This window comes from Choloepus didactylus, chromosome 16 (assembly GCF_015220235.1).
Source record: "Choloepus didactylus isolate mChoDid1 chromosome 16, mChoDid1.pri, whole genome shotgun sequence".
Classification (NCBI taxonomy): Eukaryota; Metazoa; Chordata; class Mammalia; order Pilosa; family Megalonychidae; genus Choloepus; species Choloepus didactylus.
The window spans coordinates 78,650,567-78,722,655 of NC_051322.1; the positions used below are offsets into that span (position 1 = coordinate 78,650,567).

Consider the following 72,089-nt stretch of genomic DNA (forward strand, 5'->3'; position numbering starts at 1 on the left):
ATTCAACTCCAGCCTCTGATGGTGGATCCCTGTGTAAGGATGGATTTGATAATTGATAACTTGATTAACTGGGGAGGTTCACAGTACACTCTTGATTGTTCTTCTAATGATCTTATGTTGGAGAACAATGTGATAAGTGGAAGTGGAGAAAGGAAAGGAAATGGGCAGTACTTAGGAGGGAAAGAAGAAGCAAGGTGGTATTGATGGAGGGAAAGAAGGCAGGAAGTCTCCATCATGCATAAAAAGATATAGAGACAGTGTTTGTCACATTAGAGTAAAGGGAGGACATGGGCATTTTGCACTGGCCATAGTTATGGGATTTGATGGCCAGAGAAAATACTTTGGAGATCATAGACTTACTAACTCATGGAAGAGGTGGAGCAATAAGAAGCATGGGGAAAAGAGTACAGTGATGAAGATAGAATTGTGTCTGGGAATCATATCACACTCTCACACTAACAAAGAGGGCTCAAGTTCTCCCCTCAACTCTAACTCAACCCTTTTCTTTTGCAAGGCCACCTCATCACGATTACTGCCATCATCCATTCAGAGGATTCCAATACAGAGGACAACAATTTCCATGTAATTTATTTCCTTTTTCTGTCTCTTTTTAAATCACTCTTTCTTATCTGTAAGCTTCTGTCTGTAACTTTTCCCTATTCCATCTTCCCATCTTTATTTGATGGTCACCCTGTAGGTCATTGTCTCATGAAAGACAATAAGGTCATGGGAATGACAATGTTTATAAAACTTTCTCTTTCCTCCACACCTACCTTTCTAGCATTGCCCTGATTTCCAAAGCTACTTTAAATTTAGCATTGGGACTAGACTGGAATCCATTCATTCTGGTGTCTTGAAGAAGGGAGGGTGGGTGTGATGTGCTGACTCCCCAACTGTTGTCCCAGGTATTCACCCAGCTGGGTTTTCGTGCATCTCCAACTTTAAATAATTGGACTTTGCCACTGATATTTTTTATTTTAAATTTTTTTATTGAGATATATTCACATACCATGCAGTCATGCAAAACAAATCATACATTCGAGTGTTCACAGTACCATTACATAGTTGTACATTCATCACCTAAATCAATCCCTGACACCTTCATTAGCACACACACAAAAATAACAAGAATAATAATTACAGTGAAAAAGAGCAATTAAAGTAAAAAAGAACACTGGGTGCCTTTGTCCGTTTGTTTGTTTCCTTCACCTATTTTTCTACTCATCCATCCATAAAGTAGACAAAGGGGAGTGTGGCCCTTATGACTATCCCAATCCCATTGTCACCCCTCATAAGCTACATTTTTATACAATTGTCTTCAAGATTCTTGGGTTCTGGGTTGTAGTTTGATAGTTTCAGGTATCTATCACCAGCTACACCAATTCATTAGAACCTAAAAATTGTTGTCTATATTGTGCATAACAGTACCTACCAGAGTGACCTCTCAGCTCCTTTTGGAATCTCTCTGCCACTGAAGTTTATTTCATTTACATTCACATCCCCCCTTTGGTCAAGAAGATGTTCTCCATCCCATGATGCTGGGTCTACATTCCTCCCTGGGAGTCATATTCCACGTTGCCAGGGAGATTCACTCTCCTGGGTGTCTGATCCCATGTAGGGGGGAGGGCAGTGATTTCACCTGCCAAGTTGGCTTAGCTAGAGTTAGACGGCCACATCTGAGCAACAAAGAGGCATTCGGGAGGAGGCTATTCGGCACAATTACAGGGAGGCCTAGCCTCTCCTTTGCAGCAACAGTCTTCTGAAGGGCAAATCCTGTGGTAGCGGGCTCAACCCATCAAACCACCAGTCCCCTATGTCTGTGGGCATGTTAGCAACCATCGTGGTGGGGCAGGCCTATACCCCTGCATTCTCCACCAGCTCCTCAGGGGGGCTCTGCATATTTTTTCCTTATTTTTTTAATAAACTTTTTTTTAAATCAACTATGTGAAAAACAAAAAATAATAATAAAAAAACATACAATAAAAGAACATTTCAAAGAGACTATAACAAGGGAGTAAGAAAAAGACAACTAACCTAAGCTAACTACTTTACTTCCAACATGTTCCTACTCTACCCCAAGAAAGTAACCTAATATAGCAACATTTCTGTGAACTTGGTCCTACTATAACCATCAGAAATTAACAGACCATAGTCATTCCTGGGCATTTCCAGAACATTAAATTTACCCATGATAGCTTATCTGTTCTTATTGGATTATCCTTCCCCCTTCCTTAAATACTCTGTATCACTAGTTCCCCTACATTCTACATTATAAACCATTTGTTTTACATTTTTCAAAGTTCACATTAGTGGTAGCATATAATATTTCTCTTTTTCTGCCTGGCTTATTTCACTCAGCATTATGTCTTCAAGACTCACCCATGTTGTCATGTTTCATGACATCGTTCCTTCTTACTGCCATGTAGTATTCCATTGTGTGTACATACCACATTTTATTTATCCACTCATCTGCTGAAGAGCATGCAGATATCTGTTCATGTCACTGCTTTCAGATCTTCTGTGTATACACCGAGAAGTGCAATTGCTGGATCGAATGGTAACTCTATATCTAGTTTTCTAAGGAACTGCCAGACTGACTTCCAGACTGGCTGAACTATTATACAGTTCCACCAACAATGAAAAAGAGTTCCAATTTCTCCACATCCCCTCCAGCATTTGTAGTTTCCTGTTTGTTTAATGCTAGCCATTCTAATTGAAGTGAGATGGTATCTCATTGTGGTCTTAATTTGCATCTCTCTAATAGCTAGTGAAGCCAAACATTTTTTCATGTGTTTCTTGGCCATTTGTATTTCCTCTTCAGAGAACTGTCTTTTCATATCTTTTGCCCATTTTATAATTGGGCTGTCTGTACTATTGTCATTGAGTTGCAGGATTTCTTTATATATGCAAGATATCAGTCTTTGTCAGATACATGGTTTCCAAAATTTTTTTCCCATTGAGTTGGCTGCCTCTTTACCTTTTTGAGAAATTCCTTTGAGGTACAGAAACTTCTAAGCTTGAGGAGTTCCCATTTATCTATTTTTTCTTTTGTTGCTTGTGCTTTGGGTGCAAAGTCTAGGAAGTGGCCGCCTAATACAAGGTCTTAAAGAAGTTTTCCTACATTATCTTCTAGGAGTTTTATGGTAATTTCTTTTATATTGAGATCTTTGGTCCATTTTGAGTTAATTCTTGTGTAGGGTCTGAGGTAGGGGTCCTTTTTCATTTTTTGGCCCAATTTGTTGAAAAGACCATTATGACTGAGTTCAATGACTTTGGGGGCCTTATCAAAGATCAGTCAGCCATAGATCTGGGGGTCTACCGCTAAATTCTCTATTCAATTCCTTTGATCTATATGTCTATCTTTGTGCCAGTACCACGCTGTTTTGACAACTGTGGCTTTATGATAAGTTTCAAAGTCAGGGAGTGTAAGTCCTCACACTTTAGTTTTCTTTTTTAGAGTGTCTTTAGCAATTCAAGGCATCTTCCCTTTCCAAATAAATTTGATAACTAGCTTTTCCAAGTCTATAAAGTAGGTTGTTGGAATTTTGATTGGGATTGCATTGAATCTGTAGATGAGTTTGGGTAGAATTGACATCTTAATGACATTTAGCCTTCCTATTCATGAACATGGAATATTTTTCCATCTTTTAAGGTCCCCTTCTATTTATTTTAGTAGAGTTATGTAGTTTTCTTTGTATAGGCCTTTTATATCTTTGGTTAAGTTCATTCCTAGGTACTTGATTCTTTTAGTTGCTATTGAAAATGGTATCTTTTTCTTGAGTGTCTCTTCAGTTTGTTCATTTCTAGCATATAGAAACATTACTGTAGTATGTGCATTAATCTTGTATCCTACTACTTTGCTAAATTTGTTTATTAGCTCTAGTAGCTGTATTATTGACTTCTTAGGGTTTTGCAGATATAAGGTCATATCATCTGCAAACAATGACAGTTTTACTTCTTTCTTACCAATTTGGATGCCTTTTATTTCTTTGTCTTGCTGGATTGCCATGGCTATCACTTCCAGCAGAATGTTGAATAATATTGGTGATAGTGGGCATCCTTGTCTTCTTTGTGATCTTGGAAGGAAGGCTTTCAGTCTCTCACCATTGAGTACTATGCTGGCTGTGGGTTTTTCGTATGTGCTATTTATCATAGTGAGGAAGTTTCCTTCAATTCCTACCTTTTGAAGTGTTTTTATCAAAAAGGGATGTTGGATTTTGTTGAATGCTTTTTCCCCATCTATTGAGATGATCATTTGATATTTCCCTTTTGATTTGTTAATGTGTTGTAATACATTGTTTGATTTTCTTATGTTGAACCATCCTTGCATGCCTGGAATGAACCCCACTTGGTCATGGTGTATGATATTTTTAATGTCTTTGGATTTGATTTGAAAGTATTTTGTTGAGGATTTTTGCATCTATATTCATTAGGGAGATTGGCTGGTAGTTTTCCTTTTTTGTATCATGTTTACCTGGTTTTGGTATTAGATTGATGTCAACTTCATAAAATGATTTAGGTAGTGTTCCATTTTCTTCAATGTTTTGAAAGAGTTTAAGTAAGATTGGTGTCAGTTCTTTTTGGAAACTTTGGTAGAATTCTCCTGTGCAGCCATTTGGCCCCGGGCATTTATTTGTGGGAAGCTTTTTGATGATTGATTGGATCTCTTTTCTTGTGATTGGTTAGTTGAGGCCTTCTGTTTGTTCTCTGGTCAGTCTATGTTGTGCATATGTTTCCAGGAAATTGTCTGTTTCCTCTACATTATCCAGTTTGTTGCCATACAGTTGTTCATAGTATCCTCTTATAATTTTTTTTTAATTTCTTTGGGTTCTGCAATAATGTCACCTTTCTCATTCATTATTTTGCTTATATGAGTCTTCTCTCTTTTTGATTTTGTCAGTCTAGCCAGGGGCTTGTCAATCTTGTTGATCTTCTCAAAGAACCAACTTTTGCTGTTATTTATTCTCTCTATTGTTTTTTCTTCTCTATGTCATTTATTTCCACATTAATCCTTGTTATTTCTTTTCTTCTACTTGGTTTAGTATTGGTTTGCTGTTCATTTTCTAGCTTCTTCAGTTGATCCATTAGTTCTTTGATTTTGACTCTTTCTTCCTTTTTAATATATGCATTTAGTGCTATAAATTTCCCCCTCAGTACCACTTTTGCTGCATCCCATATGTTTTTGTATGTTGTGTACTCATTTTCATTCGTCTCTATATATTTAGCAATTTCTCTTGCTATTTCTTCTTTAACCCACTGATTGTTTAGGAGTGTGTTGTTTAACCTCCAGGTATTAGTGAATTTTCTAAGTCTCTTAGGGTTTTGATTTCTAATTGTATTCCATTGTGGTCCAAGAATGTGCTTTGAATAATTTCAATCTTTTTAAGTTTATTGAGAATTGTTTTATGTCCCAGCATATGATCTACTCTGGAGAAAGTTCTGTGAGCACTAGAGAAGAATGTGTATCCTCGTGATTTGGGATATAATGTTTTATATATGTCTGTTAAATCCAATTCATTTATCAGATTGTTTAGTTTTTCAGTTTCCTTATTGGTCTTCTGTCTGGTTGATCTATGTATAGGAGAGAGTGATGTGTTGAAGTCTCCCAGAATTATTGTGGAAACATCAATTGCTTCCTTTAGTTTTGCCAGTGTTTCTCTCATGTATTTTGTGTCACCTTTATTGGGTGCATGAACATTTATGGTTGTTATTTCTTCTTGTTGAATTGCCCCCTTTTATTAGTATGTAGTGGCCTTCTTTGTCTCTCAAAACATCCCTGCATTTAAAGACTTTTTTATCTGAGATTAATGTTGCTACACCTGATTTCTTTTGGCTGTAGCTGGCATGAAATGTTTTTTTCCATCCTTTCCTTTTCAATTCTTTGTGTTCCTGTGTGTAAGATGAGTCTCTTTTATGCAACATATTGATGGTTCATTTTTTTGACCCATTTTGCGAATCTATATCTTTAAATTGGGGAGTTTGATCCATTTACATTCAACATTATATCCATGAGGTATTTTTTGAATCAGCCACATTATCCTTTGGTTTATGTTTGTCATATATATTTTTCCCTCTCTCTATTAATATCCTTTAATGTACCCATACCAAATCTCTTTAGTACTGAACCTTTCTCCAAGTATCTCTATCCTTTCTTTGTTTCTGTCTCTGTAGGGCTCCCTTTAGTATCTGAAGTAGGACAGGTCTCTTGTTAGCAAATTCTCTCAGAATTTGTTTGTCTGTGAAAAATTTAAGTTCTCCCTTGAATGTGAAGTATTCTTGGTTGACAACTTTTCTCATTCAGAATTTTAAATATGTTGTGCCACTTCCTTCTTGCCTCCATGGTGGCTGCTGAGTAGTCACCACTTAGTCTTATGCTGTTTCCTTTGTATGGGGTGAATTCCTTATCTCTTGCTGCTCCCAGAACTTGCTCCTTCTCTTCTGTATTTGACAGTGTGATCAGAGTATGTCTCAGAGTGGGTTTATTTGGATTTATTCTATTTGGAGTTTGCTGGGCATTTATGATTTGTGTATTTATGGTGTTTAGAAGATTTGGGAAGTTTTCCACAATTTCTTTGAATACTCTTCCTAGACCTTTACCCTTTTCTTCCCCTTCTGGAACACCACTGAGTCTTATATTTGGATGTTTTATATTATCTATCATATTCCTGAGGTCTGTTTTGATTTTTCTGATTTTTTCCCCATTCTTTCTTTTGTGCTTTCATTTTCCATTCTGTCATCTTCCAGGTCACTGATTTGTTGTTCAACTTCCTCTAGTTTTTTAGTATGAGTATCCAGAATCTTTTAAATTTGGTCAACAGTTTCTTTAATTTCCATAAGTTCATCTGTTTTTTTATTTAGTCTTGCAATGTCTTCTTTATGCTCTTCTAGGGTCTTCTTGATGTTCTTTATATCCTGTGCCATGCTCTTCTTCATGTCCTTTATATGCTGTGCCATGGTCTCATCATTTATCTTTAGTTCTTTGATTGGTTGCTCTAGGTACTGTGTCTCCTCTGAGCTTTTTATTTGGGTGCTTGGGCTTGGGCTATCCATATCATCTGTTTTTTTCATATGCTTTAAAATTTTCTGCTGTTTTTGACCTCTTGGCATTTGCTTAACTTGATAGGGTTCTTTTAGGATTTGTAGACCAATTGAAATCCTTATCTCTAATTTGTCTGATCTACAGCTTCATGGAGTACACTTTAACTAAACAGCAGGTGGTGTCTGCGAGCCACCTGTTCCCCTCAAGCCAGTTTTCCCCCACTTTGCCTTTGTGGTGAGTTGGGGAGTGAGTCTTGTGGGGTCCAATTGGTATACCAAGCTTGCATGTGTAGTTGGTATAGCCTGCCCTGTATCTTGGGTGCGTGTCTGGGTGGTCAGGGAGGGGGGTGTGGCTCTAACAATCAAATCTCCCTGGTGTTCCTGGTGTTTTAAAGCTGCTGCAATATTCTAATCTTTCAATTCAGTCCTGCCACAGTTTGTCTATGCCACTGACCCACAAGTCCTTGGTATTGGCGTATGGCCCCTGAGACTTGCAAGTGGGTCCCTCTTCCAGGCTGTGCACCCCCTGGTCCTCTGTTCAGGGATGACTTTGCTATGTCACAGGTGAGTGCCATCCCCCCAGGGTAGTTCTGGGCTGCTGGTCTGTGTAGGGAGGCTCCGAATCTGCTGAGCAGATGCCCTCCTTTTCATGGGAAGTCATGGTGTTTAGTGAATTTTCTCAGCCACTGGATTATTGCCTTTTGTATCACAGCTCTTTTTATTCTACTCTTGTCTTGACATGCTCAAATTGCAAGTCTTTGAGGCTTTTTGTATTGGGCTTCTTAGAGTAATTGTTTTAGAAAAAGAAATAAAAGGGCCCTCCTTGCAGATCTAATGGGTTATTGAAATGCTAAGAGACAAAGCAATTAGGCCCATTAAGGAAAAGTCCAGGAAGCAGAGAGATCAGTTTCTCTTCAGGATTTGCATATGAGCCTCAGGACCTGATCTCTGCTCTTCGTCTTTCTATGTTCACCAGAACTCCAAAAAGCCTCTGCTTTTCTTTTTGGGCTTTTCTTGCTGTTTCTTGCTATCCATATCTCCTCTCTGCTGGTCTGTCTGCAATCAGATTCTCTGGTGTCTGGTCTCAGTCTATCTATCTGAGTTTGGATCAGTAGAATGAGTTTCCAATAAGAGCCACCACTGCAGTTGTTCCTTCTCATTCCCAGTGCTGATGGCCCCTCCTCCCATGGGACTGAGACTGGCAGGGAGGAGCATGGGTCCCCTGGCCACAAAAACTTACAGATTTCACTGGTCTCAGGAGTTTGATGTGTTCATGAGTGTTGTATGAAGTATGCCCAAAGTCAAATTGCTATGTGATGTCCAGTCCATGCAGTTCCTGGCTTTCTACCTACTTTCCTGGAAGAGTAACTAAAACATACACCTCACTAATCCACCATCTTGCCCCACCCCTGCTACTGATTATTGATGTTAGGGAAGGTGGGAGGCAAAGCTTTTTATAAGGTAAGGTGTGAGGAGAACCCAGCACTGAACTGAAAACACTTATCTTTACCCTCCCCTTTCATAGGTATAGAAAGCATTCTATTCTCCAGACTGCAGACACTCACCACCTCTACATACACACACACACACACACACACACACACACACAATTACTGATTAATCTCCTAAATCCCAAAAGAGAGTCCTGGGACAGGAACCCAGCATTGAGTGCTCCAAGGGCCATTTCTGTCATAAAAGCTGTTGAGCTGGAGCAGGACTTCAGGGGAGACTCTCCAGAAGTCCAAAGTGTGTGTGATCTCCCTGTACTGGCACCTGGCTTCTCTCTGGTCATCATGGGATCTTTGGAGTTGACACTGGTGAGAAGAAAAGTGCAGGATGTTGTCTGAGTTTTTAAGGGGGGGGGGTAACTATGAGGCTTTAGGACTCTATACCAACAACTGGGGATAGCAGAGGGGAGAGAGAACCTTCCTGCATCACTTAAGCCATCACAACCCAGGCTCTCTGGTACAGTTCCTGCCCAGAAAGTCAGGCCCAAATAAGCCCAGGCAGTGGAGTTAATTCCTTTATTTGCACATGAGGAAACTGAGGCTCAGAGAAGAAGGGATGTATCAATGATTACAATGTGAGTCAGAAATTTATCTGGTTCCTCTCTCAATCCTGTTGAGAACTTAGCCCAGGCTAAAGTTAAAACAGGAAACCTAGTCTGTCTTCTCCATCCCTCAGCAGTTGGGGCTCTAATCTCTATAATATAAAAGGCATATGGGAAACGGTGATGATAAGGTAAGAAAGTCTAAAATTCCTGGCTTCTCTGAGGCACTAACCAGGAATAGAACAACAGCAGAGCACAAATCCCTGATGTCAGATACTTTCCTGAGTCTGCTGGGACTTGTTATGTGACCATGGGCAAGTTTCCTCTTCTGTTCCTTAGACTCCCAATAAATTATGGTATTTATCTCCAAATGGAGCAAGAATTCTTATGAAATGATAGCCACAGATATGTTCATAGACTATTCATAAGAGCCAAACTACAAAACATCCTGGTTTCCATCAACAGGAGAAAATATAAACAATCTGTGGTAATTCATACAATTGGAAATTATTAATTATTAAAAAAAAACTACTAATATATACAACATTCTTATACTGAGTGAAAGAAGGCTTACCAAACACAGTTCATATAGTATGATTTCAGGGATTTAAGCTCTTAGAATGTGAAAGCCTTATCTGTGGTGGAAAACAAAGCTCAGAATATTGATCCTGGATTGACTAGTTTGGAACTTACATGAGAGTAATTTATGAGGTGGATGTAACTGGTCTATACCTTGGTAGGGTTTCCTTACAATAAGTGTATTTGTATATGTTTGTTAAAACTCATCACTTAAGATTTCCCTATTTAATTTTATGTAAATATTAAGTAAAAATGAATAAACTAAAAATATTGAATTTCAAAGATATTCATTCTGAATTACTTAGGGGAAAGTTTAGAGAGGTCTGCAACTTTCTTTGAAATGGGTAAAAATTAAGTTGTTTCAATTGAATAATAGGGTATGAGATAAAGCAAGTTCATTCAAATGTTAATGGCAGAATCCCTGTTGTGGGTCATAGGTGTTAACTGAAACTTTTTTTTCAACTTTCCATTATTTTTGCAGTTTTTCATGATTACATATTGGAAAACTAAACATTTGAGTCCCTTCCTACATTCATAACTTGTGGAAGTCCCTAAGCAAAAGGATATGATGTTTCATGGGAATGAATTTGTTGGCATCACAAGGCAAATGTGGAGAGAATTTTGTTAAAAGCTTGAATGAATATAATTTTGGAACATACCCTGTTTTTCCAGGCCCCTTTAGGGACTGCAAGGAAATCCCCTGCTCTCAGTGTCCATTCCCTGTCCCTTCCACAGCTACTAGGACAGGTGGATACCTTCCTGACAGATTGGAGGGGGCCACAGAGTACAAGGAGCATGGATATTACCTTCTCGACACACTGTGAGTGTACCTGGTTAGGGAATTGTCAGTATCACAGTTACAGACAGTGAAGAAAAGAAAGAGAAGGTAGACTTTCCCATGAAGAAAAGTGGTCACTTCCCCATGAAGAAACCATAAGTGTGGACTCACATGTTCCTTTGACTGCTTTGGTGGAGAAGAAAATGCAATCTTTAAGGTCTTTCTCCATTTCCTCCTTTTGTAGATCCAGAAACTATGATGATGGCTTTTCTTAGGGCTATGAAATTTTTTAATTAAATTCAGTTTTATTGAAATATATTCACACATCATACAATCATCCATGGTATACAATCCACTGTCCACAGTATGATAACATAGTTATGCGTTCATCACCACAATCTATCTCTGAACATTTTCCTTAGATCAGAAAGAACCAGAACAAGAATAAAAAATAAAAGTGAAAAAAGAACACCCAAATTATCCCTCCATCCCACCCCATTTGGCCTTTAGTTTTTATCCCCATTTTTCTACTCATCCATACACTAGATAAAGGGGGTGTGATCCACAAGGTCTTCACAATCACACTGTCACCCCTTGACAGCTACATTATTATATAATTGTCTTCAGGAGTCCAGACTGCTGGGTTGGAGTTGGGTAGTTTCAGGTATTTACTTCTAACTATTCCAAAACATTAAAACTTAAGAGGTGTTATCTTTATACTGCATAAGAATGTCCACCAGAGTGACCTCTCGACTCCATTTGAAATCTCTCAGCCACTGAAACTATTTTGTCTCATTTTGCATCCCCCTTTTGGTCAAGACGATACTCGCAGTCCCATGATGCTGGGTCCACATTCATCCCTGGGAGTCATATTCTGCATTGCCAGGGAGATTTACACCCCTGGGAGTCAGGTCCCATGTAGGGGGGTGGGCAGCGTGTTCACTTGTCGAGATGGCTCAGTTAGAGAGAGAGAGGGCCACATCTGAGCAACAAAGAGGTACTCAGGGGGAGACTCTTAGGCACCATTACATGCAAGTTTATACTCTCCTTTGTGGTAATGAGCTTCATAAGGGCAAGTCCCATGCTCGAGGGCTCAGCCCAAGAAACCACCAGTCCCAATGTTTGTGACAACATCAACACCAGTCCAGGTGAGGATGTCCAACACATCCGCACCTTCCCCCAGATCCTCGGGGGTGGGGAGGGGGAGGCTGTAAATATATTTTTTTATTATCTGCCCAAATTACTCTGGGATGTGTCACTATTTCACTCCAGCCTATACTAACCTACCGTATCTCACTTCCTATTCAAAGTTCCATGCAATTGCAGTGTTTGAACAAATCGACTGTAGAGTTGTACCATTTAGAAAATTTAAATCCTGAACCAAATAGATATCTATTCCCTTGGTCTCATATGGAAGTCGAAGTTTTAAAACAAAAGCAGTTTCAACCTTTACCCTTTGGCCTGGCTTGTCCTGGTCTTAACCAGACCTGCTTCATTCATATCACTAATTGAAGTCTGGGCTCTTTTTCAGCTTTTTTTTTTTTTTTTTTTGACAGTGGCTGTATGTACTAATACTGACATTCATATCTGCCAAGCTCTAGCTCTGAGTTTCAGGTGTCTCAGAGATATGCATTATTTCAGAGACCAATCAGGTTATATGCTAGGGGATCAGCATCTTAAAGTTTAGAGATAGGCATTACAATTCAGGGATAGAGTTAACTGCTGTAAGAGCTTGCAATCTAGGGACTATTACAATTATTATGTCCACATTAGGCTATGTTCTAAGATTCAATTCTGAGTTTACACATTGTAGTTAGGGCTATGAGATTTTTAATTAATTTTTATTAAAATATATTCACATACCATGGAGTCATACAAAACAAAGTATACATTCAACTGTTTCCAGTACCATTATATAGTTGTGCATTCATCACCAAAATTAATTTTTGACATTTTCGTTACCACACACACAGAAACAATAAGAATAAAAACCAAAGGGAAAAAGAACAACCAAAGTAGGGAAACACTGGGTGACTTCCTTCCCCTCCTGCCATTTTTCTACTCCTCCATCCATAAACTGGACAAAGGGGAATGTGGTCCATATGGCTTCCCCAATCACATTGTCACCCCTCATATATGACATTTTTATACAATTGTCTGCAAGATTCATGGGTTCTGGGTTGTAGTTTGATACTTTCAGGTATTTACTGCTAGCTATTCCAATTCACTAGAACCTAAAACTGTTGTCTATATTGTGCATAAGAGTGCCCACCAGAGTGACCTCTCAGTTCCTTCTGGAATCTCTCTGCCACTGAAGCTTATTTCATTTCCTCTCACATACCCCTTTTGGTCAAGAAGATGACCTCCATCCCATGATACTGGATCTAGATTTCTCTCTGGAAGTCATATTCCATGTTGCCAGGGAGATTCACTCCCTTGGGTGTCAGATCCCATGTAAGGGGGAGGGCAGTGATTTCATCTGCCAAGTTGGCTTAGCTAGAGAGAGAGGACACATGTGAGCAACAGAAAGGAATTCAGGAGGATGCACTTAGACACAATTATAGGGAGGCTTAGCTTCTCCTTTGCAGCAACAGTCTTGCGAAAGGCAAGCCCCATGGTAGAGGGCTCAAGCCATCAAACTACCAGTCCCCTATCTCTGTGAGCACATCAGCAACCATGGAGGTCAGGAAGACCAACACCCCTGCATTATCCACCAGCTCCTCAAGGGGGCTCTGCCTATGTTTTTCACTGTCTATTTTTACTTACCTCATTTTTAAATTAACTATATCAAAAAATTTCAGAAAAAAAGATATACAATAAACAAACATTTCAAACAAACCATAACAAGGGAGTAAGAAATGGACAATTAACCTAAAATAACTACTTTAATTCCAACATGTTCCTACTCTTCCCCAAGAAAATAACCTAAAAGAACATTTCTGTGAACTTGTTCCTACCATACCCATCAGAAATTAACAAACCATAGTCATTCCTGGGCATTCCCAGAATGTTAAATTTACCCATGATAGCTTATCTGTTCTTATTGGGTTATCATTTCCCCTTCATTATTTGCTCTCTATTGCTAGTTCCCCTACATTCTACATTACAAACCATTTATTTTAGGAGTGTGTTGTTTAACCTCCAGGTGTTTGTGAATTTTATAAGTCTCTGATGGTTATTGACTTTTATTTGTATTCCACTGTGGTCAGAGAATGTGCTTTGAATAATTTCATATTTTTATATTTATTGAGGCTTGTTTTATGTCCCAGCATATGATCTATTCTGGAGAAAGTTCCATGATCACTAGAGAAGAATCCTGGTTATTTGGGATGTAATGTTCTATACTTATCTGTTAAATCAAATTCATTTATCTGATTGTATATCTTTTCACTTTCCTTATTTGTCTTCTGTCTGGTTGATCTATCTATAAGAGAGAGTGATGTGTTGAAGTCTCCCACAATTATTGTGGAAACATCAATTGCTTTCTTAAGTTTTGCCAGTGTTTGTCTCATGTGTTTTGTAGCACCATGATTGGGTGCATAAACATTAATTATTGTTATTCCTTCTTGTTGAATTACCCCTTTTATTAGTATGTAGTGGCCTTCTTTGTTTCTCATAATATCCTTGCATTTAAAGTTTATTTTATCTAAGATTAATATTGCTACTCCTGCTTTCTTTTGGCTGTAGCTTGCATGAAATATTTTTTCCATCCTTTCACTTTCGATTTCTTTGTGTCCCTTTGTCTAAAATGAGTCTCTTGTATGCAAAATATTAATAGGTCATATTCTTTTTCCATTCGACCAATCTATATCTTATAACTGGGGATTTTAATCTATTTACATTCAACATTATTACTGTGAAGGCATTTTTTGAATCAGCCATCCTATCCTTTGGTTTATGTTTGTCAGATATATTTTTTCCCACTCTCATTGTCCTTTAAGGAACCAATATCGAATCTCTCTAGTACTGAATCTTTCTCTATATCTCTCTCTCCTTTCTTTGTTTTTCTGTTGGTAGGGCTCTGTGATGTTTAGTTTCATGTGTCAACTTGACCAGGTGATGGTACTTAGCTGTCCAATCAGGCAAGCACTGGCCTAACCATTGCTGTGAGGACTTTTGTCGCTGGTTAATAAACCAACAGGCTGGTTTATTAAGTCATCAGTCAGTTGGCTGAAACCGTGACTGATGACCCAATGTAGGGTATGTCTTCCACAATGAGAGAATGCAATTGGCTGGATTTAATCCAATTAATCAGTTGAAGACTTACTTATAAGCAAGACAGAGAGAGGACCTTCACCACACCTCCATGGAAATATCTAATCAGAGTTATCACCTACAGTTGGATGGGGCACATTCCATGGACACACTCAAAGAATTCCAAACTAATCAGCACTAAAATGTCTGGCCCACAAGGTTGCATCAAAGATAATGGCATTGAGAGGACATAATACATTCAAACTGGCACACCATGAGACCTGAGTTACCTATCATGAGCTGGGTGTTGTCTGACCCACCAAGCCATAAAGTTGGGTGTGCACATAGAAGCATCCATCAAAAAATGGAAATGGTATATACAAGATAGAGCTTGAGCACATCCTGAAGGTACAAGTAAGTTACATGAAGAAGTGGCCCAAATGCCCATGGCCCCCACTCTTTCCACCATACTTTCTCTTTCCCAGACCATAGCCATGGCATCTTGGGGAGTTCCTTATGATCAGTTGACTTAGGAAGAGAAAACTTGGGCCTGGTTTACAGATGGTCCTGTATGATATGCAGGCACCACCCAAAAGTGGACAGCTGCAGCACTGCAGCCCCTTTCTGGGATTTCCTTGAAGGACAGTGGTGAGGAGAAATTCTCCCAGTTGGCGTAACTTTGAGCATTGTGCCTGGTTGTTCACTTTGCTTGGAAGGAGAATTTGCCAGAGGTGCATTTCTGTACTGATTCATGGGCTGTTGCTAATGGTTTGGCTGGATGGTCAGGGACTTGGAAGTAACATGATTGGAAGATTGGTGACAAAGAAGTCTGGGTAAGGGGTATATGGATAGACCTTTCTGAGTGGGCAAGAAACATGAAGATATTTGTGTTCCTTGTGAATGTTCAACAGAGGGTGACTTCAGCAGAAGATTTTAATAACACAATGGATAAAATGACCAATTTTGTGGATACCAATCACCCTCTTTCCCCAGCAACTCCCGTCATTGTCCAATGGGCTCATGAACAAAGTGGTGATGATGGTAGGGATGGAGGTTGGTGTGGACTCAGCAACATGGACTTCCACTCACCAAGGATGACCTGGCCAAAGCCACTGCTGAGTTCCCAATCTGCCAGCAGCAGAGACCCACACTCAGTCCCTGATATGGCACCATTTGCTGAGGTGATCAGCCTGCTACCTGGTGGCAGGTTGATTACATTGGACCACTTCCATCATGGAAGGGGCACCAATTTGTTCTTACTGGAATAGACACATACTCTGGACATGGGCTTGCCTTCCCTGCATGACATGCTTCTGCCAAAACTACCATCCATGGACTTACAGAATGCCTTATCCACTGTCAGGTATTCCACACAGCATTGCTTCTGACAAAGGAACCCACTTCACAGCAAATAAAGTGAGAGAATGGGCACATACTCATGGAATTCTCTGGTCTTACCATGTTCCCCATCATCCTGAGGCAGCTGGGTTGATAGAATGGTGGAAGAGCCTGTTGAAGTCTCAATTATAGTGCCAACTATGTGGCAATACCTTGCAGGGCTGGGTCAGTGTTCTCCAGGAGGCTGTGTATGCTCTGAATCAGTGTCCTCTCTATGGTACTGTTTCTCCCATAGCCAGGATTCATGGGTCCAGGAATAAAGGGGTGGAAACAGGAGCAGCACCACTCACTATCACTCCTAGTGATCCACTAGGTAAATTTTTGCTTCCTGTCCCTGCAAGCCTAAGCTCTGCTGGTTTACAAGTCTTTGTTCCAAAAGGAGGAGTGCTTCCACCAGGAAACACAACAATAATCCCATTGAACTAGAAGTTAAGACTGCCACCTGGCCACTTTTGGCTTGTTATGTCTCTGAATCAACAGGCAAGGAAGGGGATTACTGTACTGGCTGGGGTGATTGATCCTATCAAGGGGAAATAGCACTGCAACTACACAATGGATGTAAAGAAGGGTTTTCCTGGAATACAGGAGATCCCCTAGGTCATCCCTTCGTACTACCATGCCCTGTCATTAAGTTCAATGGAAAATTGCAAGAACCCAATCCAGGCAGGACTACCAATTGTCAAGAAAATTCAGGAATGAAGGTTTGGTTCACCCCACCAGGCAAAGAACCATGGCCAGCTGAAGTGCTTGCTGAGGGTAAAGGGAACATGGAATGGATATTGGAGGAAGGTAGTGATACATATGAACTATGGACACATGACAAGTTATAGAAACAAGGACTATAATGACATGAATATTTCTTCCTTATTTTGTTATGAGTATGTTTGCATTTGTCTGTAAAGCAAATATCTTTGCTTTCTTCTCTGTCTTATCCCCTTATCATATGGCATAAGCTGTATTGTTCATTTTGTTTATTTAAGCTAAAGGAAATCAATTTTAAAGAGTTAATGTCACCCAAGGACTAGCACCCTATTCTGGAAAGATTTAGTGCATTTCCAGTTGTATGCTGCACAGTGGAGTATTGTTAGGCAAAATATATGTCTGTTATTGCTCTCTACTTAGAGATAAAATATGATTTTAGGTGATGTGTATAACTTCCAAGTTGACAAGGGGTGGACTATGATAGGTCCATGTGTCAACTTGGCCAGATGATGGTACCCAGTTGTCCAATCAGGCAAGCACTGGCCTAACCATTGCTGCAAGGATGTTTGTGGCTAGTTAATAAACTAACAGGCTGGTTTATTAAATCATCAGTCAATTGACTGCAGCTGTGACTGATGACTCAACAAAGGGCTTGTCTTCCACAGTGAGAGAATGCAGTTGTTTGGATTTAATTCAATCAGTTGAAGACTTTTGAGCAAGTCAGATAGAGGACCTTTACTTCTTTGGTTGCCCAGCAAAGCTTTCCTGAGGGGTTCATTGAAGTTGCCAGTTAATTTCCTGAGGAGTTCATCAAACATGTTCATCAAAGATCCCAGTTCATTTCCTGAGTAGTTTGCTTAAGTAGCCAGTTCATTTACTGAAGAGTTCATCAACCATCATCATTGAAGATGCCAGTTTGCTGACAACCCTATGGAATTTGGACTCATTCATGCCCACAGTTCTGTGAGTCACTTCCATAAATCTTACTATTCATAGATATCTCTCATTTATTCTGTTTCCCTAGAAAACCCTAATAGAATCTCCCTTTAACATCTAAAGTAGGGCAGGTCTTTTAGTAGCAAAATCTTTCAGCATTTGTTTGTGAAAAATTTAAGCTTTCCCTCAAATTTGAAGGAGAGTTTTGCTGGATAAAGTATTCCTGGTTGGAAATTTTTCTCTCTCAGAATTTTAAATATGTCATGCCACTGCCTTCTCACCTCCATGATAGCCATGGAGTAGTCACTTAGTCTTATGTTGTTTCCTTGGTGTGTGGTGAATTAATTTTCTCTTACTGCTTTCAGAACTTTCTCCTACTCTTCAGCATTTGACATTATGATCAGAATACGTCTTAGAGTAGGTTTATTTGGATTCATTCTATATGGACTTCACTGGGCATTTATGCTTTGTGTATTTATATTGTGTAGAAGTTCGGGGAAGTTTTCCCCAGCAATTTCTTTGAATACTCTTTCTAGACTTTTGCCCTTCTCTTCCCCTTCTGGGACACCAATGAGTCTTATATTTGGATGTTTTATTTTATGTATCATATCCCTGAGGTCCATTTCTATTGTTTTTCAATTTTTTCTCCATTCTTTCTTTTGTTCTTTCTGTTGCAAGAGTCTAAACCTTCATTTCAGTCTCACCACAGATTGTCTCTGCTGCTGACCCACAAGTCCTTGGTATGGTGTGTGGTCCCTAGGATTTCTGAGTGAGTCCCCCTTCCAAGCCATGACCTTCTAGGGCTTCTGCTGAGGGAGAGTTTTGCTACATCACAAGTGTGCACCATCCCTCAAAGGAAGTTCTGGGCCACCGGGCCATGTAGGTGTGTTCCCAGCCTGCTGTAAGGATGGCTGTATGGGGTGTGTTAATTTCCATCTTTTCATACTGATCTGCATTCCTAGCTCTGGGACAATTATCTGTAGGTGTGTGAAAGACTATTGTCCATGCCCAATATTGTGGCACGTGTGCATGTTACTGAAAACACTTCCTGTCACATTGGATTTTTGGTGGCTCTGGGTTGTGGCACCAGCACCAGGCAGGAGCATTCCCAGCCCACAGGGAAGATGGCTGCAAGGGGCAGGGTTATTTTCCCCTATTGGCTCACCTCTGTCTTCTGCACTCCAAGACAGTTAGCAGTCAGTGTGCAAAAGTCTATCTTTCATGCCAGATACTGAGGCATTCACAAAGATGGTTTCTGCCATGCTTCACTGTGTGTGTCTCACTGCCATATCTGCAGCTGCTTTTGGGTTTTTTAATAAAAGAACTTGTCTGCCTCCAAATGCCAACCCATGGTTTCCCCACATCACAACATGGCTGCCAGATATTCAGCAGGCTTAGTCACTCATTTCAGAATGCAGACTCTCAGTTTCACCAAGTTCCCAGTCCCTGTGGATTTAGCAGAACTTTTCCAGCTGGTTCATCACTGGAACTGGTGTTCTGGGTCACTTTTATCTAGTATTTTTCATGGAGGTGTTTTTTTTTTTTGCCCTGTCTCTCCTAGTTGTCATCTTAGGTTCTTCAGGGCTATGTGTTTTATTCCAAAACTAAGCACATTTACTCTCTGGCTTGTGCCATCTGCAGTGAACATGTGTCACTTTCAGCTTCCTCAAGTGCTCATCAGCTTCTACCCATCTAACCCTTCCATTCTCTCTGAGGATTGAAGATTCTCCATCATTTTCAGTATCTGCACTTCTTGAGGTTTCCTTTTTCTACTATCATATTCTGCATACAGAATAACTTCATGGCACATTCTGTCACAACCCCAATTCTATTCTAGTCCTCCAGAGGTCCCCAAACTTTCTGGCATGTCTCTACTATTTATTAGGGTCACTGAGCTCCTGGTGTTGCTTATTTTTGTGATATTCTCTCTGTTGTCACTGCTGTGAGCATGTGAATTTTGCCATTTCCTTCCTGACCCCAACAGGGTTCATCTTGGCATTTCTCTTTCTATAACTTCCTCAAGAGTAGAGAAGGTGGATATAGATTGGAAGCAGGAGACCTGTGTCTGTGCCTGAAACCCAGGAGAAGCACAGTAAGGGTGGCCTCCTCAGCATGGTCAATGTTGAAGGTCAAGGGTAGAAAGAACAGAAGGAGCAAGAGTGGGGAATTCACCTCTCTGTGCAAAGACTTCTCTGTCGATGTCAGACCCTGGTCCCAGGCTTTTATTTCTGCAGTGCCCAGCCTGGCCAATCTCTGCCAGAGGTGTGGAGTACATCATAATAGAACATCTGTGACTTCATGTTGGTTCCCAAGCCATGTGACTCCCCTGCCTGACTCTCTGCCTGGTACGTTTTGCTTGCCAAGAGCACCCCTTCCATTTCAGTGACACTCATCCCTTGTCTAGTTAGAAGATATTTACAGTTTATAGGTGATATTATTAGGTATCAGAAAAGGTATCCCATGCACTATCACAACTCTATTTGGAAGGAGGGCAGATCCCCAACCTAGTGTTCATAGCCCAGGGTACATTGATCAGGAGGGCTCACATAAGTCCATCAGGGGGCTTCTTAAGCCCAGGGGGTTACCACTTCTTGCCTCTTCTACTGCCTGTATTCCACCCATCTAAAGCCCTGCCCCATGCATGCAGGCTGTGGTTTTCATGGTGATAGTAAACAAACCTCCACAAAATATTTCCTTTATTTTTTTCCCAATAAGCATGACAAACACTTTTACCAGTTTGTCCTTTATTGGCCTTAAATATGGTGGACTTTTTCCTGGTTTTCTCTTTTTTCTCTTCTTTTTTTTGACTTGTATTGGCAGCAGATATTTAATTATTATTTTATTTAGTCCCATTAAGAGTGATGTTAATTAACAGAAACAAATCACAGAGATCCTATGATCTCTACAGAATTTTCACTGGGATAATACATCCTTCAATAATACCTTATATTACCTATTGGCTATAATATCTGAGATGAGTCACTTAGGCCAAAAGCTGAGAAAGAAATCTAAGAATGCAGAACATGAGGCAGTATAACCCGAGTTGACTCTAATTTCCTGAACTGTATGTGATCTTGTGTGTTTTATTCTTGCAAATTACTCCTGTAATCTCTTACCCTGATAAGTGAGAATAGTACCCAAGTAATGAAACATGAACACATTTATGAGATTTGGAAAGCAGGTTTATTTTTCTGAGAGAGTGAACCTTTTGTCTATTTGCCCAATGGACTTTCCATCAGGAGATGTGAGTGTAGTGGCCAAGATGAAGAATCTATTGAAAAGTGGTAACAGATAAATTTATAATTTTCTTTCTGGAAGTGCCACTCACAATTGAAGTCTCAAACAGTTACTTTCCCTTCATGACCTAAAGTGACCAGGAATAAAATGAGCTGGGATTCATAATGGTCACACTGTATAATATGTAATTAAATTGCTTTGGAATGGCACTATGTGAGTTTTGCTCCCACCTATCACTGTCCCTCAACTTTGTGTTTGGAGCATGTCTTAATCTCCCTCTGCCTCTGTCTTTCCATCAAAATATAAAGAAAAGGAAAACAGAGCCTGACTCAGAGTATTAGTATGAGGTTATTGCAGGAACCAAGTAAAGCTCTCACAATAATACCTGTGCTTCATGTTAGCACTTCTATTCCAAATTTTAATACAATCTTGGGGTCAGGTTTTACAGTAACAATTTGTAACATGAGAGCCCCTCCATTCATTTTCCCACAGTTCTTCAGAGATGCCATTTGTTGGGTTTGTACATAGTTTTCCATCTGTCCCTTTAAAATAATGATAGAAAAATGAAATCAATTGGCTGTTGTGGGAATGTAAAATTCCCAGTGGATGCAGCTGGAAGAATGAGAATGAGTCTTTTACCTTGAATATTAATTGTCAAACTCTGCATTAAATGTGTGCTCATAACCCAGAGTTGATGAATCAAGAATATATTCTGCTAGGGCTTGGTACTTATCTCATCATTCTTGCTTTTTAAATGTTAATTTCAACACAAGATTATCTGCTTAGCATTCCTTTGGCATGGCTTCCCCCCAAGGAATACATATTTTAAATGTTTGTCTCTAATGTCAATGATTCTCAACTGGTTTAGCAGTTTCCTGTGTTAAGAAAATTTGGGAAAATTGCTGTTTTAAACCTCTAACCTAATGGTGGGGTGGACAATAATTTAAAGTAAAGAGCACTCAATACAAGAATTCAAATTCTATATATATTTACTAAAGAGAATTTAGGGTAAAAGGAACAAGTTTACAAAGCAAATATAAACTAACACATTACCAATCATGGAAACTCTAGTTTATACATTTTTAGCACAGGGTATTTATATTATAAGTGATAAAGTTTGCATCTTCAATCAAATGAAATTTTCTGGCACTTGTATATGTGTCACACTTCTTTTTATATTTAGCAAGGAATAAATACTTAGTTCAACATTATTCAAAACAGGAAGTGTCCTGTGGTTCATACTAAACTTCAAGTTAACCAAAATAAGAGACATATGTTGTTCTGATTGACCAGAGCTGTCATTATGCAAAATACCAGAAATAGATTGGCTTTTATAAAGGTGATTTATTAGGTTGCAAATTTACAGTTCTAAAGCCATAAAAGTGCCAAAACTAAGGTATCAACAAGAGAATACTTTCACTGAAGAAAGGCTTATGGCATAAGAACACCTCTGTTAGCTGGGAAGAAACATGGCTGGTGTCTGCTGGACCTTGCTCCAAGGTTGCACTTCAAAATGGCTTTCTCCAAAATTTCTCTGGGTTTTTGTCTCTCTTAGCTTCTGTCAGCTCTCTGCTTGGTTGTCCTGGGACATTTCTCTCTAAGCATCTGGGAGTCCTCTCTTAGCTTCTCCAGGGAAAACTCTGGGCTTCATCCTTAGTTTATCATCTGCAAACATTCTTCTGTCTGCATCTTCAAGCATCTCCACACATCAGGGTTTGTGTGGGCTCTTAGCTTCTCCCAGAAGCAAACTCTGGATTACATATCTTTGTCTCTCCAAAATGTCTCTCTCATCTTCTCTGAGTTCCTTCTGTCCTTGAGCTCTCTTAATGAACTCCAGTGATCTAATTAAGACCAATCAAAAATGGTTGGGGTCACACCTCCATGGAAATGATCTAAGCAAGAAGTCTCACCTACAGTTGTGTGAGTCACAACTCCATGGAAACAACCTAACCAAATGGTACCACCCTAATCAAAAGACTAATAAATTTGACCCACAAGATTACATTAAAGAACATGGCTTTTGTAGGGAATATAATAGACCCAAATCAGCACATATTTATTTCTGGATTAATCATTCTTTTTAAATAAAAGCACTACATCATTTTAATGAGCATGTAATTGGTTAAGAATGTATTCCTAATTTTGTACCTAATTATTATTCATGCCATGAAAAGCAGGATGGGCTTTTTTGTCTGTGGTTGACAATATTGTGGAGGATCTTCTTATTACTTATAGAGTTTCACAGCCTTTTTCAGGCTCTACATCATTACTTCCTTTCTCTCTTTTTGGGCTAGTTTTGCTTTCCTCCCATTTATAATTGGTATAGTCTTTGATATAGGACTCATGGGATATGAATCATTTGTTCTAGTCACTATAGTGAGGCCTTTCCTTTACTCATTTTTAGGGAATGTTGGTTTGGTATCTGTTCTAGTTTGCTAATGCTGCAGAATGCAAAACACCAGAGATGGATTGGCTTTTATAAAAAGGGGGTTTATTTAGCTACACAGTTACAGTCTTAAGACCATAGTGTCCAAGGTAACAAATCAGTAATCAGGTACCTTCCCTGGAGGATGGCCAATGGCATCTGGAAAACCTCTGTTAGCTGGAAAGGCACATGGCTGGCATCTGCTCCAAAGTTCTGGTTTCAAAATGGCTTTCTCCCAGGACATTCCTCTCTAGCAAGCTTGCTCCTCTTCAAAATGTCACTCACAGCTGCACTGAGATCCCTCTGCCCATAAGCCCATTTATATGGCTCCACTAATCAAGCCCCATCCAAAATGGGTGGGGCCATGCCTCCATGGAAATATCCAGAGTCATTACCCACAGCTGGGTGGGGCGCATCTCCAAAGAAACACTCAAGAAAATCTAATCAAAGCTGATAACGTCTGCCCACACAAGATTACATCAAAGATAATGGCATTTGGGGGACATAATACATTCAAACTGGCACAGTATCCTTAGGTAAGTGTTCAGACAAATGTGCCTCAATATCAGAGGCTATGACCCATTCTTTGCTATCAGAATAAAAAACATCTGGTGGTGTATGAGGACAACAAGTTTCCTCAGTTTCCTGATTCTTACTGAGAGGGGAAGAATCAGCATCTCAGATTCCTCACTAGAAGTACTTTCCCATAACAGTGGATTTGGGAACAAAGACAAGAGATTCTACTTCAAGTGGAGAACAATGCTACTAGTCCACAGGGACTCATCCACAGGTAACTAAAGCAACAGAGTTAGGACCTGTTCTGGAAACCAACATTAAATTGCTTTTGTAACCTTGCATCTGGGCTCAGAAGCTTCCAATAGCAATGTTAGAAACATCTACAAAAAAATTGATAAGAAAAGAGTCTGTAATATTTAAACTAAAACCACTCCTCTTCCTCTCCCAAGTCAGCAAGGCAGAAAATCTAACTGGACTGATGAAGCCAGGAAATGAGAACTCCAACTCCACCAATCCCCAAGCCAGAGGGCTTTCTTCCCTGGGGGAGCAGGTGGTCAGCAGATACACTTCCCTCAGATACAATTCTCTCAGGTAACTGTTGCTGAGGCTAATGTTCAGGAAAATTGCCAGGAAGCAGCAAACACTCCCTCCACCCAGCATCAGCTCATGAGTCAGAGGCTGTACTTGGGGTGTGGTCACCAATGAGTAAATGGGATTCTTGTGGTGCATAAGACCATGGTGGTAAACCAAATCAAGAAAACCTCAAAATATGGATCCTCTCCACTGACTCTTAGCTCCAAAAGCAAGAGAGTAACTCTGTAAACTATGCCTTTGTCCCCATCTCCAGACCTGGCTCAGAGTAAGTGTGAGGGGAAGTAGGCTGTAAAACAGAAAGCCCTAATTTTTCCTCCAAAGAAATGATTGCATTTGTAATATAGTGGAGAAATTCAACCCTAAGGGTGCTTTCAAAAACAGGAGAGGTTGTGGTGATAAAAGACAATTAGAAAGAGACTTTTGGGTTCAGCAAAGATACAAATAAATAGTTGGCTGGCTAGATTCCAAGAGAGAACCACTGAAGGAGATCACAGAGAGGAACCCTCCTGAAGTCAGACCACATATTAACACGGATATCAGGAACTCTTCTTTCAAGGAAGTTGAATTTGATTGGGTAAATTTGTAGAGGAATTTATGCACCATGGCATTGTTGAAAACATTAGAGAAATTAGCCTGGAAAAAGTGGATCTTAATTTCTGGGTGTGTTCTGGAGAGTGAATATAAGAGACTTGCAGAAACCAGTATCATCCCATGGTGACTATGGGAATGTTCAAATCTGTGCTTCCCTGAAAGCACCATCCTTACCACTGTGGGGAGGGGTTTAGACTTCATGGCTTGAATCCAGTTATAAACCTAATGATAATAGAAAATAATTTAGAAAACACAAGTAATATATCATTTGACCTATGAAAAACATAAGCAGTTTGCCAGTTTGAAAATATTATATACCTGAGGAAAGACTGTGTTCTTTTAATCCACCCTTATGGGTGCAGACATATTGTGGGTGGGATCTTTTGATTAGTTGCTTCCATGGAGATGTGACCCACACAACTACGAGTGAGACCTTCTGATTAGATTATTTCCATAGAGATGTGACCCCACCCATTCAAGGTGGGACTTAGTTTACTGGCATCTTCTATAAGATGATAAAAGGCAGAGATGTTTTGAAGAGAGCTCAGAATTACTTAGAGAGAAAACACCCAGAGAACTTTTGGAGACAGCCATTGAAAGCAGAGCTGACACAGACCCAGATGCTTGAAGGTACAGACAGAAGGACATTTGGAGATGCTAATCTAAGATATGAAGCCCAGAGCTTGCCTAAGAGAAGGCGAGAGCCCACAGATGCTTATAGAGAAATCCACTGGAATCAGAAGCTGAAAGCAACACAACCCAGGAGCACAGGACCAGTAGATGTCAGCCACATGCCTTCCCAGCTGACAAAGGTGTCCTAGATGCCATTGACCTTTATTCAATGAAAGTATTCTCTTCATGCCTTAGTTTGGACACTTTTTGTGACCTTAGAACTATAAATTTGTGAACTAATAAACCACTTTTATAAAAGCCAATCCATTTCTAGAATTTTGCATTCTGTAAGCTTTAGCAAACCAGAACAAACAGGAAGCTACAAATGTATATCTTCTGAAAGCTCAGTAGTGAACAGGTTACCTCTGTGCACAAATGACACTATGCCTAGGAAAAAGAGAGTAAAATCTCTGTCAGTATTAAATACCCAAAAAGCTCCCACCATCCAAGGACTGGCCCAATATTTTCTTCATTTGTAGGAGAGGTATTTTATGGATGGTATGATATAAATCACTTCTCAATACCTAGTGAAAACAGTGGGAATAATTTGTAGAACAGGCAAGGTGAGCACAGAAATATTGTTTGGAGTGTTTCTAAGAGCTGTTTGTTTATTTCAGGTTTTATTCTGGAATGCATTCTCCTGTTACTCCATGCTACAATGAAAACCACAATAAAACAGAGAAGAACCACCATTTCATTAATGGTGGACTGGGTAAATATATATCTAATCTATATAATTCCATTTATCTCTATCTATATCTACATATCTGTCTATCCCTATATCTCTCTATATATCTATGTCTACTATCTGTCTATTTATCTATCTCCATATGCTAGGAGTAGATATCTCTATCCCTATATATCTATCTATCTATTTAAAAAAGTATTTAATAAAGTGAGGAATTACTGGACCAATCCTAGAAAAGGATAGAAATTCAGAAAGGTAAAACAGTATTTGTGACTGCTTTTGCCATTTGTTTGTCTGGTCAAAAAGGCAGCAGAAAGGCTAAGCATTGCATTTGAAAACACAAAGGTCTTAATGACACAATTGTCAAAGTCCATGGTCAACAATGCAAAATTTTGGTAATCCATCCACTGCTTTTTGTTGAGACCCTGATAGACTGTTCTCTGGGTATATGAACAAACAAAAGTTAAAATCATCCTTAAAAGCTAGTCTTATAAATTGATTAACTTGACCCTTGGTAGTTGAAGTTTGCAAAGCCTGGAAGAAGCAAACTAAAGTTCTCTTTGAAGGATATTAGTATCATTCTAGATCTCACATTTCTACAATTTTGAAATTTTATATCCAAAACCTAATAAAAATGACCAGGTAAAAAAGGAAACAATAGAATATGAGTGAGAAGCACTGAAACTGCTCACCTTGGGAAGTCCGTATATTGACATAACAGATGGAGAATATAAAGCAAATATACTTATTATCTTCAAGACATAAAAGATAACTTAAAAATGTTGACAGGGAACTGGAAAGTTTAAAAAGTGACATGGATGATTAATGTATGCTAAAACCTAAAAATAAAATTGAAAAATAAAGAACTCAGTGAATAGGAAGAATAGATTAAATATACCAGAAGAGAGAATTATGAATTAGAAGATTAAGCTTTAAAAATATAAAAACAGAAACAAAAATAATGGAAAATATAGATGGAAGTATAAGGATAAGAGGATATAATGAGAAGTTGCAGCATATATTCAGATGGGTGTGCTAGTAGCAGATACAGATAGAATGGAGCAGAAGCAATATTTGAAGAGATAATGTCTAACAATTGTTCAATAATAATAAGACATTGATTTATAGATTCAAGAAGCCCTAAAAACCCAGAAGGATAAATCAAAATAAATACACATTTAGGAATATAATTGCACAACTTGACAAAAAAACCCTAAAATCAGATAGAATATAAGGATATAACCAATAGAAGTAATTAATGAAGAGCTGACTACCAACACAAATGGAAGACAGAAATCAATGGCATGAGAGCTTCACATTGCTATTATGAAGAAATAGCCAATGCAGAATTCTATAACGAAAAAGAACTCCTTCAAAAAGAGGTGAAATAAACACTTTTCTGGACAAGTAAAAACTGAGAAAGTTTGCTAGTAGCAACTAATTTTAAAAGAAATGTGAAACCCAGCTCCAGGTATTCAAGGAAAACATGGTCATAACACTAGCTAAATACAAACTTAAGGAGGAGATAACACACATCCATATTTCAGCCATAATACATTAAAATATCAAAATATCTAGGTTTCAACAAAAGATTACAAAACTTACAAAGACAAAGGAGATTATGACCTAGGCAAATGAGAAGATTAAAGCATTAGAAACCACAAACAAGGAGGCAACACTTGGGATTACCAGGCAATTTTTTGTTTTTTTTAATTCTACTAATTATGCTGAAAGAGCTAAGGAAAACCTGGACAAAGAAACAAAGGAAATCAGGGAAATGGTAGATGGAAACAAAGAGAATATGAATATAGAGATGTAAATTACAAAAAGAACAAACCAGCTGAAGACCACAGTAGAAGACATTAAATATTCTCTAGAGAGCTTAACAGCAGATTGGAGCTATTTCTTAAGAAGAATCAGTGAACTTAAAGATAAGGTAACCAAAATCAATCAGCATGTGGAGCAAAAAGTAGAATGAATGAATAAATGTAAACAGTGTCTGAGAAACACATGGAGCTCCATCAAATGTATCAATATATGCATTGAGGGAGTCCAAGAAGGATAAAGAAAGGAAACATGAGAACTGGAAATTAGGAAGGAAGGTGGGAAGGAAGGAAGAAAAGAAAGGAGAAAGGGATGGAGGGAAAAAGGAAGAGAGAGAGGGAGGGGTAGAGTTAATATTCAAAGAAATAATGGCTGAAAACATCCTAAATTAAATGAAAGGCATAAATGTACACATCCAAGACACTCAATGAACTGAAAACAGGATAGACCCATATAGACACAAGTTTGGGCATATTATAATCTGATTGTTGAATGGCAAAGATAGAGTGAATTTTGCAAACCCAATAGAGAAGCAATATGTCACCTAGAAGATAGCCTCAATAAAATCAATTATGTTGGTTTTTCTTTGTAAACCATGGAAGAAGAAAGGCAGAGAAATGACACAGTTAAAGTGCTGATAGCAAAAAAATGCCAACCAAAAATTCCATATTAGGCAAAACTGTCTTTCAAAAATGAGGATGACATTACAGCATTCCCAGAGAAACAAAAGCAGGCAGAGTTCATCTCCACTAGACTTGTCCTAAAAGAGACAATAAAGAGTTTTTCAAGATGACAGGAAAGGATAATAGACAATAGATTGAACCATATGAGAAAAAAAATCTCCAGTGAGGACATGACATGGGTAAATATAAATGCCCGTAGTATTACATTTTTAGTTTGTAACACCACTTTTTACTTCCTGCAGGATCCAAAAGACAAAAGCATATAATGTTATGATAAATCAGTGATTTCTCTTCATAATGTATTAAATGTGTGGTTTGTTAATAAGAACTACATAAAGGTGGGGGGATGGAGGGGATAGGGACATAGTATTCATATACTATTAAACTTAAGGTGAGTATCAAAGCAAATGAGATTATCAATTTAGAATATTAAATTTAAGACTCATGGTAACTACAAAGAAAATACCAGAGAATATGCAAGATTATCAAGACAGAAATTAAGAGAACAGTTTACCAAGGTGGGGGTAGGTTGAAAAAGGAATTAATGCATAATGGGCATAGGGTTTCTGTTTGGGGAGATGGGAAAGTATCAGTAATGGAAGTTGATGTGGGTACCACAACATTGTGAATGTGATGAATCACATTGAATGGTATGCTTGGGATTGGTTTAGACAGGAATATTTATATTGTATAAATATAATATGTTCCCACAATTTAAAAAAAGAAAGAGCAAATAAAGAAATAATGACAGTTAAGTGCAACTTATGATACTGAATGGGATCTGATTTGGTTTGCTAAAGCTGCCAGAGTGCAATATGCCAAAAATGGGTTGGCTTTTACAATGGGGGTTTATTAGTTTATAAATTTACAGTTCTAAGACCATGAAAATGTCCAATTAAGGCACCAATATGAGGATAACTTCTCTGAAAAAAGGCTGCTGACATCCGGGACACCACTGTCACATCGGGAGGCACATGGCCAGTGTCTTTTGATCTAATCTGGGTTCTGTTAATTTCAGTTCTGAATTCAGTGGCTCTCTTGGAAATGAATGATTCATATCTTGATAGGTTTGTTGGATACTGTGGGGTAGGGAGGAGTGAAAGTTTTTCTAAAATTTGACAGTTAAGAAGACACATTTCACTGTTGTTCAATTTTACATCACTTTAAGAAAAAAAAATAGGAAAATGCATGATCATCAGCATTTAGTGGACATGAGGACATTTTATTTTCCAAGTCACCCCCTCCCCAGGCCCTCCCACAGATGACCTGTTCATGTTTCCAGTAGCTGGTGTGTTCCAGGTGGAATCCTGGAGAGTTTTCTGTTGTTTTTTGTAGCTGATGGATCCATGATTACTGGAAAGAGTCCTGTGGTGGCTACAGTGCCACAGATGGGCTGCAAACCTCCCTGGAGCCTGACTTTGGGCTGATCTTTGGGGAGATGCAGGATGTGGTGATGGAGATGTTGCCAAATGACATGAGCCCAGATCTCACATTCCACAGCCTCTGCCTGTCATCAGCTTCCAGGTGGGTCCCTTTAGTATTATTCAGATTTTGTCCAGTCTGTTAGAAGCCAGATTTATATGAGAAAAGCAAATTGCCAACACACTGGCTGCACAAATCAAAGAAAAAATTAGTTGACACAATAATTTTTCTTCTAGGGTTTTGCAGAGACTGTACCAACTTTACATGCTAGGTTAGAGACAGAGACTTTACAAATAATCCTATAGACACCTACAGAAAGGAAAAGAGAATGAAAGTGATGCTAATCAAATTAACTTTGCTGGCCCCAAAACTAAAAGAAGTGAGGATCCAAATCCTCCAAACTAGAAGTGATAATAGAGATGCTAAATACACCAAAGTCTCTGAAAGGCTCATGAGAAATGCACCACAGGACTGGAACTGGGAGTTAAAGCAGTGCTGCCCCTTCCCCTCCTCTCAAGCCCCCAGAGCCTCCAGGCTGCATTCATCCAGCCAGCCTCCCTCTGAAGGTCACTGTGGCCAGTGGTTCCAACAGGACCCCCTCCACTGCTGGAGTTCCTCCACCTTCTCTTCATGGTCACAGAAATGGGCTCTTTCAGGGCCAATTCCACCTTTTAGATTGAAAGACTATAAACAAACAAAAACACCAGGAATTGGTGGGAATTTTTTTTCAAAGAAAGTTTAAATTATCTTCCACTAGCAGGAGAAACTGCTGCTACTTAAAAATTTGCTCAAATTGAAACTTGCTGAAACTACATTTCCCAAGACAATATTTTCTAATTATTATTTATATAAAAATCTAACTAAATTCTTACATCTGCATATTATAAATATTGTAATTTTTAAAAATATATACTGTTTAGAGACATTTAAACATCAGAAAGAGTACATTTTGGGGAAGTGTTGAATTCCTAATGGTCACAACTCCTCAGCAAAGTCAACATTCTTTTTTTTAAATTTGGTACGTATTATTTAAACCACTGAAAATGAATAAATATTTTGGGGGTGTAGTTAACTGTCTTCTTATAGAGAAATTTATATCATTTAATATTTATATTCTAAAATAAGAAAGGCTAAAAAATAAAACTGGCAAGTTCAGCTGTAGATGATTTTCTTTCTCAGCCATGTGCCACAGTGAGAGTTTTCTGACCAGAAAGAAAAACCCTTGGACAATTCGGGCAAAGCTTCACTTCCCACCCCTCATGAATCTCCCTCAACATCTGGCACAACTCACAGGAAAGCTGAGGGAGCAGCAGGGGTTTCCCTGCAACAGAAATATCTGGAGTATCCAGAATTAGTAGTTCTAGTCACAAATGTCCCTCCCTGTATAGGCAGTGAGCACCAACTGGGGAGTATTAGGGATGGTAGAAGCAAAGCAGGAAGTGATGCTTCTAGCAGGTGTGTTGGAGGATAAATCAAGGGACAGAAAAGTCATTATAACAAGTTAAATGATTACTTCTCAAAATGGAGCTTAGGTCTGGGCATAGCACAGTGAAGGTGAGAAAGAATGTCCCTGTCCTTGTGGAGCAGATATCTAAGTGGTGGGGGTAGTCTGCTGGTTTGAATCTATTATGTACACCAGAATTCTTTTAGTTGAACCTTGTGGACACAGACATATTGCAGGTGGGAATTTTTGATCATGTGGTTTCCAAGGAGATGCGACCCAGCCCTTTCAAGTGGGGTCTTAATCCCCTTGCTGGAGCCCTCTATGAGAGGATAAATGGCAGAGACATTTTGAAGACAACTCAGAGATACTTAAAAAGAAAACACTCCAGGAGAAGCAAAAGGATGCACAGAGAAGCTGTGAAAGAAGACCAGAAACATTGAGAAATCTACTGAAATGAGAAGGTAAACCTGGTAGAGAAGGACCAGCAGAGCCAGCCCTGTGCCTTCCCATTTGACAGAGGATCCCTGGATGCCACTGGCCTTTCCTCAGAGAAGGCATCTACCTCTCTTGTTGAATTAATTTGGACATTTTCATGGCTTTATAACTGTAAATTTACAGCCTAATAAATTCCCATTGTAAAAGCCAAACCATTTCTGGTGTATTGTATTCTGGCAGCTTAAGCAAATCAAAATAGGGAGATACTGAACAGAGATATTGAACAGTGCACAGAGGAATGTCATGCAATGAAAATATAACAGAGAAGAATGTCCAAGGAAGGGCAGGATTGATGGGTGTGGGAAATGGTGCCTCTGAGGAGATGTCAGGAATCCCCTCTGAATATGGGATATCTAAGAAGTGAACCAACCTGGGGGGAAGCACTGCAGGGTGAAGGGAAAGAACAGGTGATGGTAATGAAGTGGGTGTGAGACTAGTGTGTTTGAGGATCAGTCAGAGGCCAGAGAAACCTAAACACACTAAGTTAATGGTGGCCCCAAGAGTGGAAAGAGTATCCCATCACCAGGGTAAACAGTTTTATTTTAATTTAGGAGAACAGTGGCAGTGATGTGGGGAAAGGGAAATAGCAGGAAGAACAGGTACCCTTTAAGATGAGGACATTGCTGAACTGGGATGGAAGGGTGGGGGGAGCAGTGGAGACAAGAGGATCAGCTCCAGGTCCTGTTCTGCAGAGACCAAGAGACTCCTTCTGCCCATGTATGTTTCCTTCCTTCCCTTGATTTAGTGAGACTTTTGTTCTCCAACTTTCTGTCCTCAATTATCTGGGGGTCCTGGCCACACTTTCATATCCCTGTGTTTGAGAAGAAAGAGGTGATTGGGTTCTGTGTGCCTGGGTGGAGCCTGTGTCTCTCAGTGTTCCCCTGGGGGTTCACTGGGTGAGGCCCAGGTGGATGTATTCTTCTGTAAGAATGAATAAGTCCTGATACCATCAACAACATGGATGACTCTGGAAGACATCACATTGGGTGAAGTAAGCCATACTCAAGAGGACAAATATTGTATGACATCATTGATTTAAAACAATGAGAATAATCAAATGCATAGAGTCAGAATTTACAATATAGGTTGCCAGGATATACGATTGGGATAGTGAATGGGAAATTAAGGCTTAAAATGTATAGGGTTCATATTTGGAATGATGGAAATGTTTTGTTATTGGATGACATAGATGGCATAGAACATTGTGAATGCAGTTAACTAACAGCACTGAAAGAATCATATATCTGAATATGATTAAAAGAGGAAATACTAGATTGCATATATGGAAAAAGAATGAATTTTTTAAAAATTCATGGAACTACACTACACACACAGTGAACCCCAAGTTAAAACATGGACTTTAGTTACTAGTACAGTTATAAAAATGTGCTGTTGTCAATTGTACCAAATATTCCACAATGCAAGGTGCTGGTGTTGGGGTGGTATATGGGAATCTTGTATGTTTTTCATAATTGTTTTTAAATCTCACAACTTCTCTAATAAAGACAAAATTAAGAAAAAAGTTACATCTCCTTAAATCTGTATGTATATTTTTCTCAATAACACAGTTTCTGTGGATTCCATTTTGAAATCAGTTTTCTGTGACTTCCTTCAGTTAATAATGAATGTCCTTGACAAATTCTGTATTTAATCCTGTAAATTATTTTCAGTTCATCTATGGGCAGCATTTATGTAAAGAATTCTCTAAATCCATTCCTTGATGTGATATTTGAGAAAGAATTTCAGTGTTTATAATATAAGAATTATGTGGTTGGTTTCTCTGGAGGCTTTTTCTTTCCAGTTACATTTTTATCATGACAAAACTTAATTAAAAGTTGAAAAAATTGCCTCAAAACTCATGGTGTGTCAGTATAGCCAACAGTTAGAAAACTGATAATGTATCATCTACACCCTCATCAGAGTCCTCACATTGTCAAGGGGTTCGTGGTAGAGTCTGAAATGGTTTTTATCAGGATACTGATAATCACCCCCCATAAAAACCCTTCCAGAACTACAGGCAGAAACAAGTCATCACCAGATAGGGGCAGAAGCATCCACCTGTCCACACCCAACAGCCACTTCACTGATTTCCTTCCATGGAGGTCTGGGAGAATGGGTTGTTTTAGTCATTTCTGTGCTACTTGTGAAAACAAATATTTGAGCAGGAAGCCCCCTATCTGAAGAGCAGAGGCAGGCCAGGGGAGGGCCCAGCCAGGTTCCTGCAATTGGCAACATCTCCTGGCTCTCTGGGAGACTACAGCTGGCCAGGGGCAGCAAGACCCCTCCTCAGAAGTCTTCAGACAAACCAAAGAAGAAGAAAGAGAAGAAGGAGAAGCACAAAGAAAGGACAAGGAAGAAATGAAGGTTAAGGTCATTCTGCCAGCCAAGCAGGTGCAGGCACCCAGCAAGGTCAACAGCATGATGATGGCCAGCAAGCAGTTGAGGAAGGGAGGCAAGCAGGCATGGGCCTCCTACAATGGGAGGAGGAGGAGGAGGAAGGAAAGGTCCTGCCCATGAGCTAGGACAACAAGCACCAGCTCAGCCTGGACACTGACTGGCTGCCTGGGGAGAAGCTGGACCAGGTGGTGCACATCATCCAGCCTTGGGAGTGCTTTCTCAGGCACTCCAACCCTGGTAACATAGAGGCTGACTTTGAGACTCTGAAACCCACTTTAGAAGATCTAGAGAGATATGTCAAGTCTGGCTTACAGAAAAAACAAAGAAAACCATTCTTGACAAGAGGGAAAAGGCAGATTGACAAGTTGAAAGATGTTAGCTCAGGAAAAGAAGACAGAGTTAGAAAAGTGGCTTCAGGATGTCAGTGAGCAGCTGAGAAACAACAAGCCCACAGAGAAAGAGAAATCCAGTTCCACATCCTTGGGAAGGCTGTCTCAGCTCAGCAACATCAACAACTCTGAGTCCAGAAGCAGCAGTTCCAGTGAATCCAGCTTGCATAGCAAAGACTCAGAGTAAATTCTGGGCTTGGACAGAACAGAAGAGACAGATGTTACACAACCCAGTGTGCTGCAGTGTTCCCTTCTATGGTTAATATATGACTTTCTTCCCTGAAGACTTTGTCATTCTCCTGCATCTCATCCACTTGAATAAGCTTGTCCCCATATCTGGCTTCTGATTCTTTTTTGTGTTCTGTTGCTAAATGTTTTTCTCTGAATTATACACAGGGTGTGGGAAATTTGTTATTTTTTTACTGTTTTATGTTTCTTTGTCCAAACACAGAGTAAGCATTCCAAAACACTAAAATTACATTTCTATTATTATTAATTTTATTGAACTAAATCATAAAATTGTCATTTCATTCACTTTGTATCTTTACTAGTTATATTTATTTTATCAGTTTTGGGTCTCTCTTCCATAGCTTTCAGTTACCCTCTACACATGTTTTGAGGTTTTACTTATTTCTTTTTCCTTTTGTTCTTTTTCAATCATGTTTATGTATGATTTTTTAGAAATACCTGTTTTACTTTTATGTATATCTCAGTGTGTACCTTATCTGAAATGGCTCTCTTTTGTTCTTTTAATTGTTTTACAGCCCTGCCAATTTTCCTTTTTCTTTCCTTAAAATCTCTTACTTTTATTCTCAGAGTTTTGCTTGAGGCCTAATTTGGTAACATATTTATGATTTTTCATCAACCCATTCTTATTATTACATGAATGGATGGCACGGATTAGTGTCATCTCATAATAACATGAATAATGGACAAGAAAATCCATTTTGTGACCTTGGAGAGGAGCATCATTGAGGTCATGGGCTCCCTTGAACAACAGAAAAGCCCCTGGATTCATAGAATTTGCTGATTTTCACAGGGCATATACTTATCCCATGACCAATTTCAAGTTACCAAATGTTTAACAACTGTCTCACAAATCTCCTTAACATTTTGTAACCAGCTCTTAAAAGCCAGGACATGACAGCCCAAGCTTATCTCCAGGTGAGGAGTGGAAGGATGGTGTTGATGGAAACCAGTCACTCTCATGGACTGCCCCAGGGCAGGAATGTACTGGCAAACTGTTACCAAGCAAGGGCTCATGCATGATGTGCACAGAAGGCAATACTATGACATTGTGATTTTGTGGAAGGAAAAGGCTTTTATTGTGATTTCAACAAGCAAGGAGACAGGTGCAAAGCTCAAATCTGTCCTCTTGATCTAAGAACTAAGGGAGATTTATAGACTGGAAACAAAGGGAAATGGGTATAGTGGTGGAATTTAGGTTGGCATCTTCTGATTGGCTTTTGGTAGATATAGGCCAGGAGGAGTTAGGGAGTTTAAAAGTGCAAGTGCTAAGCCTAGGCATATAGGGCATGAACAGAAGCTCTACATAGGAAGTCATACATCACGTGACCAGAAAATGTCTTCAGTATGAGTGGGTGGAAATTTAACAGGACAGGAGTTATTATGTTACTTTCAGTTACAGTTAGTAGGGAGTGTGCAAGTGTGGTCTCAAGGAATCCCCAAGAAACTACTAGAGCTAGTAGGGGCTGGAGTAGACTCAGGTTACAGGGAACCCAGAGGGTCACCAAAGTATCCACTTACAGCAATTGCTTGGTTTTTTATTTTATATTTTATTTTATTTTAAACTTTATTTTTGAAATAATTAATGATTCACAGGAAGTTGCAAACATAGTACAGAGAGGTACCCTTTACCCACTTTCCCCAAGGTTGCATAATAAATAATTACAGTAAAATATCAAACCCAGTATAAGAATTGGTACAAAGTGTGTGTATAGTTCTATAACATTTATCACAGGTGTTGATTCCTGTGACCACAACTACAATCAAGATACAGAACTATTCCATCACCACAAAGATTGCCCTCCTGCTGCTACTTTTTATTCACACCCTCACCTTCTCCAACCCTATTAGAAACTACTAATTGGTTTTCCATCTCTATCATTCTGTCATTTCAGTAAACTTACATAAATAAAATTATTCACTCTGCACAATGTCCTTGCGATCAATCCAAGTTGCTGCATTATTAAGAGATCATTCCTTTTTGCTGCTGAGTAGTGTTTCATGGTATGGATATACCTCAATTTGTTTAACCATTCACCTATTGAGGGACATTTTCATTGTTCCCAGTTTCAGGCTATTACAAATAAAGCTGCTTTTGAACAACTATGTATGGGTTCTTGTTTTGTTTTGCTTTGTTTTTTGTGAATGTTCTAGTTCTTTGATTTTTATTGATTTCTAGTTACATTCCATTATGGTCAGAGAATATGCTTTGAATAATTTCAAATCATTTACATTTATTGACTTGTTTTGTGCCCCCAGCATATGATCTATCCTGGAGAACATTCCATAAGTGCTAGGGAAGAATGCATATCCTGGTAATTTGGGATGTAATACCCTATTTGTGTATTAAGTCTAATTCATTTATTACATTGTTCAGGTTCTCAATTTCCTTATTGGTCCTCTGGCTGGTTGCACTATCTATAGAAGAGACTGGTGTATTGAAGCCTCCCACTATATTTTGTAGAAAAATCTATTGCTCCCTTCAGTTTAGCCAATGATTGTCTCATTTATGTTTACACACCCTGATTGGGTGTGTAAACATTTATGATTGTTATTTCTTCTTCATGAATTGTGCCTTTTATTAATATAGTGTCCTTCTTTGTCTCTTATGGCACCTTTGCATTTAAAGCTTATTTTTTCTTTTATTAGTATTGCCACCCTGTTTTCCTCTGGCTGCAGCTTGAATATATTTTTTCTGTTCCTTTCACTTCAAGTGCTTTGTGTCACTGGGTCTAAGTTGAGTCTTTTATAACTATGCACAGGTTTTTGGGCAGACTTAAGTTTTAATTTATCCAGGCTAAAAAAGCCCAGGAATATAACTGCTGTGTTATATGGTAAATACTTAGTTTTAAAAGAAACTGTCAAACTGTTTTTGAGAGTGATAAATGCCATTTTACATCACTGCCAGCATTGAGAGCTCCAGTTTCTCCAAATCCTCAGGAGCATTTGGCATTGCCACCATTTTTTAACTATTCTAGTAGGTGTGAAGTGAAAATCTCATCCTGGTCTTAATTTGCATTTCTGATATCTAGAGAAGCTGAACATTTTTTTCATGTGCTTATTTTTCATTCCCATACCTTCTTCAGTCTCTTCATGTCTTTTGCCCATTTTCTAACTGGTCAGAAATGTGGTTTGGAAGTGTTACTTTCCAGTTTGTAGCCTGCAAATTCATCCTCTTAACAGGGTCTTTTGCTGAGCCAAAGTTTTAAATTTAAAGAAGTCCCATTTATGCTGAGAATTCTTCATCCTTCACCAAGACTGAGGTTCCAAAGATTTCCTCCTGTTACCTTCTCAAAGTTATAGTTGTACATTTTACATTTATATCTATGACACATTTTGAGGTTTTTTTTTTTTTGTATAAGGTACGAAATCCAAGTTGAGGCTTATGTTTTTGCCTAAGGATATCTAAATGCTCTAGCACCATTTGTTGAAAAAACTATCTTACATCTACTGAATTGATTTTAAAACTCTGTTAAAAATCATTTGGCTGTACTTATGTGGGGCTATTTCTTGGTTCTCTATTCTGTACCATGATCTGTGTCTATCCCTCCACCAGTACCACCATCTTGATTACTACAGCTATAGAGCAAGTCTTACGTTGTTCTTTTTCAAAACTTTTTAGCTGTACTAGTTCCTTTGCCTTTCTCTATAATTTTTACAAAAATCTTGTCAATATCTACAAAAAGCTTTCTGGGATTTTGATAGGAATTGCATTAAACCTATGTATAAACTTGGGAAAAATTGACACCTTTACTATGTTGAGTCTTTGATCTATAAATATAGTATGTCTCTCCATTTATGTAGATCTTCTTTGATAATCATTTTTGAGTTTTCAGTATAAAAGTCCTGTACATCTTTTGTTAGATTTACACATAAGGGTTTCATTTTCTAGTTGAATGGCTGTAAATGGTACTGTATTTTAAACTTTTGTTTCCACATTTATTGCTGATATAAAGAAATAAAATAAAATACAATAAATTTTTCCATGTTTGTCTTGTATCCTGCAACCTTGCTGAACTCACATATACATAGCATAGCATGTCATCTGCAAATAGAGGCAAACATACTTCTTTCTTCCTGATCTGTATGCCTTTGATTTCTTTTACTTAACTCATTACCTGACTAGAACTTTCAGTACTATATTGAAGTGGTGAGAGCAGACATCCTTGCCTTGTTACCAATGTGGAAGGGAAAGCATTTAGTCTTTTCACCACTAAGTATGAGATTAGTTGAAGTTTTCCTTATAAGTTGAGGATTATTCCTAGTTTGCTAGAAGTTATTATGAGTGGGTACTGAATTTCACCAAAGTTTCTCTGTGAGTTATATGATCACATGATTTTTATCCTTTAGCCTATTAATTTCATGGATTTCATTTGAGTTTTTAAATATTAAATCAGCCTTGCATCCCTGGAATTAATCCAATCTGATCATGATGTATATTTCTTTTTATATACTGGTGAATTCTATTTGCTAATATTTTGCTAATAATTTTTGTACCTATATTCAAGATAAATGTCAATATGTAGCCTTCTTTCTGCACTGACTTTGTTTTGGTATCGGGATAATAATGACCTCATAAAATGAACTGGAAAATGTTCTCTCCTCTTTTATATTCTGAAAGTGTTTGTGAAGAATTGGTGTTAATTCTCCTTTAAACAACTGGTAGAATTCTCCATTAAACCAGCAGAGCCTGGAGATTTCTTTTGGGGGAGGTTTTTAATTATGAATTTAACTTCCTTAACAGTTGTAGGGCTATTGAAATTACCTATTTCATATTGGGTAAATTGTAGCAGTTTGTGTTTTTTCAAGGAAATGGTCCATTTTATCAAGTGACAAATTAATGTGCATAGAGTATTCTTTCTATACTTTTGATGTTTGTAGGGACTATAGTGATATCCCCTGTTTCCTTCCTGGCATTGGCAATTCTGTCTTCTTTCTTCTTCAACAGTCTTACTAGAAGTTTATCAATTTATTTATCTTTTCAAAGACAGATCAGCTTTTTGTTTCATTGATTTCCTTACTGCTTTTCTGTTTTCAATTTCATTGGTTTCTACCCTTATCTTTATTACTTCCTTCCGCTTTTCTGCTTGCTATGAGTTCATTTTACTCTTCTTTTTCAGGTTTCTTAATGTGGGAGCATACATAGATAACTTATACTTCCCCCCTTTTCTAATACATGCATTTGGTGCTATAAATTTCCTTCTCAACAATGCTTTAGCTGCATCCCACAAGTTGTGATATCTTGTTTTCTCATTTATATTCAGTCCAATGTATTTTTAAAATTTCCCTTGACCCATGGATTATTTTACTTCTTTTACCCAAGAATTACTTAGACATATGTTTAGTTTCCAAGTATTTGGCTATTTTCCTGTTACCATTTTGCTAGTGATTCTAGTTTGATTCCGTTGTGGTCAGAAAACACACCCTGAATGATATCAATTCTTTTAAATTTGTTGAGGTTTATTTTATGACTGATAACATGGTCTATTTGGGTTTATGTTCCATGAGCACTTTGAAATAAAGCATATTTTGCTGTTGGTGGATAGTGTTCTATAAATATCAATTCAATTCTATTGGTTAATGTTACAGTTGAGTTCTATAACCGTAATAATTTTCTGTCTCATTGTTCTATCACTGAGAGAGAAATGTTGAAGTACCCAACCACAGCTGAGGATTTGTGTCGAGTTCTCTTTTTACTTCTATCAGTTTTTGCTTCACTTATTTTGCAAATCTATCTTTTGGTACACATACATTTAAGGTTCCTCTGTCTTGGTAGATTAAACCTTTTATCATTATATAATGTCCCTTTCTGTCCCTGGTAATTTTCTTTGCTCTGAAGTCTACTTTATCTCATATTCATGTTGCTACTCCTGTTTGTATGGCATAACTTTACCCATCCTTTTTCTTTAAACCCAGCTACATCATTGTATTTGAAATGAGTTTCATGTAGCTGGGTCATACTGTTTTTAGAAAATTTATGTGTAATATAGTTATTCATATGTTAGAGCTTAAGTCTGATATTTTATCATTTGCTTTCTCTTTATTCTGTTTCTACTTTCTATTTTGTTTTTCCCACCTTTCTAAGGGTTACCTGAAAAATTCTGAAAATCCCATTTTGATTTATTTATACTTTTTTTCAATGTATCTTTATACAGTTCTTTTAGTGGTTTCTGTACATATTACATATATATATATATATATATATATATATATATATATATATATATAATACACATACATACAAATAACTAGCCATCTAATGGTGTCAAGATTTCAACAACTCAAGTGAAGTATAGAAACTCTACCTCCCTTTACATCCCTCTACCCATGCCCCCTATTTATAAAATAACTGTCTTAAGTATTCCCTCTCCATACTCTGAGAACATCTGACAGTGAAACAAAATTTAGAAAACTCAAAACTCATTTACCCATATTTTTGTTCTATCCATCACTCTTTCTTCATTCCTGTTGCTCCAAGATTCCTTTCTTTATCTTTTCTTTTCCAGTTAGAGAAACTCCTTTACCTATTCTTTTAGAGTAGTTCTGCTGGTGACAAATTCTTAGTTTTCCTTCATCTGAGAATACCTTGATTTCCCATTTATTCCTGAAGACATTTTTGCTGTATAAAGAATAATGGATTGACAGTACTTTTTTAGAGCCCTTGAAAAAGGCTGTGCCATTTGCTCATGGCCTCCATGCTTTCATATGAGAAACTGCCTTTCATTTGAATTAGTGTTTCCTTATAGCTAATGCTTCATTTCTCTCTGGTTGCTTCCAGGAATTTCCTGTGTTTAGTTTTCATAATTTTGACTATGAAGTATCTTGGCATGGATTTCTTTCCATTTATCTGATTAAGTGTGTAACCAACTTTTTTGTTTTATGTATTTTACCAAATTTGGGAAATTTTCAGTCATTATGTCTTCAAATAGTTTTTCATCCTGACCATTTTTTTCCTCTCCTTCTGGGACTCCAATGACCCAAATGTTAGACTTTTGTTGTAATCCCACAAGTCCCTAGGGCTCTGTATTTTTTTCCTCCAGCCTATTTTCTCTGTTTTTGTATTATGCAGTTTCTATTCTTCTATTCATAGGTTTACTGATTCAGTCTTCTCTCTTCTCCATTCTGCTATAGCCTATACATTGAGTTTGTTTCAGTTACTGTATTTTTTAGATCTAAAATTTTCATTTCTTTCTTCTTTTATCTTTTATTTCTTTGCTGTGAGTTTCTATTTTTTTTTCATTTGTTTCGAGCATTCTTGTTATTGCTTGTTGAAGCATCTATTTGACAGTTGCTTTAAAATCTTTCTCAGATAATTCTAGAACCTCTTTCATCTCAGTGTTGCATCTGTTGATTGTTTTTCCTCATTCAGGTTGAGAGCTTCCTAGTTTTTAGGATGGCAAATGATTTTGATGGAGATCTGGTATTATAAGTCTGTGGATCTAACTGAAATCTTTGTGTTTTGGCAGGCATTAGGGGGTGTCACCTCATTCCTGCCAGCTGAGGGTGACATCCAGGTGCTTCACTTGGTCTCCATTAACTCCTGGAGATGGAAGGATTCCTTCTGACTGCTAGGCAGACACAGAGTTTGGGCTTCCCACTTAGGCCTCTGCTGATACCACCCCAGCTGTAAGTTCAATGTATCAATGAATCTATCTTGGTTTCTCACTTCTTGTTCTAGTTGGAGATTGTTCTGGTATTTTTCAGCTTCAGAAACCAGAGCCCCTAAACCAAAATCATGTTCTTTTGTGGTACCCTGGTGCTCTGAACTCCTGCTCCAGCTTTGCGGCCCATGACCCGCCCCAGAGCTCATCCCGGTGACTGCCAGGCCTCGATGGGTTTTGCCTGCAGATGAAGGTATTCAATTCTCCCATGAATTAGTTGAGTCATCATCATTACATTATTGGTCATTTGTTCTGTCAGAATTGGAATAAGTCATTAAAGCATAGCTTAAATAGGAGAACACCAAGAATAATTACAATAAGGATGAATAGCCCTGTCTGTAATATGTTTGTGAACCATATCAAATTAAAACTTGCTTCTGTGGCATTAATCTGATTTTTCATGTGAAATAATATTTCCATAACGTTAGCAGACCAATGAGGCATAAAAAATGCAGCATTTGGTTTTGATTATAGCACATGTGCCACACTGGGAGGAAGATGAGAGGTCTAGGGGAATTTGTTTTTGGAGGACAACTTTATGCATGAGGGTAACTTCTGTATATAGCAAGGAAAAACTGTAGAGACTATTGTTTAGGGCTTGTTGAGTAAATCCATTAAGGGTTTTGATGTGAATGAGGACATCTTCAAAGTCTATTGATAGAACAAATATGGATGCAAGATGATCATGTGAGTGGAACACTGATGGTACCCTTCTATCTTTTAACAAAAGCAAATTAGCAGAAGCAGGCAGAATGCTATGAATAGTCCCTTGGGTCCATGGAAGGCCTAATGTACATCATCCTAGGAAGCTTGGGATGACCAAAGCCATGCACTTGTTCTCCAGGTCCATTGGGTTCCATCTGAAGCTTTCCAATAAATGCCAGGATGTTTTGACAAATCAGTCCCAAATCAGTCACTTTCTTGTAATGTAATAGTTTGAAGACATTTTCAGAGATCAGCCAGACCATTTTTCTGCTAATATAAGGAATCTGCTTCTTGGAATGTTTTCATTGATCCCAACAAAGGGGTTTTGACCCAGGTGGTCATACCCAGAGGTCAATCATATTAAGCCATCCCAGAGTTGTATGTGTCCTTCCTTTTCCCTAATACTTGTTTTTTATCCCTGGGTAGTGGTTTTGCCCATTGTGTGGCCATGTTGACAGTCATTTTATAGGAAAAACTGACCATATACCCAGATGCATTAACATCAGTGGACCAATCATTTGAGTCAGCATGAGCTATGTCTATAGAGTTAATGGTCATTGTTTTTGTTCCTCTTTAAGTATCTTAGGGCTATTCAGTCTTTTCCCTGGAGGGCTGAGATCCACCAGGGTAGGCCAGAAGCACTGGAATGTGGAAGATGACCACATACTCAGCAATTATATTGATTCATATAGATGGTATAGGAGTGTGGCCACTGAAGGAAAGCATTACCATCAGGGGCTCATTGATTATGATAGGGCCAATATAATTATATATGAGGACAATGAAGAGCAAAAGGAGAGGAAACACAGTGACAGTGCTTTGCAACTTAGCTTTTAGGCCTCTGTTCCTCTTTAAAAGCAGTTTGCAATTGGACATATGTTTACATAAATATTGTAGGGTAAAAAATCATTACTTGTGGAGTTTGTCCATCCCCTGTTAGGCTGTCTCAAAGATAGGCAATCTGCTATCTATGAAATCTATTACCCATTTGGGTTCCAGTGGATGGGCCTAGGGAGATCTTCTTGATCCTGGGAAATTAATTTAACTCAAGAGTGAAGGACCTATATCTTTATTCCCTGCAGCTTACCAGAAGAGAATGTGTGATTAGTAAAACACCATAAGGCCCATTCCACTGCTGACACTGTTGGTATTTTGGACATTGTTTATTTTTTGTTTGTTTGATTTTTGCAATTTTATTCAAGTTTTAAGAAGCACCCAGTCTTCTGGATTTATGCAGTGAAGTACATCTGTGGGAAAAATAAGGTGGCTCCAAGCATATTGATTAATAGGAGATAAATTAGCACCTAAGTATTACACACATTTTATAGTATCCTATCCCTTAACAATATGACTATTTGCTAAATCACAGTAAATTTTTGTCTTAAGAAAATGTGTCCCATATAACATTTCATATGAGTTCAATTGGAGCCTACTTCTGGGAACCACTCCTACCATAAGCAGTGCAATTGGCTAGTTTCTTGGCAAAGGTAGGTTAGCTTCTTGGCAAATCTTTGCCAAGGTCCTCTTTGAGGAGTGGTTCATCTTTTCTATCTTTCCAGTAGATTGTTGCCTCCAGGAGGCATGAAAATACCAATGTAATCCTAGGTTTCAGTGACTTCTTGGGTTACTTTAGCTATGAAAACACCCACATTATCCCTCTGCAGAGAATAAGGCAGTCCAAACTAGGGAAAAATTTCTTTCTGTAAAGCTTTTGTTACTTTCAGGGCTTTCTTGGTATTGCTTGGAAAGGCTTCTTCCCATCCTGAGATGGTGTCCACCAACACAAATAAGTATTTAAAATTTCCCTGGATTTTGGACAAATATCAAGCTACATTATTAGATAATCCAAATGTAAAATTAAGAGTAGTCTCTTCCTTGAACTCTGCCATCCTTAACCCAATTTACAGGAATAATCCATTCATGACTGTATACAGGTAATTGAAAAAATCAATTTAAACTAACTGGACCTCACAGACCAACCCCTAGAGGAAGCCAATCACAAATAGAGTTGAGAGGTCAATCTGGAGGCTATTTTTATGAATTTTACAAATATTATTTTTTAGTCTCTAGTGTATTAGAATATCTAGAAAGAAATGGCTGAATCCCTTGATTAGTAATTCAGTAGATTTGATTGTTGATGATAATTGTATAACTATATGGCTTTTATTGTGTGACCATGTGATAGTGAAAACCTGGTGACTGACACTATCCTTTACCAGTTTATGGGCAGTAGAGTAATAAAATAATGATAAAAATATGTAAATAAAAGTGGTATAAGAGGTATAGGTGGCTTGGTTGTTTTTCTTTTCCTTTTTACATTTTTACATTTTTTCTTTATTTTGGAGTAACAGTAATGCTCAAAAATTGATTGTGGCAATGAATGCACAACTATATGATGATACTGTGTGCCACTGTATACTTTTGATGGATTATATGGTGTGTGAGTATATCTCACTTAAATTGCCTTTAAAAAGGAGTCTTTAGCTTGAACTCTGTTGCACTATGCTTCAATACACAGGAGAAACCCCTTCATAACTGTACACAGATAATTAAAGAAATCTATTCCAGCTGACCAGACTTCAAAGTCCAACCCCTAAACGAAGTCAGTCTCAAGATGTGCACACAGAGAAATAGTTTCATGGACCAGGGATTCTGAATCATTGGGAATGTTATAGTAATCCTCCATGAAGCTCTAGAGGCAAACACACTACCTCCAGTTATCTCCATCCAAGAGTAGAAAGTATAGCCTTTACTAGAGCCTTTTATATAGGAGATGGAAACAGAAGTATCATCTACACCAATTCTAAGTATGTTTTTCCATAATCCATGCACATTGAGTCATCTGGAAAGATATGGGACTATCTTAGAAAAAAAGAAATTAAACACCCAAAAGTTATACTAACAGTGCTGGAGGCCATTATGTTCCATTGGAAGTAGCTATTTTTCATGGTCTTAGGCATCAAATATTTATACCTTAGTAGCAAAAGGAGATAATTTCCCTGCTCAGATTGCTAAACAGGTGCTTAAGACACAAGATCCAAACAATAACATCTTAGCTCTCCTAATACCAAGCATAGATTTGGATTCATTATGCCCCAATATTCAGCAGTAGATCTAAAGAGAGCTAATGAATGAGGTTTCAATGTTGACTCCAGAGACCCAGAAGAAGAGCCATACAAAGCTATGAAGGATGGATGGATTTTTAATGAACAAAGGATTATTTTAATACCTGAATATTTTATAGAAGAAATCATTACACACAAACACCAAGAAAGTCAATATGGTTGAGATGCCATGTATCAATGGCTATGAAAATTCATAGTTGGTCAAATATGCAGAGAATAATTCAAAATGTAGTTAATAATTGCTTGTTTTGTACCAAAAATAATCCAATGATGGGACATCCCACTCCCTTTAAAGGAACTCAGATATGGGGTACAGAACCAGAGGATGATTAGCAATTAGAGGGAAGCCAACATACTCCTTTTTGTTCAAGATGGCATGCCACACAGTGGGAGGTATTCACTGTTGTAGGTTGTCCCAGAGTAAATGTTCCAGCTTCTTGTAGAGGTCACTGGTGGCAGCCATGGCATAGAGAATACTGGCCAAACCTGGGAAATTATATCTAATCATTTGGAAGAGTAGGCAAAAGTACTTCAAGTGCTATCCAAGTTTTGCATTAGTATGCCAAGGCCCATCTCTTTCCTGTCATTTACAAACAAATTGAGAGGTTTCCTGAGATCTTGGAGGTCAAGGGTTGGGGCTGTTAAGAGAGAATCTTTAATAGCATGGGACACCATTTGACCTCTAGCAGTCCAGTCTAGTGGCTCAATGCTCTTTATTTAATGGCATCATAAGAGATCTGGCTATAAGTCCAAAATCTGGCATCCAAATTCAACAAAATCAAGCCATCCCTAGAAATTCTCAGAGTTGCCTCTTAGTGGTTGGTACTACCACTCTGGCTATTGCTTCTCTTTTCTCTGGCAGTAAATTTCTTTGACCCTCTGAAAGTTCAAATCCTAAGTATTTTATGGTGGTTATGAAATTTGGGCCTTTTTCTTGGAAACTTTATTGCTTCAATCTGCCAGGAAATTCAGAGTTAAGATAGCATTTTGATCTGAAACTTCCTTGGTGTTACTGGCAATCAGGTTAACATTCATCTATGTAACAGGATTCCCTCCTGAAGTTAGAGTTCCCTCAAATCTTTAGCTAGTATTTCTACAAATATATTGGGGATACTTTTAAATCCTTGGGGAAGCACAGTCCAACAATACTGATGCTTTAGACTCATTTTGAGGTTTTCCATTTGAAAGCAAATGGTTCTTGAGAATCTGGGCTCATAATTGCAGGGTAAAAGGCATCTTTTAAATCTAGTACTGTAAACATAAATTGGAAAATGTTAGAAAAGATGCTTTGGATAAAAAGAGGTTAAGGGGAGAATAAGGAGAAGTGACAGCTTTAATCCAAATGGAAATCTGAAGACACTTCCAGGCATGGTGTCAGAAAAATCCACCCTAATGGAAAATGTTCAGATCTTCAAAAGTAGAACAAAAAGAAGTAGGAAAAAAGCCAGAGAGAAGTTTGTCTAAAACTTTCCAGAAATTGAAGCTCAGAAAAATATTCCCAGCAGAAAAGGATCAACCCTGGTACAAAATTGCATCTTTTAATTTGATTTCTTTAATTTTATTTTGCAACTATTTTCTTCCTATAGTACTAAGTTCCAAAGGAATACTCATTGCTATTTACCCATGTCAGTACCCCAAAACATGTAATAATTTTCATTGAGTAAGAGTATCAATAATAAAGTCTGTACTGCTTCCTTCAATGGGAAATGAGAGTTAAGGCTACATCATGCTTCCCTGGGTGCTTTCACCTTTTTCCTATTTGTCATACTTGTAACCAAGTCAACTTTGAAGATGGTGGGTCCAGAGCAGGTATATTGGATCAAGAGGAAATGGGAGTAAAAAACTGCAGCAGCATTTTGAGAGCAGCTGATCATTGATAATGGAAGAGTTCCTCAAATGGCAATTGTTGAATATAAATATTGTCAACAACTGTCACATTGTCTTTCCAGTAAGGATGGCCCTTTCCTGAGATAGGCACTGCTCTGAATAACAGAGTACAAAGCTGAGTCAAATATTCTGGGTCCACATGTCAACTTTGTCACTATGATGCCAAATTGGTTTCTGAATGCCACCAGACCTCAGTTTCCTCATATGCAAAGTAAGGGAAATAGGTTCAATAAGTAATTCAATGCAACACTGATTGAGGTCCTAGGATTATCATTGGCATAAAAAATATAAGGTTCCTATGATTGAAAGTTTCTTCTTCTACCTCTAGGATACTGTGACAAGCAGATGGACTTGTTTTACTACAATTTCTTTTCCAGGCTACATTCATTGTTTTCCCAATGGATGGACAACTGAAGAGGAGGTGGTCTTGGATGGGAAGAAAAACATCCTGGTCACTGCCATTCATAAAAAACAACAGGTTGAAACTGTAGGAGAGAAACATCCTCCTTTTATGGTGAAGGATTCCTGCTCCCCACCTAATCCCCAGCGATGTCTAGACAGATGGGAATCAGGCATGAAGGGTCAAAATACACAAATTCCATAAGATTTTCCTGAATTCAACATACAACAAAGTATATTCCAACTTCTGCATAACTTTCTAATGTTTCTTTAGCTTTAAATATACTTCTATATTACCCAAACCATTTTCTTTCACTGCTGCATTATCAAGGTTTTCAAATTTGATGGTGTTCTAATACATCAAGTGTAACTAATTTACCTGTAGAATGCTCAGGCTCTATAAGAAAAAAGTACATGTTATTCCAGATGAGGAGGCAAGTGGACAGACAATAAAAGATGGTGAGAAGATACAAGCAAGGATCATAAACACTGTTCTTCCAACAGATATTTATTGGTGATTATCAATTTTCCCCAGGAACCAGGAACAAGAAACCAGGTTACATGAACTCCCAGGAATTGCTCTTGGTTATTCTTAGAGGCTGCAAGACCACACAGGCATGAATGTTGGAGTCTCATTCCTTCTCTACAAATATTTGCATGGAAACACTGAACTAATGACACAGGTTATCCAACACCACCAGATTTATCTGGAAATCCTGATCACTTCCCAAATAACATACAAGAACCTAATAATTTCTGGGTTACCCTGGAGCCTTCCTATAGCCAGCTCCAGGTCTCCAAGGTCAATGTGTGTCCAGTTTGTCTTTTCATTTTCTGGCTTATGTCACCCAAATGTGGTCCTCAAGATCTATTCACATAGTTGCATGCCTCACAACTTCATTCCTTCCTGCAGTTGCTCAATATTCTGTGGTATGCATATGTCACATCTCACCATTCCATTCATCAATGTACCTTTAAGCCACCTCCATCCATTGCAAATCATGAATACTACTACCATAAACACCAGTGAGCAAATGTCCATTCGTATCCATGCTCTCAGTTCTTTCAGGTATATATCCAATAATAAGTTTGCAGGATTTTATGGCAATCCCATACTTAGCTTCTTGTGGAACCCCACACTGCCCTCCAGATGGGCTGTACCATACTACTTTCTCTCCAAAAGTGAATAGGTAGATCTTTCTCTCCTTGTTTTCTCCAGCACTTGTATCCCTCTGTTTAGTTTTTCCCCTGCAATTTTATAACTACATTCACATACTATACAATCATCCATGTACAATCAATTGTTCACAGTATTATCATATAGTTGCATATTCATCACCTCAATCAACACTTGAACACATTCGTTACTGCAAAAAAGTTAAAAAAGAATAATAAAAAGGATAAAAGAAAAATGATGAAAGAAAATACAATAAAATACAATTAAAAAGTCAGACACCACCACCACCAAGAATCCCATACCTCTCCCTTGTATCCCCCTCTGATAGACATATAGCATTAGTATATTGCCTTTGTTACAATTAATGAAAGCATATTACAATATTACTGTTAACTATAGACTCTACTTTTCCTTGATTGTATTCTTCCCCAACACCATCCCATTTTCAACACCTTGCAAAATTTACATTTATTTGTTCTCTCACATGTAAAAGCCTTTTTATATTTGTACATTTATTCACTATCATTGACCAGTCCAGATTTCACTAAGTTATACTGTCCCAGTCTTTATCTTCTATTTTTTCTTCTGGTGTCATCCATACCCTAGCCTTCCTCTTTCAACTTAACTCACAGTCATCTCTGTTCAGTGTATTTACAATATTGTGCTACCATCACACAGTATTGTGCTATCAATTTCTGGATCTATACACTCAATCCTACTGAAGATTCTATACTCTTTCAGCAACAAATGCCTGATCTCTTCCCACTTTCTATATCCTGATAAACTGTGTTCTCAACTTTAAGTCTCAAAGTTTGCTCATTAATATTAGTTCATATTAATGAGACTATGTCATATTTGTCCTTTTGGTTTTGGCTAATTTCACCCAATATAACATTATTCTTTTAAGTTGAGGTTTAATTTGCATACAGACTCACAGAAATCACTTTTTTTAGTGTATAATCTGAGATTTGACAAATGCATACAGTCATGAAACCACCCCTACAATTGAGATATGGAAAGTTTCATTATCTCCAAAATTTCCCATATTCTTCAATGTTCTTGACTGGATTTGGTATCAGAGTTATGCTGTTTCATAAAATGAGAAGGGAATATTCTCTCCTCCTGTATTTTCTGAACATGTTTGTATAATATTAGTATTATTTCTTTTTTTGTTTTGTTTTCTTTTTTGTTTGTTGTCAATGAGTTTATTTTTGCAAGTGTCAAGAACTGCTATTTTAAAGATACATAAGAAAAATATTTTTCTAATATCAAAATAAGCATCTCTTTGGTACAGAAATCATGCCTGTGTGTGAACTTTAACTTAAACTCATAGTTAAGAACTGTGGCCTAATATGCTAAACAAAACTATTCTTTGCCCATCCTTTTGTCCACTTTCATAGCCCCACTGTGGGACTTTAGAATATTGTCTGTACACATTTCCATATATACAAAGAAGATGCCCTTATCAAATTGTCACAGAAGTTATATTGCAGAGATTTAGTTGGTTTACTTGACACATATGACAAAAACCATAAAAATAATAAAGCAATATATAAGATAAAAAGAAGTAAAAAACAAGGATAGGTAACGTCAAAGAACATGAAAACAATCACACTATTGAAACTTGATGTATTAGAAACAAACTTCTTTAGAATTGTTACATAAACAATTTTCAAATCTCCAAATGCAACAGTTTAGAACCTTATCTCTAACAAGGCACTTTTAAGACAGCAATCAAATGTATAGATATGTCAAATACAGGAAACAACTGTAAAAGCAGTTAGCCATAGAAATAGTGGAAATTATGCATTTTTTCCAGACAGGCTTTCATTTTCTGAATTAAAGACTTGAAAAAAATCATAATAAGGAAAAAAGTATTCATCATATATTTTAAAAAGCAATCATTGAAGTTCAAATGCCCATAAAAAAGAAGACTTTTTTAAAAAAAGTAGAGAAATAATTAGTCTTCACGCTAAAAATAGGAGGAAAAATAGCTTTAATTATGTTGGCTAACTGTTATTCAACAAACATTTATTGAGGATTTTGTTTATTCAACTAACTCTTCCAGGTGCTGGAGATAATAGAGGTAACTAAGACACCATCATTAGGTCTAGGGAACTTAGCCCAATGGAAATGGGTCTACCACTGGCAAATTTAGTCAGATTTACCTATTTTGGTCCATAAAATGAAGCTACACTAAAACGTTCCCTCAAACTCTGCCACTTTTGGAATCTTCTTGTAAAATGAATGATCTACCTAGTTTAATACTGGTCATACTGTAGCATTATAAATATTAATTATCTAATGAAATTAACTTTCATACCAAAAACTTGCCATCAACAAAAATAATATCAGTAACCTGCTTTCACAAAAATCAAGAAAACCAAGAAAAATTTCATTCCAAGTACCCAGAAAAGCTTGAAAGAGATTATCCTATACATGTGCAAATATATATGAGGAAAATTGAATTATTACACAGCTACTTAATCATGCCAAATCAGTTGTCAGGTCTCAAAGAATCATAGCCTTCTTTCAGGAGGTCCCTCCACGTCTGAAGGAAACGTGCATTTTCTGTACATTTGAAGGCAAGCTCCTCCACTTGAGCTGATACTGCAGATGTGGCTTCAAGAAGTTTGGTTAGTGAAAATCCTGCATCTCCAATCTGCAGCTCCACTTCCTCCAGCCGGTCCACTGTTCGGCCGCTGCTCCTGCTCCGACCAGGCCAATCCAAAGTTACTGGGATGACGGGGGAGGATGCTAAGGAGGCCTCTGAAGACCTCTTCAGAGAGGGGGGAGGCAGCAGGGGCAGTGAAGAGGCACACACCTCCCCAGGCTCAGCCATGGAAAAGTCTGGGACCGAGACCCGCTGGGACACTCGTATCGAACATGCAGCAGCCGAGCCAACCAGTATCATTTCTCATTTACATATTTTATAGATTTAACCACAGAAATCATTTGGGTCTTGAATTTACCAATGAGAAGACTATTTATTACAAATTTCATTTCTTTAAGGTCAATTTAGATTATCTGGTTCCCTTTCATGTCAGTTTTTACAAATTTCTCTCTTTCAAAAGATGTGATCATTTTGTCCAAGCAGTTCCATTTATTGACATCATTTTTTCATAATATTCCTTTCATTTTCTTTTAGTGCCCATAGGTCTCTAGTGATGTTCCCTTCTTTTATTCATGATAATGTTTATTGTGTTTTCTTTCTCTTTTTCTTAATCAGTTTAGCTACTGATTTATCAATTTTATTGATATTTTCAAAGAACCAGCTTTTTGTTTTGACAATTTCTTTGTCTCTTTTCTATTTCAGTGATGCTCACTCATATTTATTATTTACCTTCCTTTACTGGTTTGGGTTTAAATTGATCTGCTTTTTCTAGTTTTTCAGGGTTGAGATTATACTTTGATATCAGCTTTACTTCTTTCCTCTAATAAACACTAAAAGCCATCAATTGAACTTCTCATTTAAAAATAATCACCATGAGGGCAAAATAATTTTTTGCCAATACAACCTAAAATTCATAAACTCAATTTCATCATGAAAAACCCCTAAAAGAAACACAATTTGAGATATATTCTTCATAAGGATGTTTCAGCAGTTCCTACTATGTCCAGGTAAAGGAAAGCAACATATATTCAGGTGAAAGAGAATAAATATACCTGTAAAAGAAATGCCATGTTTAATGTGAGACTGGTCACTATTTCTGCTTTGTGCCTTTCTACATTTCTATTGTTATTATTATTATTAACATTTTCCTTGGTCAATAGGACTTAACTGGGTAATTGTTGACATGGGGAACAGACCTCTAGATGAGATATTTGTACTACAACCAGGTTAATGTAATGATTGTGGTAATGATCCTGTGAATACATAAGAGAATGTCTCTGTTCTTAAGTGAAATACTACAAGAATTTTAAAGAAACTGACATTTTTTCAACATAAATTTAAAATTGTTAAAGAAAGCTTATGTGAGGAATATGAAACAATGTGAAATCAGTGAAAAAAGAAATTAAATAAAGAGAATTCACATGGATTGGTTTCCCTCCTCTTGTAGGCAGAGGGTCAGATCATGGTGAGATAACAATGACCAGCTTTCATGGGATATGAGAAGAATGGTCACAGTGTCACTTGGGCCTACTCCCCTCAGCTTCAGCAAATTGGGAATGGAGAGGTTGGGGAAGTCTTCCATTGCTAATAAACTTGCTTTCAGATTTGGAACAAAATATGTGGCACATTTTGTGGTTAATCTCTCCAAAGTCCAGCACCATGTAAAAGGGATCTTGTGGTGGGCATTCACATTTACATGTTTACCATTCTAACTGACTAAGCCATGGTATGTTGGCTCCCAGAACAGGGCTATCCCTCAGTTCCAGATAATTCCTGGACCAAGGAACAGAAATTATTCTGTGTACACCATCATACCTGCCCCCAGGGAGTCTCTACCCTGTCCCCAGTCATGCCCCCAAAGCACTTAACACAAAATCCAGCCTCTCCACATATCATGTGTTTTATTCACCACTGGACCACCTTGATTGTCACTTAGAATTTAGGTCCAGAATGATATTCCTGGCAAGCATAAATATAGCAAGAAATCCCACCAATAATGCCACCATGAGCCAATTCCTCATGTCAATTCTAAACAGCAGACAGGGCAGAAACTTCATAGTTGCCCAAATTACCCTGATGTAAAGTGGGTTCATTGACTGCACATGGGCATGCCTCATGATAGGCTCTGCTAAGTGGGTACACAGGATGCTAACCTGCTTGTCTTAGATCCAGTGATAATTTCTGTGCCATTGGGAAAAAAAAAGGCAAGACCATGCTTGGCCAGGGCACTTCATAAATTTCCCCCTACCCCAACCCAATCAAGATTTGCCCTTGGGCATTCCTGTATAGATTCCTCCAGGTAGAATCAAACCCTCACCATCCATCAGTGCTGCAGGTGATCTTCTAGGCTGCAGAATCATCCTTATATACCTACAAAAAAATACACAGGCCAAAACATCTCTACCATCACCTGCACACTTGGGGATCCCATTTTATTTTCAGTACACAGAACAGCCTTTAGGAAAGAGCCCTGTTGCTTAGCAACCTGATGGCTAGTGTGAGGTAAGAGTGGGACAAGGTAATTTGCATATGCACATTCTAAGCACCCACCAGAATTCTATGCCACTTTTGAACCAGGGCTGACACTGTCTCTTACACAGGTTCAAGCCTCAGTGAGATTTATTCCCTGAGGTTTCTTAAGTTGGGATTTCCTGCTGTATATTAGGCACACTGGGGTACAGGGATTCTATTTGGAGTAATAGGAAAGATTCAGAAACACTTGATCTGGTGTGAGGCTGCTTGTGCACACAAGGCTCTGGAGAGAAGCCTCTATTTGAAACTGGATATGAGGGATGTGACATCATGTAACTGGAACTAGATGAAAAGAGGGGGAAAAGGAAACCTAGCACTGTGCAGCAATAAATAATACCCCAAAGAGGATGTATGGAATATATGAAGAGTACTGTTTATAATATTATAAATCTTTCATCACATGCCTTGAATTTAACCCATTAATGCAAAGTTGTGCAATGTGGGAAGCAAAGAAGTTATTTCAAGTTACTTGCTTTCATGAAACTTTGCTTTATTATGAAGTGGTGAATTTGGATACTTGTTTTTTGTACTTTATAGATAATGTTTAAGATGAATTCAATACAATGAAAGAAACAAAAATTTAACTTCTCATTTAAAAATAATCACCATTTGGAGAACAATAATTTTCTGCCAATACGACCTAAAATTCACTAACTCAAATTCATCAGGAAAACCCCTAAAAGTAATGCAATTTGAAGTATATTCTTCTAAAGGATGTTTCAGCCATTTTCTAATATGTCCAGATGAAGGAAGTAATTCAGATATACTCAGATGAAAGGGAATAAATATACATTTAAAAGAAATGCCACATTTGATATGAGACTGGACACAATTATTGTTTTGTGCCTTTCTACATTTCTATCATTATTATTCCTATTAACATTTGCTTGTTCAATAGAACATGATTGGGTAATGGTTGAGGTGTGGCCAGGCACCTAGATGAGATATTTGTACTACAACCAGGTTAATTTAATGATTGTTGTAATGTTCCTGTGAAAACATAAGAGAATGCCTCTGTTCTTAAGTGAAATACTACAGTAATAATTAAAGAAACTGACTTTTTTAAAATATAAATTTAAAACTGTTAAAGATAACTGTGCCGGTTTGAATGTATTGTGTCCCCCAAATGCCATTATCTTTGTGGTCTTGTGTAGGGCAGAAGTTTTGGTGTTGGTTAGATTTGCTTGGAGTGTGCCCCACCCAGCTGTGGGAGATAATTTTGATGAGATGTTCCCATGGAGGCGTGGCCCCACCCATTCGGGGTGGGCCTTGATTTGTGGAGCTATATAAATGAGCTGACTCAAAGAGGAAAGAGAGTGCAGCTGGGAGTGATGTTTTGAAGAGAAGCAAGCTTGCTAGAAAGGAACGTCCTGGGAGAAAGCCGTTTTGAGGCCGGAAGCTTTGGAGCAGATGCCAGCTGCCTTCCTAGCTAGCAGAGGTTTTCCAGACTCCACTGGCCATCCTCTGGTGAAAGTACCCGATTGCTGAGGTGTTACCTTGGATGCTTTGTGGCCTTAAGACTGTAACTGTGTAGTGAAATAAACCCCCGTTTTATAAAAGCCTATCCATCTCTGGTGTTTTGCATTCCACAGCATTAGCAAACTAGGACAGATTTTGGTACCAGAGAAGTGGGGTGCTTTTGCTGCTGAGTTTGCAAATACCGAACATGTTGGAACGGCTTTTTAAATGGATAAGGGGGAGTTTCTGGAAGAGTTGTGAGGAGCTTGATAGAAAAGGCCAAAACTGCTTTAAAGAGACTGTTTGTGGAAGTATGGACTCTAAAGATGCTTCTGATGAGGACTTGAACAGAAATGATGAATGTGTTGTAGGCTGGAAGAAAGGTGATCCTTGTTTTGAAGTGGCAGAGAATTTGGCAGGGTTGAGTTCTGGTGTCAGATGGAGGGAAGAATCTGGAAGCAACAACTTGGAATGCTTAGCTGAGGAGATCTCCAGACTACGTGTGGAGGACATATCCTGGCTTCTCCTTGCAGCTTATAGTAAAATGCAAGTGGAGAGAGATGGGCTTAGAACTGAACTCTTGGGTTCAAAGAAACCAGAAGCTGATGGCTTAGAAAGTTGCGAGCTTCCAGGGGGTGGAATCCCAGAGGCTACAGCCCAACATGAGGACATAACCAAACGTGGAACCCAGCCACCATTTCGGTGCAGGCCGGGATTGGAGATGGAATTATCCAGAAAGGATTTGTGGAAAGTCCTATTGTCTGGTGGCTTTGACCCCTGTGTGCTTCATGCAAAGCCAGCAGAATTTTTGCGAGATCTTTATAGACAGAGCCATTGCCGGTCTGGACTAGAGGAGACAGACAAGGAAAAAATTAAAGGAAAAATCTCTTCAAAGACAGAGCCATGGAGGTTGAGGTCTGGAGTCAGGAGGTCTCGGGCTGGGAGAGCGGAGCAGCCCACATGCATGGAAAGGGTGAGTTTGCCCTGGAGGTCGAGGGCGGACTTTCCGCCTCGATGCTCTGGAAGAGTTTTGCCACCAGAGGTCCCAAAGAGGGTGGAGCACATTTCCAGGGAATTGGGGAGAGCCTGGCTGCCACCCCACTGTTCTGAAGGGGTTGAGCATGTGCCCTGGAGATGGAAAGGAATCCGGGAGCTGCCCCAATGTTTGAGGAGGGTGGGGCCAAGAAGGTGGTCTCCCCAATGTGTGGATATGTTGGAGCACTCACCCAAGCATTTGGAGAGAAAACGGCTGCCAGAAAGGCCCCTGGGAAGGGTTAGGCTCCGGCTCTCTCAAGCCCCAAGGATGCATCATTGTTCTGTAAATGACTCTCGGAATTTGAAATCTAATGGAGTTTGTCCTGCGGGTTTTAGGAACTGTTTTGCTCCTGTTAACCCTGTTTTCCTTACTGTTTCTCCTTATGGCAATGGAAATGTTTATCCTATGAATGTCTGTCCTTTGTATATTGGGAGCACATAACTTGTTCTAGGTTCACAGATCCACAGCTAAAGGAAAACTGCCTTAGAACTGGCCATGCCTATAATTGATTTTGATGGGATTTTGTACTTAACTTTTGTTACTGAAATGATTTAAGTTTTTGTGATACTGTGATGAAATGAATGTATTTTGTGTATTTGGAAAGATAATGTCATTTTGGGTGCCAGGGAATGGAATGTGCCGGTTTGAATGTATTGTGTCCCCCAAATGCCATTATCTTTGTGGTCTTGTGTGGGGCAGAAGTTTTGGTGTTGGTTAGATTTGCTTGGAGTGTGCCCCACCCAGCTGTGGGAGATAATTTTGATGAGATGTTCCCATGGAGGTGTGGCCCCACCCATTCGGGGTGGGCCTTGATTTGTGGAGCTATATAAATGAGCTGACTCAAAGAGGAAAGAGAGTGCAGCTGGGAGTGATGTTTTGAAGAGAAGCAAGCTTGCTAGAAAGGAATGTCCTGGGAGAAAGCCGTTTTGAGGCCAGAGCTTTGGAGCAGATGCCAGCTGCCTTCCTAGCTAGCAGAGGTTTTCCGGACTCCATTGGCCATCCTCTGGTGAAAGTACCCGTTTGCTGAGGTGTTACCTTGGATGCTTTGTGGCCTTAAGACTGTAACTGTGTAGTGAAATAAACCCCCGTTTTATAAAAGCCTATCCATCTCTGGTGTTTTGCATTGTGCAGCATTAGCAAACTAGAACAATAACCTTATTGTACAAGGAAAATGAGATAATGTTAAGTTATGAAAAATGTTAAATAAAGACAGTTCACATGTATTGGTTTCCCTCCTCATGAAGGCAGAGGGTCAGATCAGAGAGAGATTGCACTGACCTGCTTTCATGGGTTTTGAGAAGAATGGTCACTGTCAGTGCCACTTGGGTCTGCTCCCCTCTGCTTCAGCAAATTGGTTATGGAGAGGTTGGGGAAGTCTTCTTCCATTGCTAATAATGGAAGAAGATCCTTCAGATCTGGAAGAAAATATGTGCCACATTTGTGGTTAATCTCTCCTAAGCCAAGAACCATGAAAAAGGGTGAATTGGGGTCAGCATTCACAGTTACATGTGTATCATTTTAACTGACAGAGCCAGGGTATATTGGATCCCAGGACAGGGATATCCCTCTGTTCAATGGTAATTCACAGACCAAGGAACAAACAATATTAAGTGTACACCATCAGGCCTGCTCTCTGGGAGCCTCCATCCCTGTCCCCATTCATGTCTCCAAACAACTCGACACAAAATATATCATCCTCTGCAGGAATCATGCGTTCTCTTCATCACAAGTCCACCTTGACAGTCAATCAGCATTTAAGCCCAGAAAGAGATTTCTGGCAAGAATAAATAGATCAAGAAATCCCACTACTAAGACAGCTGTGAGCCAATCCTTATGTCAGCTATACACATTGGACAGGGCAGAGACTTCAAAATTGTCCAAATTTCCCTGACTTAAAGTGGGTTCAATGACTGCACATGGGCATGTCTCATGGAAGGCTCTACTAAGTGAGCACATGGTATGCTAAGCTGCTTGCCTTAGATCCAGTGGTTATTTCTGTGCCATTGGAAAAAAAATGGGAGGCCCAAGCTTGGACAGGGGCAATTCATTAAAGTTCCCCCTACCCTACACCCAGTTGGAATTTACCCTTGGGCATTCCTGTATAGCTTCCTCCAGGAAGACTCAAACACTCACCATCAATCAGTGCTGCTGGTGATACTAAGGGTTGCAGAATCATCCTCATATACCTACACAATATGTACAGGCCACAACTCCTCCACCATCATGTGCACATTTTGGTATCCTATGATATTTTCAAACCACAGGGCAGCCATTGGGAAAGAACCATGTTGCCTAGCAACCTGATGCCTATTCTGAGGTAGGAGTGGGTCTGTGTAATTTGCATATGTACATTCCAAGCACCCCTCAGAATTCTATGTCACTTTGGGACCTGGGCTGATACTGTCTCCTCCACAGGTTCAAGCCCCAGTGTGATTTCTTCCATGAAGTTTCTTTATGTGGGATTTCCTGCTGTATATTAGGCACCCTGGTGTAGAGGGATTTCTATCTGGAGAAATGGGAAGATTCAGAAACACTTGATGTGGTGTGTAGTTGCATGTGAACACAAGGCTCAGCAGAGAAGCCTCTATTTGAAAGTGTATATGATGGATGTGAAGTCATGTAACTTGAACTAGATGAGAAGAGGGGGATAAAGGAAACCTGGGTCTGTGCAGCAATAATCAATACCCCAAGGAAGATACATGGACTCTATGAAGAGTACTCTTTATAATATTAGAAATCTTTAAACAAATGCCTTTAAACAAAAACCCATGATTGCAAACCTGTGCAATGTGTGGTGCAAAGAAGTTATTTCAGATTACTTGCTTTCCTGAAACTTTGCTTTGCTTTATTATAAAGTGGTGATTTTTGATACTTGTGTGTTGTACCTTACAGATAATGTTTAAAATAAATTCAATACAATGAAAGAAAAAAAATGACTTCTCATTTAAAATAATCACCATGAGGGCACAATAATTTTCTGCCAATAACCTAAAAATCATAAACTCAATTTCATCAGGAGAAACCCCTAAAAGAAACACAATTTGAGGTATATTCTTTATAAGGATGTTTCTGCAGTTTTCTAAAATGTCCAGATGAAGGAAATAATTGAGATGTATTCAGAAGAAAGAATAAATGTACCTGTAAAAGAAATCCCACATTTGATATGAGACTGGACACTATTTTTGCTTTGTGCCTTTCTACATTTCTATCATTAGTTTTACTATTAACATTTGCTTGGTTGATAGAACAAGCTTGGGTAATTGAAGAGGTGGGACAAGACCCTTAGATGAAATTTATTTACTACAACCTAGATAATTTAATGATTCTTGTAATGTTCCTGTAAATACATAAGAGAATGCCTCTGTCCTTAGTGAAATATTACAAGAATAATTAAAGAATCTGACATTTTTTAAACATAAATTCATTATTGTTATAGAAAATCTTATCATACAAGGAATATGAAACAATGTTACATTGGTGAAAAAAGGAATTAAATAAAAACAATTCACATGTGTTGGTTCCCTCCTCTTGAAGGCACAGGTTCAGAATGTGGTGAGATTACACTGACCTGCTTTCAAGGGATATGAGAAGAATGGTCACAGTCAGTGCCACTAGGGTATACTCCCCTGGGTTTTAGCAAATATGGAAAAGGAGAGTTTGGGGAAGTCTTCTTTCTTTGCTAATAATAGATTTCAGATCTGGAAAAATATAAGTGTCACATTTGTGGCTAATCTCTTCCAACTGAAGCACCATGTAAAAGAGGGACAAGGGGTGAACATTCACATGTACATGTGTATCATTCTAACTGACAGAGCCAGGGAATGTTGGCTCCCAGGCCAGGGATATACCTTAGTGCAATGATAACTTCTGGATCAAGGAACAAACAATATTCAGTGTACACCATCATGCCTGTCTCTAAGAGTCTCCATATCTGTCCCCAATCATGTCTCCAACCCATTCCACAAAAGAAATATCAGCCTCTCCATGTACCATGTGTTCCCTTCATCACAGGACCACCTTGACTGTCACTTAGAAGTTAGGCCCAGAGTGACATTTTTGGCAATCATAAATAGAGCAAGAAATCCCACCACTAAGACAGCCATGATCCAATCCTCATGTAAACTATAAACAATGGACAGGGCAGACACTTTATAGTTGTCCAAATTTCCTTGACATAAAGTTAGTACACTGAGTGCACATGTTCATGCTTCATGGTAGGCTCTAAGTGAGTACATGGAATTCTAAGATGGTAATTTCTGTGCCATTGGAAAAAAAGGCAGGCTCAAGCTTGGCCTGGGGCACTTCAGATAGTTCCCCCTATAACACACCCAATTGTAATTTACCATTGGGCATTCCTGTATAGCTTTCTACTGGGAGTGTCAAATCCTCACCATTCTTCAGTGCTGCAGGTGAGTCTTGGGGCAGCAGAATAATCCTTATATATCTACAGCAAGATGCACAGGCCACAACACCTTCACCATCACCTGCACTCTTGGGGATCCCCTTATATTTTCAGACCACAGGGCATCCATTGTAATAGAGCACTGTTGCTTAGCAACCTGATGCCCAGTGTGATGTAGGTGATATTCAGCATAATTTGTACATGCTAATTCCAAGCACCCATCAGAATTCTATGCAACTTTGGAAACTGGGGTGACATTGTGTACTAAAAAGTTTCAAGCCCCACTGAGATTTCTTCCCTGAGGTTTCTTATCTTGAGATTTCCTGCTGTATATTAGGCACACCAGGATACAGGGATTCCTATTTGTAGTAAAGGGAAAGATTCAGAAACACTTGATGTGGGGTGTACTGCTTGTGCACACAATGGTCACTAGAGAAACCTCTATTTGATTGTCGATATGATGGATGTGAAGTCATGTAACTGGAACTACATGACAAGCTGGGGGAAAAGGAAACCTAGGACTGTGCAGCAATAAACTCTACCCCAAGGAAGATACATGGACTGAATGAAGAGTACTGTTGATAATATTTGAAATGTTTAATCAAATGCCTTGATGATTACCCATTAATGCCAACTTGTACAATGCAGGAAGCAAATAAGTTATTTCAGGTTACTTGTTTTCCTGAAACTTTGCTTTGCTTTAGTATAAAGTGGTGAAACTTGATACATGTGTGTTGCTGTAGCTTATAGATTATGTATAAAATGAATTCAATAGAATGAAAGAAAAATTTAACTTCTCATTTAAGAAAAATTCACCATGAGGGCAAAATTATTTTCTGTCAATACAGCCTAAAATTCATAAACTCTGTTTCATCAGGAAGAATGTCTGAAAAGAAACACAACTTGAGGAATATTATTTAAAGGGACAGTTCAGCAGTTTTCTAAAATGTCCAGATGAAAGAAATAATTGAGGTATATTCACATGACAGAGAATAAACATACCTTTAAAAGAAATGCCACATTTGATATGAGACTGGACACTATTTTTGTTTTGTGCCTTTCTACATTTCTATCATTATTATTGCTATTTTTTTTTTTGCTTTTTTATATATTCTTTTTATTGAGTTGCATTCACACACCATGCATTCATACAAAACAAATCATACATTCAATTGTTCACAGTACCATTACATAGTTTTGCATTCATCACCAATATCAATCCCTGACACCTTCATTACCACACACAAGAAAATAAGAATAATAATTAAAGTGAAAAAGAGCAATTAAAGTAAAAAAGAACACTGGGTGCCTTTGTTTCCTTTCCCCATTTTTCTACTCATCCTTCCATAAACTAGACATAGGAGAGTGTGGTCCTTATGGCTTTCCCAATCTCATTGTCACCCCTCATAAGCTACATTTTTATACAATCATCTTCAAGATTCATGGGTTCTGGGTTGTAGTTTGATAGTTTCAGGTATCTACCACCAGCTACCCCAATCCATCAGAACCTAAAAATGGTTGTCTATATGTGCATAAGAGTGCCCACCAGAGTGACCTCTCAGCTCCCTTTGGAATCTCTCTGCCTCTGAAGCTCATTTCATTTCCTTTCATTTCCACCTTTTGATCAGGAAGATGTTCTCCATCCCATGATGCCAGGTCTACATTCCTACCCAGGAGTCATATTCCAAGTTGCCAGGGAGATTCACTCCCCTGGGTGTCTGATCCCATGTAGGGGGGGAGGCAGTGATTTCACCTGCCAAGTTGGCTTAGCTAAAGAGAGAGGGCCACATTTGAGCAACAAAGAAGCACTCAGTCGGAGGCTCTTAGGCACAATTATAGGGAGACCTAGCCTCTCCTTTGCAGCAACAGTTTTCCCAAGGGCAAATCCTGTGGAAGGGGGCTCAACCCATCAAACCATCACTCCTCTATGTCTGTGAGCACATTAGCAGCCATCAAGGTGGGGCAGGCCAATACCCTTGCATTCTCCACCAGCTCCTCAAGGGGATCTACATATTTTTTCCTTGTTTTTTTTAAACATTTTTTTAAATCACCTGCATAAAAAATTGAAAAATTTAAAAATTTAAAAAACATACAATAAAAGAACATTTCAAAGAGACCACAACAAGGGAGTAAGGAAAAGACAACTAACCTAAGATGACCATTTTATTTCCAACATGTTCCTACTCTACCCCAAGAAAGTAACCTAATATAGCAACATTTCTGTGAACTTATTCCTATGATACCCATCAGAAATTAACAGACCATAGTCATTCCTGGGCCTTCCCAGAATGTTAAATTTACCCATGATAACTTATCTGTTCTTATTGGATTATTGTTCCCCCTTCCTTAATTGCGCTCTATCACTAGTTCCCCTACATTCTACATTATAAACCATTTGTTTTATATTTTTCAAAGTTCACATTGCTGGTAGCATATAATATTTCTCTTTTTGTGCCTGGTTTATTTCACTCAGCATTATGTCTACAAAGTTCATCCTTGTTGTCATATGTTTCATGACATCATTCCTTCTTACTGCTGTGTAGTAGTCCATCATGTGTATATACCACATTTTATTTATCCACTCTTCTGTTGAATGACATTTGGGTTGTTTCCATCTCTTGGAAATTGTGAATAATGCTGCTATGAACATTGGCATGCAGATATCTGTTCGTGTCACTGCTTTCCAAACTTCCAGGTATGTACCAAGAAGGGAAATCACGGGATTGAAGGGTAACTCTATATCTAGTTTTCGAAGGAACTGCCAGACTGACTTCCAGAGTGGCTGAACCATTATACAGTCCCACCAACAATGAACAAGAGTTCCAATTTCTCCACATCCCCTCCAGCATTTGTAGTCTCCTGTTTGTTTAATGGCAGCCATTCTAATTGGTGTGAGATGGTATCCCATTATGGTTTTAATTTGCATCTCTCTAATAGCTAATGAAGCTGAACATTTTTTCATGTGTTTCTTGGCCATTTGTATCTCCTCTTTAGAGAACTGTCTTTTCATATCTTTTGCCCATTTTATAATTGGGCTGACTGTACTATCATCACTGAGTTGTAGGATTTCTTTATATATGCAAGATATCAGTCTTTTGTCAGAAACATGGTTTCCCAAAAATTTTCCCATTGAGTTGGCTGCCTCTTTACCTTTTGAGAAATTCCTTTGAGGTACAGAAACTTCTAAGCTTGAAGAATTCCCATTTATCTATTTTTTCTTTTGTTGCTTGTGCTTTGGGTGTCAAGTGTAGGAAGCGTCTGCCTAATACAAGGTCATGAAGATGTTTCCCTACATTATCTTCTAGGAATTTTATAGTATTTTCTTTTATATTGAGATCTTTGATCCATTTTGAGTTAATTTTTGTGTAGGGTGTGAGTTAGGGGTCCTTTTCATTATTTTGGTTATGGATATCCAACTCTCCCAGCCCTATTTGTTGAAAAGACCATTATGACCCAGTTCAGTGACTTTGGGGGCCTTATCAAAGATCAATTGGCCATAGATCTGGGGGTCTATCTCTGAATTCTCAGTTTGATTCCATTGATCAATATGTTTATCTTTGTGCCAGTACCATGCTGTTTTGGCAACTGTGGCTTTATAGTAAGCTTCAAAGTCAGGGAGTGTAAGTCCTCCAACTACATTTTTCTTTTTTAGAGTGTCTTAAGCAATTCAAGGCATGTTCCATTTTCAAATAAATTTGATTACTAGCTTTTCCAAGTCTGCAAAGTAGGTTGTTGGAATTTTGATTGGGATTGTATTGAATCTGTAGATGAGTTTGGGAAGAATTGGCATCTTAATGACATTTAGCCTTCTTATCCATGAACATGGAATATTTTTCCATCTTTTAAGGTCCCCTTCTATTTCTTTTAGTAGAGTTATGTAGTTTTCTTTTTATAGGTATTTTACATCTTTGGTTAAATTTATTCCTAGGTGCTTGATTTTTTTAGTTGTTATTGAAAGTGCTATCTTTTTCTTGAGTATTTCTTCAATTTATTCATTTCTAGCATATAGAAACATTACTGACTTATGTGCATTAATCTTGTATCCCACTACTTTGTTAAATTTGTTTATTAGCTCTAGTAGCTGTATCGTCGATTTCTCAGGGTTTTCTAGATATAAGATCATATCATCTGCAAACAATGACAGTTTTACTTCTTCCTTTCCAATTTGGATGCTTTTTATTTCTTTGTCTTTCCAGATTGCCCTGGCTAACACTTCCAGCACAATGTTGAATAGCAGTGGTGATAGCGGGCATCCTTGTCTTGTTCCTGATCTTAGAGGGAAGGCTTTCAGTCTCTCACCATTAAGTACTATGCTGGCTGTGGGTTTTTCATATATGCTCTTTATAATATTGAGTAGTTTCCTTCAATTCCTACCTTTTGCAGTGTTTCTATCAAAAAGGGATGTTGGATTTTGTCAAATGTTTTTTCAGCATATATTGAGATGGTCATTTGACTTTTCCCTTTTGATTTGTTAATATGTTGTAATACATTGATTTTCTTATGTTGAACCACCCTTGCATACCTGGAATGGACCCCACTTGGTCATGGTATATGATTTTTTTAATGTGTCTTTGGATTTGATTTGCAAGTATTTCATTGAGGATTTTTGCATATATATTCATTAGGGAGTTTGGCCAGTAGTTTTCCTTTTTTGTAGCATCTTTGCCCGGTTTTGGTATTAGATTGATGTTAGCTTCATAAAATGAGTTAGGTAGTGTTCCATTTTCTGCAATATTTTGAAAGAGTTTAAATAAGATTCATGTCAGTTCTTTTTAGAAAGTTTGGTAGAATTCCCCTGTGAAGACATCTGACCCTGTGCATTTATTTTTGGGAAACTTTTTGATGACTTGATCTCTTTGATTTGATTGGTTGGTTGAGGTCTTCTGTTTCTTCTCTGGTCAGTCTAGGTTGTTCATATGTTTCCAGGAAATTGTCCATTTCCTCTACAGCATCCAGTTTGTTGCCATACAGTTGTTCATGGTATCCTCTTACATTTTTTTTAATTTCTTCAGGATCTTCAGTAATGTCACCATTCTCATTCATTACTTTGTTTATCTGTGTCTTCTATCTTTTTTATTTTGTCAGTCTAGCTAGGGGTTTGTCAATCTTGTTGATGTTCTCAAAGAATGAACTTTTGGTGTTACTTATCCTCTCTATTGTTTTTTTTTTCTTTTCTGTGTCATTTATTTCTCCTTTAATCCTTGTTATTTCTTTTCTTCTACTTGGTTTAGGATTGATTTGCTGTTCATTTTATAGCTTCTTCAGTTGATCCATTAGTTCTTTGACTTTAACTCTTTCTTCCTTTTTAATATATACATTTCATGCTATAAATTCCCCCCTCAGTACTTCTTTTTCTGCATCCTGTAAGTTTTTGTATTTTATATTCTCATTTTCATTCATCCCTTTATATTTAGCAATTTGTTTTGTTGTTTCTTCTTTAACCCACTGATTGTTTAGGAGTGTGTTGTTTATCCTCCATGTATTTGTGAATTTTCTAAGTGTCTGATGGTTATTGACTTACAATTGTATTCTATTGTGGTCAGAGAATGTGCTTTGAATACTTTCAATCTTTTTAAATTTATTGAGCCTTGCTTTTTGTCCCAGCATATGATCTATTCTGGAGAAAAGCCCATGAGCACTAGAGTAGAATGTGTATCCTGGTGATTTGGGATGTAATGTTCTGTATATGTCTGTTAAATCCAATACATTTATCAGATTGTTTAGGTTTTCAATTTCTTTATTGGTCTTCTGTCTGGTTGATCTATCTATAGGAGAGAGTGATGTGTTGAAGTCTCCCACAATTATTGTGGAAACATCAATTGCTTCCTTTAATTTCCCAGTGTTTCTCTCATGTATTTTGTGGCACCTTTATTGGGTGCAAAAACATTTATGTTTGTTAATTCTTCTTGTTGAATTGCCCCTTTTATTAGTATGTAGTGGCCTTCTTTGTCTCTCATAACATCCCTGCATTTAAAGTCTATTTTATCAGAGATTAATGTTGCTACATCTGCTTTCTTTTGGCTGTAGATTGCATGACATATTTTTCCATCCTTTCACTTTCAATTTATTTGTGTCCCTGTGTCTAAGATCAGTCTCTTGTATGCAACATATTGATGGTTCACTTTTTTTGATCCATTCTGTGAATCTATATCTTTTAATTGGGGAGTTTAATTGATTTACATTCAACATTATAGCTGTGAAGGCATTTCTTGAATCAGCCATCTTCTCCTTTGGTTTTTGTTTGTCATATATATTTTTCCCCTCTCTATATTAATATCCTTTAATGTACCCATACTGAATCTCTTTAGTACTGAACCTTTCTGCATGTCTCTCTCTCCTTTCTTTGTTTCTCTGTCTGTAGGGCTCCCTTTAGTATCTCCAGTAGGGCAGATCTATTGTTAGCAAATTCTCTCAACATTTGTTTGTCTGTGAAAAATTTAAGCTCTCCCTCAAGCTTGAAGGAGAATTTTGCTGGATAAAGTATTCTTGATTGGAAATTTTTCTTTCTTAGAATTTTAAACGTCATACCACTGCATTCTTGCCTCCATGGTGGCCACTGAATAGTCACTACTTAGTCTTATGCTGTTTCCTTTGTATTTGGTGAATTGCTTTCTCTTGCTGCTTTCAGAACTTGCTCCTTCTCTTCTGTATTTGACAGTGTGATCAGGATATGACTTGGAGTTGTTTTATTTGGATTTATTGTATTTGGAGTTTGCTGGGCATTTATGCTTTGTGTATTTATGTAGTGTAGGTTTGGGAAGTTTACCCTAACAATTTGTTTGAATACTCTTTCTAGACCTTTACCCTTCTCTTCCCCTTCTTGGACAGTTCAGCAGTTTTCAAATATGATAAGATGAAGAAAATAATTGAGATATATTCAGATGAAAGAGAAAGAATATATGTGTAAAAGAAATGCCATGTTTGATGTGAGACTGGACAGTTATTTTTTTTTTTTTTTGCCTTTCTACATTGCTATCATTTTTATTACTTATTAACATTTTGCTTATTCTTTAAAACATGATAGGGTATTTGTGGAGGTGTGGGCCAGAATGTTCACAGTCTGTGCCACTTGGTCCTACTCACTTGGGCTACTGCACATTTGGAAATGGAGAGGTCAGAGAAGTCTTCTTTCTATGCTACTAAACTTGCTTTCAGATCTGGAACAAATTCTGTGCCACATTTGTGGTTAATCTCTCCCAACTCCAGCACCATGTAAAAGGGGGATTTGGGGTGGGCAATAACAGTCACAAGTGTATCATTCTAAATGACAGAGCCAGTGTATGTTGGCTCCCAGGATATGGATATCCCTCAGGGCAATGATAATTCCAGGACCAAGGAACAACAATATTCAGTGTACACCATCATGCCTACCCTCTGAGAGCCTCCAACCCTGTCCCCACTCATGCCTCCTACCCACTGAAGACTAATTATATCATCCTCTCCACATATCATGTGTTTTCTTCATCACAGGACCACCTTGACTGTCACTCAACATTTAGGCCCAGAGTGAGACATCTGGAAAGCATTAAAAGAGAAAGAATTCCCTCCACTAAGACAGCCATGAGCCAATCCTCATGTCAGCTCTAAACAGTGGACAGGGCAGACACACCAAATTTGTCCAAATTTCCCTAATGTAAAGTGGGTTCATTGACTGCACATGGGCATGCCTCATGGTGGGCTCTCCTAAGTGAGCACCCTGGATGCTAAGCTGCATGTCTTGTAGTCAGTGGTAATTTCTGTGCCATTGGGTAAAAAAGACAGACCCAAGCTTGGCTAGGGTAACTTCATTACACTTCTGCCTACCCCACACACAATTGGTATTTGCCCTTTGACATTCCTGTATATCATCCTCCAGGGAGAGTCAAACCCTCACCATCCATTGGGCTGCAGGTGATACTCAGGGCTGCAAAATTTTCCTCATATACCTACAAACAACTGCAGACTTTGCAACACCTCCACCATCACCTGAACACTTGGGTATCCCATTATGTTTTCAGACCACAGGGCAACCATTGAGATAGAGCCCTGTTGGTTAACAACTGGATGCCTATTGTGAGGTAGGAGCAGGTTGGTGTATTTGCATATGTGCATTCCAAGCACCCACCAGAATTCTATGCCACTTTGGAACCTGGGCTGACACTGTCTCCTCCACAGGTTCAAGACCCAGTGAGATTTCTTTCCTGAGGTTTTTGTTTTGTGCCTTTCTACATTCCTATCATTATTATTACTATTAACATATTCTTTGGGCAATAGGACATGATTGGGTAGTTGTTGATTTGTGTCCAGGCCCCTACATGAGATATTTGTACTACAACCAGGTTAATTTAATTATTGTTGTAATATACCTGAGAACACAGAAGAGAATGCCTCTGTTCTTAAGTGGAACACTACAGGAATAATTAAAGAAACTGACATTTTTTTAAACATAAACTTATAATTGTTAAAGAAAACCTTATTACACAAGGAATATGAAACAATGTTAATCTGTGAAAAATATTAAATAAAGACAATTTAAATGTGTTGGGTTCCCTCTTCTTAAAGGCACAGGGTCAGATCAGGGTGAGATTGAACTGAGCTGCTTTCATGTGATATGAGAAGAATGGTCACAATCAGTGCCACTTTGGCCTAATCCCCTGGGCTTCAGCAAATTTGGGAATTGAGAGGTCTGGAAATTTGTCTTCCATTGCTAATAAACTTCCTTCAGATCTGGAACAAAATATGTGACATATTTGTGGTTAATCCCTCCTATATACAGCTCCATGTAAAAGGGGGACATTGGGTGGGCATTCACAGTTACACCTGTATCATTTTAACTGACAGAGGCAGGGTATGTTGGCTCCCAGGACAGGGAAATCTCTCAGGGCAATGATAATTCCTTTACCAATGTAAAAACAATATTCAGTGTATGTCATCATGTCTCCCCTCTGGGTCTCTCTGTTCCTGTCCCCAATCATTACCCCAACCCACTCAACACAAAAAGTATCATCCTCTCCACGAATCATGTTTTCTCTTCATCACAGGACCATCTTGACTGTCACTCAGCATTTAGGCCAGAATGAGATTTCTGGCAAGAATAAATAGAGCAAGAAATCTTATTACTAAGACAGCCATGAGCCAATCCTCTTGTCAGCTATGAACAGTGGACAGGGAAAACACCTCAAAGTAGTCCAAATTTCCATAACTTAAAGTGGGTTCATTGAATGCACTTGGGCATGCCTCATGGTAGACTCTGCTAAGTGATACATGGGATGCTTGGCTGCTTGTCTTAGATCCAGTGGTTATTTCTGTGTCATTGGAAAAAATAAAGCAGGCCCAACTTGGACAGGGGCACTTCATTAAGGTTCTGCCTACTGCACACCCAATTGGAATTTGCCCTTGGGCATTCCTATATAGCTTCCTCCAGGGAGAGAAAATCCCTCACCATCCATTGGTGCTGCACGTGATCTTAGGGCTGCAGTATCATCCTCATATACCTACAACAAAGTGCACAGGCCACAACACAACCATCATCACCTGCACACTTGGGGATTCCATTTGTTTTCAGACCACAGGGCAGCTGTTGAGATAGAGACCTGTTGCTTAGCAACATGATGCCTATTTTGAGGTAGGAGAGGGTCCTCATAATATCTGTATGTGCATTCCAAGCACACCCCAGAATTCTATGCTCCTTTGGAAGCTGGGTTGACCTCCTCTTCTCCATAGTTTCATGCTCCAGTGAGATTTCTTCCCTGAGGTTTCCTAACTTGGGATTTCCTGCTGTATATTAGGCACAATGGGATAGAGGGATTCTTATTT

General features: G+C 38.4%; 1 protein-coding gene and 1 pseudogene across 1 annotated transcript; one reads left to right on the top strand and one right to left on the bottom strand.

The window, feature by feature from the left end:
* The first annotated feature begins 31,745 nt into the window (after positions 1 to 31,745).
* On the top strand, positions 31,746 to 35,239 carry LOC119511369 (annotated as a pseudogene).
* A 17,510-nt stretch (positions 35,240 to 52,749) lies between these two features.
* On the bottom strand, positions 52,750 to 53,094 carry LOC119511124 (renal cancer differentiation gene 1 protein-like). The gene has a single exon (XM_037805545.1). It carries the CDS (start codon positions 53,092 to 53,094, stop codon positions 52,750 to 52,752), a length of 345 nt encoding a protein of 114 aa, XP_037661473.1.
* Between the last annotated feature and the right edge of the window lie 18,995 nt (positions 53,095 to 72,089).

Coding starts and splice junctions, on each gene's coding strand:
- LOC119511124 (XM_037805545.1), bottom strand. CDS start 53,094: ATGGCTGAGCCTGGGGAGGTGTGTGCCTCTTCACTGCCCCTGCTGCCT.